Here is a 58643-nt window from a genome sequence, read left to right as displayed (position 1 = left end):
TATCAGTGTTAATGCCTAGAGTTTTTGTTGGCATGTTTTTTGAAGTATCTGATAGAACTTTTCTCAATCTTAGGGGCCCATGGTCTTCTTATAGTGATGTCTCTCATGGATCCCACTGCTTTCCAAAGCTGTGAAAGAAAGGAGGAAAAACAGGTTTGAGGGAAATTCTCACTATCAAAACTTACATTAGCCAATGGCCCACTTGCTCTAATTTATTTTAGTTTTTTTTTTTATATGTATATATACAAGTAGTTCCCAGGGGAAATTCCCTTTTGATGGAAATACTGTAAAATATGAAAGTATGTGCCCTTGGAATCCTTCATTTTTCTTCTTCCATAGCTCATTCTACCTTTTGGGTCCTTTGAAGCTTTTCTCCTTTACCTGTAATGAATGAAGCCCACCACCTGTATTTCTTAATCCCAGTTACTCATGAATTCCAAATATAAATATCATTTTATGAGCTCTCTCCCTTTCCAACTTTGATAGCATTCAATACGCAGTTCTTACTTGCTACCTCGTATTAAAGTTATTGATATACATTACACCAGTTGGGCTACACCCTGACTAAAAATTACATTTTCAGGGCGGGCCACGGTGGCTCAGCAGGCAAGAATGCTTGCCTGCTATGGCAGAGGACCCGGGTTTGATTCCCGGTGCCTGCCCATGTAAAAAAGAAAGAAAAAAAGATTACATTTTCAAGTGGCCTTCTTTATAATGGGTTCATGCCCACGGGAATAAGATTAGGATTAAGAACATGTGCTTTAGGGGGTACATAATTCCGCACATCGTATATGCACACATACCTGCATGAACATGCAACAAAAAGACTTTAAAAGCCAGAATGAGCTCACGTGCCCCTGAGACTACTGAGAAGGAGGATGAGAGGGACAAAGACTTAGGTCGATTCTGTATAGTTTTTCTTTGGGTCACAGACTCCTTTGGAGAATATAATAGCTATTATTGCCCTTACTCTAAACAATGAGCATAAACTCAAATTTTTGCATATAATTTGATGAATTCATGAAGTTTCTGAAGCCAGGTTAATAATTCCTGATATCCTCTATTTTTAGAATCATAGAGAGAAAGTTTATATACCTTATAATTTCAGTGGGGCTTTTGCATGTGTTATTTTTTTTTTTAAGTAAGAACCCAAGTTCTCGTAACACTGAGAAAATTTGCAGCAGAATTTTAGGCCTTTGAGACACTTGTATGGATTTTGGACAGCAGGAGTAGCATATGAGAAAAGATGGTGACTTAAAATTAGTGAAAATGTTGCTGTATAGATTTAAGGCTCCAACTCAAGTTTGAAATAACATTTATAATATAGGCTTTGAACACAAGAACTTAACTTTCTCTAACATTTTTCAGAAGCCTGGGTGTAGAAGCAGTGAAAACAATTGAGTTGATCTAGGATTTAAGAATGGTGCAATACTAAGCGTTCAAAAAGTCTGGGAAAGAGAAACTTGAAGAAACCGTAGGCTATATTAGTGAAATGATTGTGAAATCAAGAATGGATAGGGAAGGAAATAAAGAAGATGGAGGTTTCAATAATACATATATAATTTGTAAATAAATACACATATATTAGAAGTGTGTGCTGAAATTTTCTTACTAGTAGGAAGTTATAAAAAGATAGAGGGCATATTTGCAGTGCTTTACAGCATGAGTGATTAGGTGGTCTTCATTACATAACCTAATTTCTCTAAGCCAAAATTTAAGCATTTGTTAATTGGGAAAATTAAAGAAACTACCTGTGAGCTGGACTACTGTATCAAAATTCTCAGTAAAAGTTCATCATCGCCATCAAATCAACTGCAGACTGTGGCAGGACTGAAGAACAATTTTATCTGAAAGAAGATATTGGAGGAATGGATTGGAGGAAAAGTTGAATCATAAGGTTGATTTCAGAAGAGAGACTGTATCAAATAAATTATTTCAGAATATGGTTTAAGAGTAAAATCATAAGCTAGAAAGAAAAGATATTGGAGTCATGCAGTCAAATATGAACAGTTAAGCAGTGAGTGGGAGGTATATCAACTATTTGAGAATTCTTGGCCTCTTTTAGACTATATAAATAAATTTCCTCCTAAATTTTTTGTAATGGATTTAAGTTCCTAACCTTTTTTATCTTATTGTTTTTATTCATATTCATCAATCCTATTGTTATATCAATTAATCACTTTGCAGACATTAAGCTTGAGGAAATGACGGAGGTCAAAAGGCAAGAAGCATGAAACACCACATTGCATTATGCTAGCCTGACACATGCCTGGTTAATATAGAATGATGACAATGAATTATTTCTGATAGTCATTATAATTAAAAACAGCACACTTTTCAAGGTTCCAAGCAGAAGTGCACTGAATTCTTATGAACCCCAACTGTTCAGTTCAGGAAAAGGTTAAGCTTGACATTGTTCTCTGAGTTAGCTCACTAGGCCCTAATTACAGTAATAGATATTATTTTGCAAACTTGGAGAAAGTTCATTTATACGACAGATCCAAGAATCAAATGCTTTTATTATCTCTTTTCATTTTGTCTTTCAAACACTGACTTCAAACAACAGAAATAAGAAACAATTATGGAAAATAGTTTAAGGAGAGGAAATACTGCATTCTTTTTCCAATTTATATTATTAATTGCATGAGCCTATATTGATTCAGGCAAAGCTAATTTCTTTTTAAAATTTAACTCTTGACAAAGTAGAGTATGTGAACAGTCTAAGGTAATAATTTATTTTACCAAAAAATGTTTCCAGTGCTATGTTGATGCAAAGCTCTTAAATTTAATAAATGGATGGACTTGTTTCTAGAAAGATACATTTTACATTATAAATTGAAGACTTTTTTGCATTTGTTCATACAATCTGAGAATTGTCGTTGTTCTTTTTAACACATAACTATAGAAATAGTGTTGAACTTTAGGTATAGCATCCAAAGATTTGTCTAAACCCAAAGAGGCAGATATAGGTTCATATTCATAAAGGTGTATTTTATGCTTGGGGATTCAAATACATGATTCCCCCCAGCAGGGAGAACATCACAGTGAGTCCTTCCCACAGGGAGGCTGAAGACGCACAGGACTGCTTGGACAAAACTCTTTCCCACCTGTTTTTGCAACTTCCGTCCACAAACTGTCCCAGACAGGAAATAAATACATTTTGCAACTTCTCTTCTCCTTCTCCTTCTTTCTCCCTTTGTTCGGAGCTTGATATAAAGCAAAAGGATTTCCCGTAAATTATTTATGAAATCACAGAACCTGTCATGTTTACTTGAATAATTTTATTCACCATAAATAGAGACTAGCTAAGAAAGAGGAAGGGGTAGGTAATGTGTGCAAACATCTTGGTTTTAATATGTGGTTATGCTCTGACAGCTTCCATTAATCTTTGTAAGGCCCATGTAATAGGTCATCTGGTGTCACCCTGATGTTATTTTAAAACCAATGTGAAGATTCACATTTATCCCAAACCAGATCAAATCAAAACAAAACCCCAAATCTGATGCTAAACCCTTAAAAAGTAATATTGATATTTACAATAGATTTCTTGGAGGGGATGGGGAGACTAATAAGGGATCTACTTGACGAATCCTAGAGAATGATTTCAACATTTCTTTTTACACACCTGTCTCTTTCTTCCAGGGTTCCATTTTTTTAGCATCCCTCATATCTCTGTGTCTCTTACTCCTTTAGGTTGAAATCCACTATCAAAATCCTGTATTAGATGTCTGACCTTGGACAATTTCCTTAACCTTGTTGGTTTCAGTATCTGTAAAACAGAGACTTAATAATAAGTACTTCATGGTGTTGTGTTGGGCATTAGGTGTGTTAATAAATAACTTAGAATAATGCCTGACACATTACAAAAGCTTATTATATTAGTTTCTATTATTATTAATATTATTGGTATATTAGTTATTCTGGTGGTGGTATATAAGCGCTTTACAAATATACAAGATTAAGTCAATGTTAATACCTTAAAGGGGAGTTTAGGCTTTGGGTGACATCTCAGCTCAGAGAACTTGAATGGTAATTTTGTTTATTTCAATCTGCTTTAAGCTTATTGCAGTTTTACTCTTAAATTTTTGCACTTAAAAGAGTTCATTATTCTAGCTCAATTTGAATATTTTGTTTCTGGGTTTTAGTTCTCTTTAGCTTCTTCCATTTTTTTTTTTTGTTTCATCTTAGTACTTATTTTTTCTAGTTTTTTTTAAATTCTCTTCTTTCTCTGCCTTTTATTTCATCTCAATATTTATTTTTTCTATTTTTTAGCAATTCTTTTCTTTCTCTGCTTTTTATAACTTATCTTTTAACTATCTCTTATCTGTCTACCTATTGATCTATCTCTGATATTTCAATTGTTCTTCACATGCTTTATGGTATTATAAAAATATTTTAAAACTGTAATAATGGTTGTGCGTTTTAGTTTGTCCTCCAGAACAACTAGTGAATAACCAGAAACAGTACAGAACAGCTCCTGGGGCCACGTTAGTGACCAGACACACAGCATACCCCAGTTTGGACCAGATGGACTGGCTGCAAGCACCCAGAACCGTGAGTTCCCAAAGCTGTGGCAGCTGGCGCCCCTCCCCAACGGTGGCTTCCCAGAAGGGAAAGGAAAGGAAATTTACCAGCATCAGGGACTGAGCCCAACCAAACGCCAATCGTGGAATTAATTAACATGACTACTAAAAGTAGGCCCATAGCTCAGGTGAACCTGGTCAAAGCAGAGGTCACTCATTTTTGCCCCAGTGTGAAGAAGGCAGGGCTGATGGAAAAGGGGGAAAAAAAAAAAGAAACAGAAGTTTTTGTGGCTGTGTTTCTACAAAGACTTGACTGCCTTTGGATACAGTGGCAGGGTTCCTCAGGCTGCAACTGCCCCAGGCATAGGCAGAAACAAGCTCGTTTGAGGGCTTGTCTAGAGCCTGTGCCTTCCCCAGGGGAGGGGTGAAGCCCAACTCAGGTAGAATCCCTCCCTCAAGGAATTCAGACACCAGGGCTTGGTAATTTGAAGCCATTAAAACCAGCCTACAATCTCTCCTCCATCTCCACCACACCCCCAGCAGGGACAGTCTGCCAAAGTTAAAGGTACCACATCATCTTATGCTGGTGGGACCTGCAGGCAGACAAGCACCACATACTGGGCAGTATAAGAAAAACAGAGCCCAGAGACTTCATAGGAAAGTCTTTCAACCTGCTGGGTCTCACCCTCAGGGAAAATTGACACAGGTGACTCTTTCCTCCTGATAGGAGGCCAGTTTGGTCTGGGAAAATCCAGCTGGGGTCTATAATACCTAAGTAGACCTTCCTCAGGTTGGGCGAGGGTGGGTGGGGGGGTGGGGTGGGGGTGAGGGGTGGGGTGGGTGGGGTGGGGGATGGGGGGCGGGGAGGCACCATACAAGCAGGGTAAGAAACAAGAAAACAAGAACTGAAAAATTCTCCTCTGTTAAACAAAACCTAAGCTAGAGGTCCAGAAAGAGCTGAACTGAATGTCAAAGAGCAAACAGACAGCAAATTCATCCAGCAAGAAAACCCTAGGTAAAAGAAGTGAAACAATCTCCAGAATAAACTAATTAAGGTAATTAAATGCCTAGATGCCAGCAAAAAATAACAAATCACACTAGGAAAATTGAAGATATGGCCCAGTCAAAGGAACAAACCAACAATTCAAATGAGATACAGGAGCTGAAACAATTAATTCAGAATTTATGAACAGACATGGAAAACCTCATCAAAAACCAAATCAATGAATTGAGGGAGCATATAAAGAAGGCAAGGAATGAACAAAAAGAAGAAATCGAAAGTTTGAAAAAACAAATCACAGAACTTATGGGAATGAAAGGCACAGTAGAAGAAATGAAAGAAAAAACAATGGAAACCTACAATGGTAGATTTCGAGAGGCAGAACATAGGATTAGTGAACCGGAGGATGGAACATCTGAAATCCAACAAGAAAAAGAAAATATAGGGAAAATAATGGAAAAATATGAGCAGGGAGTCAAGGAATTGAATGACAATATGAAGTGCATGAATATACGTGTTGTGGGTATCCAAGAAGGAGAAGGGAAGGGAAAAGGAGGAGAAAAACTAATGGAGGAAATTATCACTGAAAATTTTCCAACTCTTATGAAAGACTTAAAATTATAGATCCAAGAAGTTCAGGGTACCCCAAAGAGAATAGATCCAAATAGACATACTCCAAGACATTTACTAATCAGAATGTCAGAGGTCAAAGAGAAAGAGAGAATCTTGAAAGCAGCAAGAGAAAAGCAATCAATCACATACAAGGGAAACCCAATAAGACTATGCATAGATTTCTCAGCAGAAACCATGGAGGCGAGAAGACAGTGGGATGATATATTTAAATCATTAAAAGAGAAAAACTGCCAACCAAGAATTCTATAACCAGCAAAATTGTCTTTCAAAAATGAAGGAGAAATTAAAACATTTTCAGACAAAAAAATCACTGAGAGAATTTGTGACCAAGAGACCAGCTCTGCAAGAAATATTAAAGGGAGCACTAGAGACAGATACGAAAAGATGGAAGAGAGAGGTGTGGAAAAGAGTGTAGAAAGGAAGACTAAAAGTAAAGGTAAAAACAAGGAAAATTAGATATGACATATAAAATCCAGAAGGCAAAATGGTAGAAGAAAGTACTACCCATGCAGTAATAACACTAAATGTTAATGGATTGAACTCCCCAATCAAAAGACGTAGACTGGCAGAATGGAATAAAAAGCAAGACCCATCTATATGCTGTCTCTACTCAAAGGACATGAGGGCAAGGACACAAATGGACATTCACACATCAGTGTTTGTAGCAGCATTGTTTACAATTGCCAAGAGATGGAAATAGCCAAAATGTCATCAACAGATGAGTGGCTGGACAAACTGTGGCATGTACATATGATGGAATGTTGTGCAGCTGTAAGACAAAATAAGGTTATGAAGTATGTAACAACATGGATGGAACTTAAGGACATTACGATGAGTGAGATTAGCCAAAAACAGAGGGACAGATACTGTATGGTCTCACTGATATGAACTGACATTGGTGAATAAACTTGGAATATTTCATTGGTAACAGAGACCATCAGGAGATAGAAATAGGGTAAGACATTGGGTAACTGGAGCTGAAGGGATACAGATTGTACAACAGGATTGAATGTAAAAACTCAGAAATGGGCAGCACAATACTACCTAATTGTAATACAATTATGTTAAAACACTGAAAAAAAACCTATAAATAATGGTAATGCTTGCTCACATGCACTGATTACTTTCTATTTGTAAGACCCTGGTTAGGCACCACACATGAATTATCTCATTAATCTTCACTACAGTCCTTCAAAGTAAGTATTATTCTTACTTCCATTACACAAATAAAGAAATTAAGACCCAGACCATTTGTAAGTGCTCAAGGTACACAGCTAGTAAATGAAGGAAATGGGATTTTTAGTACTCTTGCCTCTGTTTTATTGTATTAATTATACTTGTTTAAAGATCTAATTTATCCTCTTATTTTAGAGTGTTATTTTTTTATTACCTTAGCTATTTTCTAGCTAACAATGTCAAGCAAGTTAGTCATTGGGGTAGTATTGTGGAATTGCTTACATGCTAATATGATCTATTAGAAGTATATATTTTTCTAGTTGGTGCTGCAGTGACCATTCTCAGATCTTTCACTGTGATAGAGTGGAAAAAAGCATGGAATTTGGGGTCAGATATGGCCTGATAGCATGCTACAGGAGAATCTTTATTATTTGAAAATTGCTCCAAATCTTTGTAGGGCAGTCCAAATCATCTTCAGGCTTTTTCTTGCTACATTTAATTCCTCTCCCTGATTCTACAAATAGTTTCCTCCTCCATTGGTGCTTTAGTTTAAAAAGCCTGAAGATGACATTTCTACCATCAATCAGGTTGGAACCATTCTGTCCTTGCCCATGAGAACTAGAGTTTTGCTACTTTGGTGTAAAGTGAATTAGTTGGCATTTACAATCCAATGTAATTCTAAACTCTGTAAGGCTGACTGTTTCATTTTTAAAAATCCAGTGTATTTTCTAGAGTGAGCTGCTGCTCCTGGAATGCAGCTGTGTAGGATCCCAAATGTAACATGCCTTCTATGCTGATTTGAATCTGTTATGTACCTCCAGAAAAGCCATGCCTTTTAATCCTCATTTAATATTGCTGGGTAGGATCATTTTATTGTTTTCATGGAGATGTGACCCACCAACTGTGGGCGGTAACTTTTTATTAGATAATTTCCATGGAGATGTGTCTTCACCTGCTCATGGTGGGGTTGCTTACTGGAACCCTTTAAGAGGGAACCTTTCTGAAAAAAGCTTTAGAGCCAACAGAGCACACACAGCCAGAGACCTTTGGAGATGCAGAAGGAAAACGTTCCCTGGGAAGATATTTAAAACAAGGAGCCAGAGACCCCAGCAGATACCATCCATGTGTCTTCCCAGATGACAGAGATCTTTCTTGAACCAGGAAAGGTATCTTTCTCTGGATGCCTTAGTTTGGAATTTTTTTTTTTTTTTTTTTGCTGGGACTTTGCAAATTTTTAATTAGAGAAGTTTTAGGTTTACACAAAAATCATGCAGAAAATGCAGTTCCATACTCCACACCCAACCCCTACCTCACATATACAGGTTTTCCCTTTTATTATAACAGTTTACATTAGTGAGGTAACTTTGGTACAATTGATGAAACATTATTGTAATTATACTACTAATTATAGTCCATAGTTTATATCAGGGTTCACTGTGTTTCTTGCACAATCCTATGGTTGTTTCTTTAAAAACTTTTTTCCATTAATATATAAACAACCTTACATTTCCTCTTTTAATCACATTCAAATATATAGTTAAGTGCTGTTAATTACTTTCACAGTGTTGTGTTACCAACACTGCCATTCATTACCAAAATTTTGCCATCATCCCAAATAGAAATTCTGGAACTGTTAAGCATTCATTTCCCATTATTCCCTACCCCCACCTCAGCCTCTGGTACCATATATGCTAGTTTCTGAGTCTCTGAATTTGTTCCTTCTAATTATTTCATATCAGTGAGATCATACAATATTTGTCCTTTGTCTCTGAATTATTTCACTCAGTATGATGTCTTCCAGGTTCATCCATATTGTCCCATAATTCAGAACTTCCTTCCTTTTCATAGCTGAATAATATTTCACTGTATATTTATCCACTCATCTGTTGGTGGATACCTGAATTGTTTGTAGCTTTTGGCTTTTATGAATAATGCCACTATGAGCATCAGTGTGCAAATATTTGCCCAAGCCCTGCTTTCAATTATTTTGGGTAAATACCCAGAAGTGTGATTGCCTGGCCATATAATATTTTTATACCTAGCTTTCTGAGGAACTGCCAAACTGTCTTCAATAGCAGCTGCACCATTTTACATTCCCATCAGCTATGAATAAGTGTTCTTATTTCTCCATATTCTCTCCAACACTTGTTTCATTTTTCCTGTTTTTTTAATAGTAGCCATTACTAGTAGAAATTTCTAGTAGATGTAAAGTGGTCTCTTGTTGTGGTTTTGAGCTGCATTTCCCTAGTGGATAAGTATGTTAAGCATCTTTTCATGTGCTTATTGGTTATTTGTGTATTTTCTTTGTAGAAATATCTATTCAAATATTTTGCCCATTTTCAAAATGGGTTGTTTGCTCTTATCAGATATGTGTCTTGCAAATATTTTCTCCCATTCTGTGGGTTATCGTTTCACTTTCTTGATAGTGTCCTTTGAAGCATTAAAGTTTTAAATTTTGATGAAGTCCAATTTATCTATTTTTTTCTGTTGCTTGTGCTTTTGATGTAAAGCCTAAAGAAGCCATTGCCCAGCACATGCTCCTGAAAGCACTTCCCTATCTTTTCTTCCAAGAATTTTATAGTTTTGGTTGTTATATTTAGGTTCTTGATCCATTTCAAGTTAATTTTTAAAATATATTGTGAAATAGGGGACACCTTCATTATTTTGCATAAATATATGCCATTTTTCCTATCACCATTTGTTGCAGAGATTGTTCTTTCCCCAATGAGTGGACTTGACATCTGTTTTAGTTTCCTAGGCTGCTCAAGCAATACCATGAAAATGGATAGGTTAAATAATGGGAATTTATTCATTCACAGTGTGAGCCTAGGAAAAAATCCAATTTGTCTTCCCAGCTGACAGAGGTGTTCCTGATCCATCAGCCTACTTGAACCAAGGTATCTTTCTCTGGATGCCTTAGTTTGGAAATTATAGGCTTAGAATTATAAACTTGTAACTTATTAAATTCCCTTTTCAAAAAGACATTCCTGTTCTCATATATTACATTACAGCACCTTACAAACTAATACACCTTCTTTATCATGTTCCTGTAAATGACATCCTCCAGTTTGTGTGTCTTTTAAAACATGATTTCAAAAAAATCAAGTCAAATCCGATATTACTGGCTATCATCTTTATCAATGATGCATAAACAATTGATCTTTTCTTTTTGGAAGTCATATCCCAGGTTCAACAAAACTCACAGAATTTCTAAGTATTTTCCAAATATGTCACTATTAAATATGTCTCCTATATTTAAGTAGTTATGAGCTCTCTTACATTAGCCAATGACTCTGTTTATTCATTCTAAGTTTTAAGTCAAATATAGTTCTTAATTCAAAGGCTGAGGTACTTTATATCCTAAACTTTATCAAACCGTATACGAGCAATTCTCTTATTTTAATGTTAGTTGCATGTATAGCTAACAAACCATTAGCTTTTACATTCAAATTCTCAAGCCCACCTTCAAAATTGCCTTGACACACATAGATCTTTTCCTCATCACTTTCTGATCTTCACTCAAGTGTATCTTTTCAGCAAGGTCTGCCTTGAACAACCTTTTAAAATGACAACCTATGACCCCCTGACCATTGGAGCTCCTTGGCTTCTTAAATTCCTTCCATAACACTGACCACCATAACCTGTAGTTTACATACTACCTTTTGTATTAACTGTGTCCCTCCTCTAGACATCTTCATGAGAGTAGAGATATTTTCTCCTCTTTTGTTACCTGCTGTATTCCCAGTTATTGCAAGAGTATCTGGCATATGGTAGGTGCTCAATAAATATTTACTGAGTGGTTGAATTAGTTCTCTTTGGTTATAATTGTTTGGTAAATTCTGATTCTCTTTACTTGTGCTATTGACTCCAAGGAATTTATAAAGTTTTCATAAAACATCACATCAGATACCTCAAAAGAACAAAATGTGTATATTTAATTGATCTGATTGATTACCATTATGTATTATGACACTTTAAAGTAAGACTGACTAATTTCATCCTGATTCTATATCTTATGAGACACATGGCTTGGGATGCTCTTCTAACTTGTTTTTGAGGATCAGTTTCCTCATCTGTAATGTAGGAAAAGCCATTATCCAACATCATAGGGTAATGAAGTTAAATCAAGGGTCTGACATGCAATATGAAGGTGAATTCCCTGGGAAATAATAAAATAATAAAAATAATAAATAAAAATAATAAAAATTCAGTAAATGGTGACAGGCATTGAAAGAAATCAGATGAGTATATGTGTGGTTGAATGTGTGTGTACACTAAAATAAATATCTTTAAATATCTATACATGCATAGTCTTTCTTTTTTTTTTTATGTAGATGGGCACCAGGAATCAAACCTGGGTCTCTGGCATGGCAGGCAAGAACTCAGCCACTGAGCCACCGTGGCCCACCCTGTACATGGTCATTCTTGTGTCATTAGTGTACAATATTCCAGACAACAAGCTTTAATACCTGATTATGATTTTGATGCCTAAGGAAATAATGGAAGTGTTAGATTTTAAAGTTATTGTTATTCCATGTACAGTATAATGAGAAATAGTTTTACTCTGCCTAGTCAGCAAGAACAGTTAGAAGTGTGACCATGAATCAGGAGCAACTTCATTTCACTCACTCTTAAATAATAGTTTACATAATTCTTAAAATTTACCTTAAAGAGAATACTATTATGAAGTCATGTGATCTGATCCTGTGAGTTAAAGTTTTTCAAATGAAAAATATGAAATATAAATGTTGGCAGATTCTGAGGAGTCCTTTTGTTGTGAAAAATAACATACATACAAAAAAGCAATAACTTTCAAAGCATACTGCAATGATTAGTTATAGAACAGGTTTCAGAGTTTAGTATGGGTTAAGTTCCACAATTTTAGGAACTTCCAAAGTTGTTCTAAGACACTGGAGACTAAAAGAAATATCAATATAATGAATCAGAAGTCATACTCATTTATTAAATCCTATCTTCTTTGTTAATATTCCAACTTCTTCTTTGATCTTTCTCTCAATCTTTAGGGGTATTTGGGTCATGCCCATTCTAACTTTTTCATATTGGAAAGGGCTGTTGATAAATATGGAATAGGGGGATAGAGCTAGTTGATGTTCTGGAGAGGCTGGCCCCTCTGGATTTCAGGACTTACATGGTCTAGGAACCCATCTGGAAGTTGTAGGTTTCTGGAAAGTAATCAGTACATGGAACCTTTGTAGAATCTCAGATAGGGTCCTAGGTGTTCTTTAGGGTTGGCAGGAATGGTTTTGGTTGGGGTTTGGCAATATCTAAATGAAGCTTGCATGAGAACAACCTCTAAAATAGCCTTTCAACTCTATTTGCACTCTCTCAGCCACTGATATCTTATTTTGTTACAATTTTTTTGGTTAGGAAGGCATTGTGGACCCCACGATGCCAGGGCCAGGCTTAGGAAGTCATATCCCATTTCCAGGGAGACTTTCACCCCTGGATGTCATGTTCCATGTAGGGAGAAGAGTAATGATTTTACTTGCAGAGCCGGGCTTAGAGAGAGAGGCCACATCTAAGCAACAAATGAGGCCCTCTGAAAGTCATTCCTGAGCATAGCTATAAGCAGGCTTCGCCTCACCACTACATAAATAAGGTTCACAAGAGCAAACCTCAAGATCAAGGGCTTGACTTATTGACTTGGGAATACCCAATATTTGAGACAGTATCAGGAACTTCCCATGGTGAAGTTTAATAGTTCCATATTTTTTCTCCCATCCCTCAAAGGACATTGCAAATATATATATTTTTTATTTTCTTCTCAACCTTCTGTGGGATGAATCTGGGAATTATATTAAGCTATACAAAATTACAAGCCCTCATTCCCATTCTGGACTCCATGCATTTAGGTTGTTTAAATGATTATCCGGATAGGTTGACTTAGATTATGCGCTACATAAAATTTAAGTTTTGGACAAAATAAACCTCTCTTCATTTTTCTCATGGAATAGGTAGTTCTAAAATACAGATAATGTTCTTCTTACCCTTGTACTCCGATTTACCTTAGTCCCAATTAGACCCAATTGGCTTCCTTCTTTCTAAATGAAACCTGATCTCTTTTTCAATGTATGTGGCAATGCTGCCTTTAAGAACTGCAGAACTCCTACTCTGAATCTTAGGTATCACATAGGTACCCAAAGTTCCAAGGAAATACCAGGTTGTATATATATAGCACAGCCTCCCAAAATCTTGATATAACGGTTACAGCTCTGAACTAAATGTGACTGTTATAAGAGCTTACAATCTAGGCCCCAATTTTCCTCATAACTATTTTCTAAATGCAACCACACAATATTTGTTCTCTTGTTTCTGACTTATTTTGCATCTCATAATGTGCCCCAGGTTCATTCACATCGTTGTATGCCTTATATTTCATTCCTTTCTGTAGCAGGACAATATTTGGTCATATGTATACACCACAGTTCACCATTTTACTCTATCAGTATATCCTTCAGCCACCTCTGTCCACTGGGCATAATGTATAGTGCCCAAAGTGAATAGTCCATGTCACACATTATCCTCACTTAGTTGTATAGTCATCAATACATTCAATTTTAAACAATTTTCATCACTCTCAAAAGAAAAATAACTAATAAACACACTCTTACTAAATAGAAGACCCAAACTTCCCCTCAACTTTTGTCCTCCCCCTATCATTTATTTACCCCTAGTATTGCTGTGGTACTGTTGTTGTTTTCCTGTTAAGCATAGACCATAGCATGCAATCATAGTTTCCCCTCATACTCTAATATTATTTATTCTTATTACAAGATTCATATCTTTGAAGTAGTTCATGCAGGACATTATTTATATTTGTAGCATTCATTGGTGGGATGCATGGCTCTATACAACCCCTTTCATTCATGTTCACCCTCAACTTGGCAATATTACTTATAGACCCATTAATGGACTGGCTTCACTTATATCCATTCCCTTATATTTAAGTTCTACCTCATTAGCTAACCATTCATTCATCTCTAGCTTTCATGTATGCCTAGGTCTCCTACATTCTGTATTAGAAGCCTCTGTGTCTACCTTTACCAAGGTCATAAAAGCAAAATCATACAATATCTATCCTTTTGTGTTTGGCTTATTTCACTCAGCATTAGGTCCTCAAGGTCCATCCAGGTTGTCATATGCTTCAGGACTTCATTTTATCTTATTTTTGCATAATATTCCATCATATGTATAAACCACATTTTGTTTATCCACTCATCTGTTGATGAGCACTTGGATTGTTTCCATCTTTTGGCAATTGTGAATAATGCTGGTATGAACATTGGTGTGTAAAAGTCTGTTTGTGTAAAGGTATCAAACATTTATCTGATACGATGATTTCCAAATATTTTCTCCCATTGAGTTGGCTGCCTCTTCGTCTTTTTGACAAAGTCTTTTGAGGCTCAAAAGCATTTGATTTGAGGATTTTCCATTTATCTATTTTTTCTTTCATTGTTCATGCTTTGGGTATAAAGTTTAGGAAGATATTTCTCCTTACTAGGTCTGAAGATGTTTCACTATATTTTCTTCTAGGAATTTTATGATACTGACTCTTATATTTAGGTCTTTGGCCACTTTGAGTTAACTTTTGTATAGTGTGTAAGGTAAGGATATTTTTTCATTCTTTTGATTATTGATACCCAGTTTTCCCATGCCGTTTTGTCGAAAAGACTATTTTATCCCAGTTCAGTGGATTTGGGGGCTTTTTATATCAGTTGACCACAGATTGGGTGGTCTATTTCTGAACTCTTGATTAAATTCCATTGGTCAATACTTCTAGCTTTGTGACAGTACCAGGCTGCTTTGACCACTGTGACTTTATAATAAGCTTTACAACCAGGAAATGTTAATCCTCCCACTTTGTTCTTCTTTTTTAGGATATTTTTAGCTATTAGAGGTCTCTATCCCTTCGAAATGAGTTTGATAACTAACTCTTCCAAGTCTTTGAAGTAGGTTGTAGGAGTTTTGATTGGGGTTGCATTCAATCTGTAGATCAATTTGGGTAGACATTTTAATTACTTTTAACTTTCCTGTCCATGAGCAGGGAATGGCTTTCCACCTGTTTAGACCTTCTTTGATTTCTTTTAGCAATGTTGTGTAGCTTTCTATGTACAGGTACTTTACATACCAAGTTAAATTTTTTCCTAGATGCTTGATTCTTCTAGTTGCCATTTTGAATGTAATTTTTTCCCTAATTGTTTTCTCAGTTAGGTCATTGCTTGTGTATAGAAACATTTCGATTTTCTTATATCCCACCACTTTGCTGAATTTGTTTATTAGCCTAAAAAGCTTTGTTGTAGATTTTCCAAGTATAGTATTATTTCCTCTGCAAATAATGAAAATTTTACTTTTTTCTTCCCAACTTGGATGCTTTTTATTTCTTTTTCCTACCTGATTGCTCTAGCTAGTACAATGTTGAATAACAGTGGTGACTGAGGGCATCATTTGTGGGAAGGCTTCAGTTCTTCACCATTGAGTATGATGCTGGCTATAGTTTTTCATATATGCCCTTTATCGTAGTGAGGAAGTTTCCTTTGATTCCTACCTTTTCAAGTGTTTTTTTATCAGAAAAATATATTTAATTTTGTTGAATGCTTTTTCAACATCATTTGAGATGTCATGTGATTTTTCCTTTTTGATTTATTAATGTGCTACATTACACTGATTTTCTTATGTTGAACCACACTTGCATTCCTGGCATAAATCCAATTTGGTCATGGTATATAATTCTTTTTATGTGTTGTTGGATATGATTTTCTAGTATTTTATTGAGAAATTTTGCATGTATGTTCATTAGGGAGATTGCCCTAGAGTTTTCCTTTGTTATAGAATCTTTACCTGGTTTTGTTTTAGATTGATGTTAGTTTCATAAAATGTGTTAGGTAGTGTTCCTTTTTTCCTCAGTTTCTTTCAGGGAAGTCTTTGGGAGGTATTTGTGATAGTCCATTTTGGAATGTTTAATAAAATTCCCCTCTGAAACCATCTGCCCCTGGGCTTTTCTTAACAGGAAGATTTTTGATGACTGATTAAATCTCTTTACTTGTGATAGCTTTGTTGAGATCTTCTATCTCTTCTCGAGTCAGTGTAGTTTGTGTGTTTCTAGGAATTTGTCCATTTTTATCTAAGTTGTCTAGTTTGTTAGCATATAGCTGTTCATAATATCCTCTTATGAGGTTTTTTTGTTTCTTCAGAATCTGTGGTGATGACCCCCTCTCATTTCTGATTTTGTTTATTTTGCATCCTCTCTCTTTTCTTCTTTGTCTGCCTGGTCAGTGGTCCATCAATTTTATTGATTTTCTCAAAAAAAGAAAAACTGTTGGTTTTATTGAATATTTCTTTTGTTCTTTTGCTCTCCAATTCGTTTATCTCTGCTTTGGTCTTTGTTATTTCTCTTCTTTTGTTTGTTTGCTTTTGGGTTAGTTTGCTGTTCTTTCTGTAATTCCTTCAGGTGAGCAGTTAAGTCCTTGATTTTTGCTCTTTCTTCTTTTTTATTATTGGCATTCAGGGCAATAAATTTCCCTCTTAGCACTGCCTTTGCTGCATCCAATAAGTTCTGATATGTTGTATTCTCATTTTTCCTTCATCTCCAGATGGTTACTGGTTTATCTAGCAATTTCTTTTTTGACCCATGGGTTGTTTATGAGTGCATTATTTAATCTCCATATATTTGTGAAAGTTTCAGTTTTTGGGTGGTTATTCATTTCCAGTTTCATTCCATTGTGATCAGAGAAAGTGCTTTGTATCATTCCATGCTTTTAAAATTTATGAAGACTTGTTTTGTGCCCCAGCATATGATCTATCCTGGAGAACATTCCATGAGCACTAGAGCAAAATGTATATCCTGGTGTTCTAGGGTGTAACAATCTGTATGTGTCTGTTAGGTCTAATTCATTTATCAAATTGTTTAAATTCTTTATTTCTTTTTTGATCCCCTGTCTGGTTGTTCTATCTATAGAGGAGAGTGGTTATTGAAGTTCCCACTATTATTGTTGAAACATGTATCACTCCCTTCAATTTTCCAATGCTTGCCTCAAGTACTTTGGAGTTCTTGATTGGGAACATAAACATTTATGATTGTTATTTCTTCTTGGTGATTTGTCCCTTTTATTAATATTTAACGTCCTTCTTTGTCTCTTATGACTTCTTTACATTTAAAGTCTATCTTGCTGTCTTTTGGTTATAGCTAGCATTGAATATCTTCTTCCATCCTTTCACTTTCAATCTATTTGTACACTTAGGGTCTAAGGTGAGTCTCTGGTTAGCAGCATATAAATGGTTCATATGTCTTAATCCATTCTGCCAATCTGTATCTTTTAATTTAGTCCATTAAAATTCAAAATTATTACTGTAAAGGCATTTATTGAATTTACTATCTTATCCTTTGATTTTATTTGTCAGATCTGTATATTATTTTCCTTCTTTCTCTTTTTGTCCTTTCAGTTACCCTTACTGATACTCGTCAATTCTGTATCATCCTCTAGAACTCCCTATCCTTTCTTTTTTTCTCAGCCAACAGAAGTCCCTTTAGTATTTCTTTTAGGGCCAGGATTTTATTGACAAATTCTCTCAGTCTTCTTCTGTGAAAATGTTAATCTCTTCCTCACTTTTGAAGGACATGTTGGCTGTTACAGAATTCTTGGCTGGCAGTATTTCTCTTTTATGATTTTAAATATGTCATTTGACTGCCTTCTCACCTGCAAGGTACCTGTTGAGTAGTAGTCTGAACTTAGTCTTATGTGGTTTCCTTGTATGTAGTAGACCGCTTTTCTCTTGCTGCTTTCAGGATTTTCTGCTTCTTTTCAATATTTTACAGACTGCTTAGTATGTGTCTTGGAGTAGACCTATTTGGATTTATTCTATTTGGGGTTCATTGGGGTTCTTTTATTTTCACATTTATGTCTTTTATAAAGGTTGGGAAATTTTTCCCCATTATCTCCTCAACTAATCTTTCTAGCCCTTTGCTCTTCTCTTCTCCTTCTGGGACCCTGATGATTCTTATATTTGCATGCTTTGTGTTGTCCATCATTTCCCTGATTTTTTCAAATTTTTCCATGTTTTTTTTGCCATTTTTTTTTGTGTATTCAAAATCAATCGTCCTGTCTTCTAGTTTGTTATTCTTTATTTTGCTTCTTCAAGTCTGCTGTTGTATGTCTTTAGCACATTTTTTATTTGGTCTACAGTACCTTTCATGTCTGTGATAGCTGCTATTTTTCTACTTATTCTTTCAAATTCTTCTTTGTTCTCTTCTAGTGTCTTCTTGATCACCTCTATGTCTTTAGCCAACCCATTGAATTCACTTAGTAGAGTAGTATGAACGCTTTCGATTAGTTGTTCCAAAATCTGCATCCCCTCCAGTGTTTTAATTTGGTCATTTGCGTGAACTAAATCTATCTGCATCTTCATATGTTTTGTGATCTTCTGCTGTTTGGAGGCATTTAATTATCTTGGTAGGGTTACTTTGGAAGTTGATTTTCCTCTCTAAGGTTTTGTATTTATGAGATGGGTGTGGGGTGGGGCAAAGAGCAGGACTAGACATGGAGTGGAGGTGCTATGCTGGTGCCCTGGAGCACGGGGTGTGGGATGCAGGGTCAAGGGAGGAGGTGCAGGGGGCAGGCCCTCAGAGTGCAAGGGTGGGGCCTTGCAGCTGGAGGTAGATAACAGGAGCTGTGCAGGTGCACAGGGCATGGGTGTGTGAGGGGGCAGGGAGCAGTGAGGGGGAGGATGGGTTGCCAGTGCATGGGGGCGGGTGCGCATGAGCATGTGGCATGGAGGTTGTAGGGAACGGGGTACAGGGTTCAGGGTGTGGGGGACATTGTTCAGGGTGTGGAGTGCAGATGCACACATGCATGGGGGCAGTGATTGAGTGTGCTGGGGGCAGGGGACAGGGCATGGATGCATAGTGCATGACGTAGTAGTGGGCCAAGGGTCTGAGATACATGGTGCATGTATATAGGTAGTGGGGGGGTCATGGCACGAGATAGTGGGGGCGAGGCATGGATGCAGTGGGGCAGGGTGAGATGTGCACATGCATAAGGCATGGGGAAGATTGGGATGCAGGTTGCGTGCACTGGGAAATGGGGTTGGGGCACAGATGAGCACATGAGCATGTGCAGGTGAGGTGGGACATAGGTGCACATGTGTGCAGGCTGTGGTGAGTGGTGGGGTGCAGAGGTCAGGGACTCAGGGCACATGTGACACAGCATGGGTGTGGGTTTGGTGCATTTAAGGGAGATGGCTTGGCTTTCTTCCTAGTCCCCACCTCCCTGTCTGTGCACTCCTAAGGGCTCCAGCCTCCATTTAGAAAGGGATATATTAAGCTCTTTGCACTAGCTAGATGGTCTCCAGTTCTCTGCATCTCAGTTCCTTAGCTTTTTTATCCAGGACTCCCTGTGCAGTGTGGAAAACCCTCTCAGGTCACTTGCAACCTGGAAATTGCTGTCCCAGTTGTTTTTCTGTCACTTCTCAAGTTTTCCTTGGAGGCAGGGTGAACTTGGCCTATCCTATTCTGCCATCTTCCCAGGAATCTAGAATTTATTTAAGTAAATTAAAATTTCCAGATACAGAAGCAGCTTTGGGAAAACTCATGTAAAAGTGAAAAATCATAGATTTTTTTTAACCCTGTCAACTAAATACAACAAACACACAGATACTAAAAAATCAAATAAATATTGAAATAGGCACTAATGGAAGAATTTAATAAAAAAGGAAAAAAAAAGACCATTATATAGGTAGATCTTTTTCTTTTATGACTTTTCTATTTTTGTGCTTTATGTTTCTATTTTCTACTTTATGTTTGACAGCCACATAAATTCCAGAGTTTGATTTACAATTATTTCACAATGGTATTAATACAGAATAAATTATTTCTTATTTAAATCATACTTATTATCTTTGGCTGCCAAAAATCAGTGTAATGAATAAATGAGATTATTAGGTTCAGCAACTAGAAAAATGTTTGGCACATAGTTACCACTGATATGTTAGCTACCTGCATCACATATGCATCATATTTGTATAAGTACATGTATATTATATATAAGCACATACATCCATAGGTATTGAGGCAATATTTTCATCATTAAAACCCAAAGCTGGAGTTCTCATGGAAGCATTTTTTGTCTTATTTGCATGCAGTTTTAGAGTCTATAAAATCCAAATTAAAAAAATAAATAAATACATGTCACTGATAAGATTATATCCACTTTTGTCTTGGCACATTGTAAGACGTATGTTTCAGCCATTATTAATGTAGGGGGAGAAAAGAACTCTATCAAGTATCAGGACTGTGGTATCTAAGTTCTAATTTTGCCACTAATGAACTGTGGACATCATTTGATAGTCTGTGTCTCGGTTTTCACAACTACAGATAGATGTGTGGAGTTTATTTTCAGCACCATGTAAGATAAATTCAATGCATTAAGGAATTCCCTGCCTCTAGAAATGGAAGTATTATAATATGTGTAATATACATTATACACATATACGATCATACTTAATGAAAGAGTGAAAAATTCTCAGTAGAATTCAAAGAAACTCAAAGACATAGTGGTGGTAAACATAAGCTGATATAGAGTTGTCCATGCATGTTTCAGATGGAGATTTAAGATCTCTGGACTGGGAGCTAAACCTTAGATACATGGCTTTGAGGTTAGGCAGGTGGAAATTTGTAAGTGTTTTCCATATACATGTGGAATGAAGTGCTACTCAAGCCACTTTTTATCTTAAAAAGGAAATTTTATCTTCTGTTCACAAATTTTGCTTAGTTCATAGGCAGGAATAAACAAACAACAACAACAGTAGCAACAAAATATAAAATCACTGTAAAATTCAAATTCCTGGAACTGCATGAATATGGATTCTGAAGGTACACTGCTTTTGTGGTACAGGAATTTTTAGTGAAACATTAAAGCAAGAAGAGCAGAAAAATATGCAAAACTTCTGGCACAAGAAACTACAATGGAAAAAGCAAAACAAAATGAAACAATAAACAAACAAACTGAAAACACTGTTGAATATGAGTGCACATGAAAAGTTTTACCAACCTTATATATAAATAAACCAGCTATAATGATTCATTAGGATCCCCCAAATTTGATATGCTGGAACAAATTTAGAGAAAATATAAAATAAGAATTCTTAAAATTTTCTGAGGCCAAACAAGGACCTGAAAGCATAATTTCAAGATTGGACAGTATAAAAATAAGAAAAAAAAGGAGAGCTTATAGAAATGAAAAATATAGTGATGAAAACATAAAACCACTGAGTATTCTTAAGAGCTGATTAAATACAATTTAAGCTATTACTGAATTAAAGAATAAGTCTGAAAACAAATCACCCAGAATTCAGCACAGAGAGATGAAGGTCATAGAAATAGGCATGAAGCATTAATAGAAATGACAAATAGAATGTGAAATCTCCTATCTCTAAAAGGATTATTTCAGAAGGGAATAATGAAAATATGTTAGAGGAAGCAATATTTGAAGAAATAATAGCTAGGAGTTGTTTACACTTGAAGAAAGACTTGAGCCTTTTTGCATTGAAGAAGAACAATTCATTCCAAGCAGGTCAAAACACTCTTTACACTGTATGGTAGTCAGGGTTCTTTAGAGAAACAGATCTTTCCTGAATTAAGGTATCTTTCACTGGATGCCTTAATTTGGACATTTTATAGGCTTAGAACTATAAACTTACCACTAATTTAGATATTTTTAGAGGCTTAGAACTATAAACTTATCACTTACTAAATTCCCTTTCTTAAAAGCTTTTCCAGAGCAGTGCAACGGTGGCTCAGTGGCAGAATTCTTGTCTGCCATGCCAGAGACCTGAGTTCAATTCCCAGAGTCTGCCCATGCCAAAAAAAAAAGCAAAAAGAGAAAAAAAAAGCCCTTCCATTTCTGGTCTATTGTATTCTGGCATCTTACAAACTAAAATACTCAGATATAGACTAGTGAGTCTATGGCATTCAAAGAGATAAAACATACTTTTGAAAGAACAAATATGAGTTTTTAAGAAGACCTAGTATTCAATACATAGTAAATTATTATTCAACAGTAAGACAAAATAATTTTAAAAAATTAAAAGGATTTTCTACTTACAATCCTTACCTGAAAGGGTGAATTTTAGTCAGAAGAAAATTGAATCCAACAGGAAAAACTTGAATACAAGAAGCTGTGGGGCCATAGGTTGGAAACCAGGGGCAAGATTTTGGTAAGCATACATGACATTCTAAATAAATATAATTTAAGAAAAATAAGAAAGTATTCAGTGACAGGACAGAGGGCCAAAATATTAAAAATTAAGTCTTCTCTGAAATAACAGATAATAGTAACTGAAAATAAGAAAGAAGAGAAAACCACAATTAAAATGTTGTAGAGACCACATAATTTTAGGAAGGACAATGAATATAAGTGTGCATAATAGCCATTTAATTTTTCAGTTAAAAGGTTAAGAACAACTTCCATATCTGTAGTGGGAAGTGGCAGGTGTGAAAGGAAACTCAGTTTTCTTTAAAAAAAATTTTTTTAAGTAGTGAAAGAGATTAAATTTTAATATGCCTCTAATAGTCAAAAATCATAAAATATGATGAAAAATTATTGGCAATCATAGTAAATATAAACAGATTAAATTAATATATTATAAGGCAGTGATTCTGAGATAAGATCCGCAAAAGTATGAAAGAGAGGTAAAAGAAAACAAATAGTAAATGATACTAAGCAAAATTATCCAAGAGAAATGTTGCTTAGTAACATCAAATCTGAAAATTGAATTTGAGACAACAATCACATTATCAATAGTCATTACTTAATTAAAATAAATCAACAAGGAAATATCACATTTTTAACATGTATATAACTGTTATCAGTTAAGGTCTAATCAAGAGACGAATCACATAGGAATTTTAATAAGGAGTGTCCCAACCCGCAAGACAGTCAACAGGGTCCGCCACCTGCTGAGGGAAGAATGGCTATGGGACAGAGAGACGCAAGAAGGACAGCAAGACAGGATTCTGATCAAGCTGCAAATTTTATTAAGCAAGCCGGGTGTATATACCGACTTGGGGAGGGAAGTAGGGTATGTGGAGCATTATGATAGGAGGGAGTTCGTGCCGGTGGGAAGGGCTGGTTAGATGATTGGTGGGGAGTTCGCGCCAGCGGGAAGGTCCCGGCGGGAAACTATTTCCGTGAAGAACCTTGTTGTACTATGTAGGTGCCATTGCATCAGCCGGGGTGGCCATGTTGGCTCAATCGCCATCTTAGGTTAGCCTCTGGTCCCCAACAAAGGAGGATTATTGTAAAAACATGAACTATATGCAAGGAGTTAAGTAAGAAGGAATAAGAGATAATTCTCTCCAAATAATGCTTATGACTGAGAGAGAGTACTCAAGGAAAAAATGAATTTCAGAGTATGGGTATACTTCCAAGGATGTGATTCAGACCTCACTGGAGATGGTGTGGCTGCAGCCCATTGGATTGTAGAGAAGTTCACTGGCTACTCCCTAAATGGAACTGATCCAAAGTCAGAGTCATAGCTGGTGGGCAGAGAAGTGTCTACTAGAGTGCCTATGGAATTCACTAGGGATTTGTTGCACTCACCAGGAAGCTGTCACTGGAAAACAACTGAGAACTCACTGGGGCACCCATAGAACTCTCCAGAAACTGCCCACAGGGATGTACTTGTTTCTGGCAATCTACTTTTGTGGTGCCACTGAACTCATGGGGTGGCTGTGGTTTGGTGTGAGTTCAACTGGATGTCCTGCACACCAGCTAGGTGTCACAGGAGCAAAAACAACCAAAATACGTAAGGACCAGGAAAAGAGATTATGCCATCCTCTTTTATTTCTCTAGCACCCTCTGCTGATACAGTTTGACTATAAACAATTGTCAAAGGAGAATGTTCCAGAATCACAAGCAGACTTAGAAGGATGGATGTGGAGTTGAGAGGCAATATCTTGATAACTGGCATAACTCCTAATCAGTAAACTTCAGCAACTTAGAAGATATTTGTAGATCAATAAGTCATGCCAAGAGATTTTTTTACACAGCTGTCTCAAAAATTAATCAAACAAAAATCAATTACAATATAGAATATTTAACAACAAAGTTAACAAGTTTGAAGAAATGGATGTTATTTCCAATCCATATGGAATATTTCCAAAAATTGGTCATAAGCCACAAAAGTAGTCTTAACAATGAAATTAATCAATACAGAAAGACCATTTCATCTAACATAGGAAATAAAATTGGAAATCAATAAGAAAAGTTTTGGCAAAATAATTAATATAAAATAAAAAATGAAAAGCTAAAAATGGAAAAGGTTGATATAAATATTATGAAGACAGTAAAATGGACTAACAGTTAAAGGAAGACATTTTAAAATTTATGGGATGCAGCTAAAGCGATATTTAGAGGGACATTTATAAACTTAAATGCACTTATTAGAAAGAAAAAATGAGTATTTTGGACCAAATTAACCATTGGAAATTTAAAGTGCAATGATTCTCTGGCCATTAGACCTCAAATGTCAAAATTTGTAGTTGTTGATGTTAGTATCATCCTGCTCTTTAAGGGAGTCTCACTGGGGAGAGGAGTGTATCGAGGTGGATGTGTGGTTTGAAAATAAAGCAGTTCCTTATCTTTTTATTTAATTTGTTTGTTTCCTCTCATAATATTAAATTTATATATAACAACCTATATTGGTCAATGAGCGGAGTATGTTAATGAATAATATTTTAATGCTGGAATATAGAAATGCAATGCTCAAGGTCCTAATACCTGCCAGCCAACCTTGAAAAAAATACATTTTTACAGGGAGAGAACAGCAAAATTTCCCACTACTTCATTCATTCATATAACAGATATTTATTACATTCTTCTATGTGCCATATACCTTTCAAGTTTGTGGGAATTCATTAATGACCACAATAGACAAAATCCCTGCTCTTATAGCCCTTAGATTTTAGTAGGGGAGATAGATGAAATAAAAGAAGTAAAATATATGGTATACTAGTTAGTGGAAAGTGTTAAAAAAGCAATAAAGAAGACAGAAAATATTATTCACCCCAATAAAGATAGGTTCTTAATCTTAAACTGTGTTCTTGTGAATGCGAATGCATTTGGAAATAGGACCCTTTGAAATTGGATTATTAGTTCAGGTTGGCCCAACTGAATTAGGTTCACTTTAATCCATATCACTGGAGTTATTTATAAGTAGAAGAAATTCAGAGGAAGTCAGCCTGAGGACCTAGAAGTCAGAATCTGTGGAAACTGGAAAAAGAAACCCAAATAGAGAGATCACTATGTGATGTGAGACAGAGAGGCAAACTAAGGAACCCCAAGGATGGCAACACATCAGCACCAGACTTTGAGGAGAAAGTATGGCCTTGCTGACACCTTGATTTTGGATTTCTAGCTTCTAAACTGCAAGCTGATAAATCCCTGTTGTTAAGTGAGCTGATAAATCCCTGTTGTTAAGTGAGTCTATTTTGAGGTATTTGTCATGGCAGTGTGGCAAACTAAGACTACAATAAATTGACCAGGGAAGATTTCACTGAGGAGACAACTTTGAAAAGAGACTTGCAAAAGGTAGTGGCTCTGTGGAGAAAGAGCCTTCTTCCAAGCAGAGGGCAAATCCAGGAAGCCAGAGTGGCTATTGTTGATCTTCAAGAGACAGAGGGTGGTAGGTAATGTCAGAGAAATGGTGAAGGGCCAGAATACGCAGGGACCTTTCAGTTTGTCTGGAACAACTTAAATTTAATCTCACTGCCCTGGTGTAATTAATAGTAAATAGCACAGGCTTTCACATTCAACAGGATTCTGGTTTGGATAATAAAATGTATAGTATCCTACTTTTTATAAAGACTTGCGCTTTTGCTTGAATAAAATGAGAAGTCACCAAAGGTTTTTCACACTGGAGTGACGTTAGGTTTAAAGTTGATTGGGCTGCTGTGGTGAAAAGAGACAGTAGAGCACAAGCATGAAAGCACAAAGATTCATTAAGAAGCTACTGTTGTAATTTGAGTAAGAAATTGTGGTGGCTTGGACAAAGCTGGTAGCAATAGAGGTGGTGAAAATTAGTCAGATTCTGCAGATATTTTAAAGGTAGAGACAAAATAGTTTCCTGACAGGTTTGTTGAGACACAAGAGAGAAGAGACAAGATGACCCAAAGGTTTTCGACTTGTACAGTTAGAAGAACAGAGTTACTATTTTCTGAGATGGGGAAGAGAATCAAAGGAACAAGTCCAAGTGAGCTCAATTTTAGATATGTTTAAGAATCTCATTAGTCATTCAAATGGATGTTGAAAATGTATTTTGATATACGAATCTGGGTCTCCATGGAGAGATACATTGCAGCTATAAATTTGGAAGTCATCAGCAAAAAAAAAAAAAAAAAAAGAAAAGAAAAGAAAAGAAAAAGAAAAAAGGTAGGGGGGGAGAGGTTTAAAGCCTTGAGATTAGAGAAGATCACCTGGAGAATGAAATAGGAAAAAGAAGCCATAAAAGAACTATGCTCTCTGTGAGAACTGTAAAGGTTGGGGTACAGAGAAAGAACCAGCAAAGCATTGTCAGTGAATTAGGAAGAAATCGAGTGAGTGTGGTGTCTTTCAAGCCAAGTGGCAAAAAATTGCAAATGGGAAAGAATGAATGTTTAGCAGTGGCAGTGATGCTGATGAGCAAAGTAAAGTAAGCACTGGACTCCTTTATGTCCATTGTTGAATATGGTTATGTAGAGAACTTTGATAACATCGACAAGAGCAGTTTCAATAGTGTAGTTTTATACCAAAGTCTTAATGGAATAAGCATATGAAAGAATAACAGGAAATAAATTGTAGACAGTGAGCATGGATAAATCTTTCTTTTGAAGAAAAGAACGAAATTATACCGTGAAGGAAAATATGGGTTAGAGGAATTTGTTTTGTTTTGTGGAATGGGATAATTACAGCCTATTTATATGCTTATGGAATTGATCTGAAAGAGAAGAAAAACTGATGATGCAAAAGAGAGAAAAGGGAGAATTGATGTTTTAATGTCCTTGAGTAGAGGAGAAGGAGTGGGATTTAATTATCAATTGAATGGAATAGTCCACCTACATTGTCAGGAGAGAAAGCAACTATATTGTCACCAGTGAAGGTGGATGTGTGTGTTGCTGCGGTGATGGGACCTTATCAAGTTCTCTGATTGCCTGGTAATTTTTTCTTCACATACACACATCTCATATTTTTATATAAAAATTAAATTCTAAATAAAAATGCACTGTAGAATTAAATAATGCTACATGTAGATACACATACCAGCAAGAGACAAAGAAAAATACCAGGAAAAATCATGTTTTTTTCACTATAATTCAAATATTATTCTTGATTTTTCTCTTTGATGATTCACAGTTGTAAAGAGAAAAATTACTACCACATGCTTGTTTTCCATTGACTTCAGTGCAGTGTCAAAAAATTCAGTTTTATTCAAGACTCATCATTGATTTCATTTTGAACTAAAGCCCCTGTGTGGTTTCCTCAATAGTAATAATATCTTGATTTCCCCTTTCTTAGGTAGAAAGACAAAGATCCAGAATCACAGCTGAGAAACCATATTTCAACTCCACTATATGAGTGACACTCAGCTTTAAATTTTATAGAAGCAACCGTAAGACATTTGGGTCATGTCTCTATCAGCAGTAGTAAACAACTCTAATTTCTTGGTCAGAGCTCTCTCTGACAGTTAACGTATTTGAGATAAAAACTGAACAACCTCTTGTCATTGCCTTTTTTAAAACTTCCTTTGCTGGATCTCATGGGAGCTAGAAGTTTGCAGTCAACAGTTCCCTCAGGTACTAGCAACATCTCTGATAGAAAGCTTGATGTTTTGTGACTCATGATGTTCAGGAATTTGATCTGAAAAGGACTATATATTTTTCTAGTCCAACTTCTTTACAAGGAACATTTAAGCAGAAAACTTAGACATTTAATTAGATATGCAAAATTATTTCATATATCTTTAGGCTACATGTAAAATGTACTGCTCTATGGGGGCAAAAGTAGTGTCTGAGTATTAATGAAACCTAATCTCCGTTTTCATTTGTGGATGCATTCTGTTAGCAGGATTTGCATTAAAAGTTTAACCCATTTCACTGCTTTTTTCTTATTGTTGGTCATGAGAGGGAAAGGACCAAATTCTTATCACTTTAACCTTTCTCATGAAGAGTTCCCTAATTATTCTCCCCAAGTTCTCCTGAATTCACCCTTCACCCATTGTTTATAACACAGTCTTTACCACAAATTTTGTGCTTGAATATATTGTCTTCTAACCTTTTTATAAAATTTACTTTAAGTATTCATCTAAACTATTATGTCATGCCTGATGGAAGGAACTATAGTGAGTTTTTTATGTCACCGTAATATGAGCCATTCAAGGATCCACAAAGCAGCTGCTCAGTGGAAACCTGTGTTGGGAGATTAATTCAACACTGATAAAGTCAGTGTACTTTTCTAAGTGGTCACTAACCAAAGCTGTCACTCTAAGCAGCTGGATACTGTTCTTGTCGCTTGTATTGATCGAGGATCCTCTGGATAGTTTCCTGTATAATAAAAGTATAGGGTTTCTTATATACTAAAGGTAGTTTGCCACTGAAAGTTGATTAGAATCATCATGATGGATTCTAATATCTTTCTCTAGGTTTCATGTTCATAGATTGATTAATTAATTATTTGTATGCAGTTTGGCAGATCACATTTCATTTGTTATTGCAGCACCATTTGTTGAATTTTTGTTTGTTTTGTTTGTTTGGTTGGCTTTTGGGGAAGTGCATGGACCGGGAATTGAATTCTGCACAGCAGGCCAATGAATTACCCTTGCACCGCATATATTTATTAGTCTTAAAGGCAATGTGTCTTACAATTTTGAACCCTTAAAATCTAATTAGTTTGATGTATAATCTTTCTGAGTTTGAAACCTAAAACTTTTTATAAATAACAAATTTTGATTATACTATATAAATCTAATTATAGCTATTTCGGTGAAAGGAATGGGGGAGGGTACTGCCATTTCAAGAGATAAGTATTTAAAGTTTCTATTTATTTTTAATTATCTTACAAAGATTCCAAGTCCTTTACCATGTCTCAAATTAAATTAAACTCTGGAAAGAACAATGATATTTACCTTTTATAATTAAATCTTAAAATGGTGATAATTTTAATTCTTGTATATTTCTGTTTCTTTCAATTTGGATGTTATATAATAAATACTAGGAAGCAGTCATTGGTCAGAACCAATTAGTCTTTGAGTGAGAAAAATTAATACATAACTAAGTGTTAGAAATAGTGTCAGAAGAAGAGCACAGTCATGTCATAAATTTTAGTTCCACCAAACTTTGGATGAGTGTGGGTGATGGCAACCAAGATAGAAAAGATTGTCTGCCTAATCCTAAGAGCCTGAGAAAGCACCTACTGTAGAGTGATCCTATTCTATGGTTTCTGTGGCTCTGATCCCATTTCCCTGAATTACTAAAGCCTGATTTCAAAGGGCTCAAGAATAGTCACTACCTTTTTTCTGGGAAAAGGGAATAAAAGCAGCTGGCTGATCTACTCACTCCTTTTACCAGGGTACACTCCTGAGAAATCAGAGTCAGGTTTCCTTTTCATTTGGACTCTCAGTATATAGAATATTGATATTTGCTAGGAGAAAGAGACCTCACCTTTGAAATGTCCTTCAAATAATGTTCCTAATTTAAGGATTACTGAGAGTAAGTAAAACTTGGGATCTATGAGACCTGGCTCTTAGAGATGTCATAGCCTCTTCAGCTCTCTGGAATATAGTTTCATATGTGAAATGCTCCCTTTTTTTGAGAAGCCTCGTGGATGTCGCTTAAAGACCTGATCTATTCTGGATTAGAGGGGCATGTCCCATGTGGGAAGGAGGGACCTGAGGAGCTGCCCTCTCTGCTCATCTGAGCCTTTTGAAAGTATACATCCCTGTGATTATTTAGTAAAGCTTGTTGCTGGGTAAGATCTCTGCCTTATATAAATCTGATTTGATGATCCAATCCTAAATTTTCACTCAATTATCTGTTGTCACTATTCTAAATCAGTGATTCTCAAGCCCAGGCATGCATAAACATTAATTGGGGGAACTTATGAACTGCGTATTCCTAAATCACTTCCATAGATACTTTGATACCATAGATTTTGAGTAGATCTCAGTACTGAATTCTTGATTTAGTAATATATGGGGACAAAATTTGGAAGTATCTCCAAACCAATTTTTGTGGGTTGAATTGTGTCATCCTAAAAGATATGTGGAAGCTGTACCTCCCTCCAGCACCTGTGGATGTGACCTCATTTAGAAACAGGGTCTTTGCAGATGTAGTTGAGTTAAGGTAAGATCATACCTGATTAGAGTGGACCCTAATCCAGTGACTAGTGTCCTTAAAAGAGGGAAATTTGGACACAGAGACACAGATACACATAGGGAGAAGATCCTGCAATGATGGAGACAGAGATGGGAGTGATGCATCTACAAGCCAAGAATGCTAAGGTTTCAAGCAACCACAGAAGTTAGAAAAGGCAAGGAAGGGTCCTCTCCTAGAACTTTCAGAGAGAGCTTGGCTCTGCTAACACATCAATTTTGGACTTAGACTCCAGAGCTATGAGAAAATACATTTCTCTTGTTTTAAGTCACCCAGTTGGTGGCATTTTGTAATGGCATCCCTAAGAAGCAAATATGCCAATCTTATGTTGACATCAGTCCACCTATTTTTTATTGCATTAAAAATGTCTTCAGTGTATAACATGTATTCTTATGAATTTGCTGTTTTTGTTTATTTTTAATGCTTTCACCACAATGTTAGATTAGTGATGGGAATACTAAAGGGAAAATTATTTCAATGTCTTATAATGTGTAGAAATAATACCTCTCTCTTCATAAAACCTTTATTGGGAATTTGAGAGTTCTGAGAGACTTTCTCTATTTGGTTGTTTTTTATAACATGTCTAAAAGCTTAAAATTCACATTTAGATTCAGAACGCAAAGTAATTTATTCCAACTAATATATAAGGTACTTTTAAAAGAAGTTTAATTTTCATTCTGTTTCTTTTTGTAGTTATATTTAGCCCTTAATGAAATCCACTGTTCACTCTCAGGGAACATAGTTGGACCATGTTCCAAGGGAAAACATAGTGATATAAAGCTAGAAGATTGTTGGAGAGAAGGACAAGAAGCAGAGGAGACTCCTAGCAGGTCTCCTAAATGTACAGCATTATTCCAAATAGAGAAATACTTAGTGATTACAACCACACATACTAAAAGTGACATGCGATTATCATATTACTAAGAGCAACTTATATTGCAGAAGAACCGTATTATGCAAAAATACAATTTTCTGCCCTCCTCCCTATTCTTCTGTGCAATTTTTAAAGCCAATCTCTCAGTGAAGTGCAAATGTGTTTTTCATTCTCTTGCTTCTTCTACTATAAAATATTCAACATCAAAAAGGTAGACTCCACAATTAAAGATCAGTGAAGAAGCAAAATCACATTTAGCCACGTACAGAAAAACTTATAGGGTTTTAAATTCTATTTAGAACAAGCAAAGCCCAATTTCCTGGCTCAAGTTTAAAAAAACAAAAACACTTGCATATGGCTTCTTGGTTTTCAACTGGCTTTTTTTTTTTTTTGCACAGACAGGCACTGGGAATCGAACCTGCGTCTCTGGCATGGCAGGCGAGAACTCTGCCTGCGAGTCACCATGGCCGGCCCTCAATTGGCTTTTACAAAACCCCATCTTGATGAATTAAGAGGAAATGAATGAGAACCATATGGATGAATTTCCTTTGAAATACACCCAGGATTAAAAGTTTAAGAAAAGTTATTCTTGGCAAATATAGTTTTGTGATTTTTGCTTGAACCAAAATGTTTGAAAAGTAGTCTAAAGTGTTTTATTGAACCCAAACCTCTGAGTACCAAGGTTTCCAATCCATAGGGTTTAGGCAGTGGTGCTAGACCTCAGGAAGATGACGGCAATAGTTCCATTCTGGGAGAAATTCAGAAAGAGTATTTCCTTAATCCTATTTTGGAACCGTTAAAATAAGAGCTTATCCCAGATTTCAGACTTGCACATCTAGCCTGTTGATGTGCAGCAAAGCGCAGAAATTAAGGGCACAAATGTCAGCCCCCTTTTTCCCAACCTTTTAAAAAAAATTCCCTCCTGAAGATCCCTTTTAGACAATTTTTCCTTAGTCAGTCCCCTCCCATGGAACTTTAATATTATAAATGGTCAGTATTTCTGCTTATGTGCTATATGTATCTCTGTTCTTTATCAGTCAAGAAGTAAGATTTTATATAAAATGTAGACATTTTTTGCCCTACCTCCAACAACATTTTGCCCTCTTGGGGTGGTACTGCTCCCTTTGACAATGCATGCTGTAGAACACCAGTTCTCAACCAGGGACAGTTACCCCCCCCCCCCCACCCAATCTGGCAAAGTCAGGAGACTTTTTGATTGTTGCAACTGGCTCCTGTTGTGCTAATGGCATCTAGTCTAGAAGCTAGGGATGTTACAAAATATCCTACATTGCACAGGAAGCCCCCACAGTAAAAGGATTATCTGGTCCAAAATGTCAATAGTGCTGAGGGTGAGAAACCTGGAGCAGAGTCGGACTGCCTGCTTTTGAATCTCAGATGTGCCACTCACTGGGTGACCTATAGTTTGTGTCTATAAAACGGTAATAATAATAATATCTACTCTATAGGATTATTGTGAGAATTAAAAGAGTTAATACCTATAAAAACACTTAGGACAGTGCTTGGCACCTGAAGATTGCTCAATTTAGAACTAGCTATTATTATTTTAAATCACATTATGGTAAAAATAATAAGGTCTCATATCAAATTATAAAAAGGGATAAGCATCACAAAATCCTTGTTGAAATTTGCACACATATCTGTTCATTTTTCCTGAAGCATATATAACCAATTTATCCCTATTTCAACTTACATTCAGAATACATTTTTGTAGTGACTAGCAAACTATTAAATTTGGCAGATTAGTGATTATATGAACAAATATAATGGGAAAGAATCAAGGCTGCTACTGCAGACAAATGTATTTTCATTATACCATGAAAAAAAAAGACCGTTACAGTATAATAAATACTTTTCCTGGGCTTCAGTGGACAATCAGCAGTTCCATTTTGACAGTCAATATATCCTGTTGGCACTTCAGGAAATGCCATTTTTAATGAGAATTTTCAGGTTCATAGCATAGTGAAATATGAATTAGTGACTCTGATATACTTGTGCTGCAAATATCTTAACAAAATACTAGCTGATGTCTCAGAGTTTCTTGTTATTTATTTCCTTTTAATACGAACTGGAACTTTTGCATGTACAATGCAGAGCATATGAATTGATTGGCCTTGCTAGATAAAGAGCAAGAGGATGATTTTTCTATAGAAAATTGAAAATCACCATCTTCCCATTTCTTTCATTTTCTAATTTTTTTTTTTAAAGAAAAGTGTGTGTGGGGGGGTAGGGCAGAATCCCATGTGCTTTCATCTCCATGCCTTCAGCAAGTCTAACTTACTTGACATTTCCTAATCTTAAATGGTTTTCCAGGTTATCAGTTTGATTCCTCAATGCTTTTCCGTAGTTTAGTGTGTACAGCTGAAATAGGCTGAAATTATCCAGGGGAGATTGTTATCACTAAGCCTTCAATTTTTACCCCCATTTCCCTTAACCTCCTACAATTTCAGAGAGAGAAGTGGGTGTTTGCTATAAAGGTCTAGCTGATGACTGGAGAGAAATAGAGTTAGAGAGCATGGTCTTTGGAGAAAAATTGCCTGGATTTGAATCCTGGATCTGCTATTTACTAGGTCTATTCTGTTACCTGGTAAGGCTAAACAAATTAGTACCTGAAAGGTGTTTGCAGGACAACTGTAATTGTTTGCCTTCCGTGGCCACAACTAGGTTCATGCTGCAGTGAACACAGTGGCTCAAGGGGTTAGCAAGCTGGAGAAAGAAAGTTCATATCCTTTCTTAATATACTACCATTCCATTGTCATGCTGATTTGTCAAGTTCCATTTTTCTGTTTCAGAGGGATTTCTTAGGAATATCATTTTCATAAAATGATGAGCTTCTAAGTTTCAGCAGTAGTGAAAATCAATTTCATCCAGAAACAAAATCCAGTAACTTAATTCTTAGTGCTACTAAAAAGCATCGACAAAACCTTTCGATGGCTGACTTAGTTTTATAAAGTCCCTGAAGGCTAAGTACTTTTCAAGTGCCCCCCCCCACCCTCCTTATGAATGAACAGTTTTCTTTATTTGGGCACTGATGGTTCCCAGCAACCTTTTGTGTTGCTACTGCTCTGCCAGCATAAGAAAGGAAAATCAAAGGAGGGGGTAGGGACTCTCTTCTCTGTCTGGGGGCTAGAGTAGAAAGATGCTTCTCATTTCCAACATACTAGTTTTGCCCTCATTTAATGCTATGCTTTCTGCTCTAAAATTATGATCTTGTATAAAACTTCTAGAAATTTCTAGGCTTGAACATGACATATTTTCTTGAATTCATATGAAGGTGCTTTTTTTTTTTTCCTCACTTCTGGGAATTTCAGGATGGGAGCACTAGAGAACCACATCTCCCCTTCACATATAAATCAGCTTGTTTTAAACAGTAAACTCTTGGGGGCAGTACAGCAGAACCGAAGGGGACCATATTTGAAGGGTAAAGTTTCAAATTTTTTTCAGGCCATCTGATTTTATAGCATTGTCTTGAAAAGCACTTGACTTATGGAAAGAGTATTGGTCACTGTGCATGAGATAGAGTCCTGCATCAGCTACTTAAGAATACTGTGATTCTGAAAAAAAATCACCAAACCTCTCTGTACTTCAATTTTCCTCAATCGTTTAAAGACAAATGGGAGGAGAAGGATGAGGGTAGAGCAGAGGCTTACCTCACAAGGTTGTTTTGAGGATAAAAATAGAATTACCATGTTCTATAGACTGCAAGTTATCTGCAAACACTGCGTGGAATTGACATTGGGAGAGTTGATTTCTTTTCCCTCTTTAACCCAACATATTATTTAATTTCATTTAACATGTGTCCATTTTAGACTCAGAGCTCTTTGCAGGCCCATATCTTTCTATTGTGTCAGAAGTCACAGAGAACAGTTTAGAACTGAATGTGTTCATTATAAATCTAATGTTCTACAGGGTACAAGAAAGTCTCATAATAATTCCCTCTGGAATTCACCTAGTACAAGGCGGTAAAGCTGAGAAGTGAAATATTATTTAAGATCATGGTTACAACCAATTTATATGTGAAGAAATGGAAAATAATACTGATCAAATAAGACTAACCTTAGGATCTAAGAATTTCTAATTCTGCACTGTTATTGTAAGCCATGTTTTTATAAAAGACCTTACTTTGCTTTTGAGCTCACCAATAAAAATACTCCCTCATTGTCTTCCTTCTAATATGCTGCTATTTTATTCTCAGGTAAAATGTATGGGAAATAACATTTCATTCATGGAAAACTTGAGTTGAAGGGCAAAGAGAGGAGTTTCACAGCTGAGAATTTTAGGTCAACAGAATTGGCCTTGTGCTAGAGAAAGTAAGATATGTACCAACATTTTAGAAATGTCTGACCATTCTCTCATTTAGTTACTCACAAATAAGAGTTGATAGATGAGTCTGAGTGCAAAGTGTTTGTTTTCAGACAGCAATTTAGAATACTTCAGTTAAGTTTAGCGTGGGCAAAGAGAGAATTCTATTTATTTGAAATTGTATTATTGATGGAATGTAAACAATGCAAAGTCCATGTTTTTTAAAGCTTGTGTGTAGCTACAAATACATTTCTAATGTATATTATGTGTCAGAATTTTGCTAGCTGCCAGGATTTCTTTTAAATAAATCGTTCTGGTCTTCAGTTGGAGGGATTAGGAAAAAAACATTAAAAAAGAAAATATGTGATCAAATGCTCAATGAATAGGATACAATAAATGCTGTGGGAAGTTAGAAGATGGAGAGATAATCAGGGGACTGGAATGGTCAAGGTATCATTTAATAAAGGTATTGAATATGAGCAGAGTCTCTAAAGATAGGGTGGCACTAGGATAAATGAAGAAAAAGGAATGAGTGTCAAGGAATGCTAATTGCAGTTTGGGGTAACCTGGATGAAGCAGCAGAAGAAAGCAGGAGACAGGTTACCAAGGCAGGTCTAGCTATGATTGTAGTGCATCTGGACAGTAAAATTACACATGAAAAAACCTCCCCTTACCTACTAATTTCATTTTAGTAAGACTAATATGACCGCGTGAGGAATCAATTGGTAGGGAGAGTACAGAAGGAGATAATGCAATAATCCTGGAATAAAGTGATGAAGACTTAAAATTGTGTGATGATGGCAAGAAAAAGTATACAATATTTTATATTGTAATGTATTATAGAAGTTATTTTTTAAAATTCATATTTAACTATCAGCAGTCCCTTCATGTTGCAGCTATTGTTGAGAAGAGAAAGCAAATAATCTTTTTCACACCACCAAAATTACTGGAAAACCACACTTTCCTTCATGGCTTTAGTGGCTGTTTGAAGAATCCTCTCACCTTTTATGACATCTACTCCTTAGATTAAAACTTTTCCTCAATGAGCACTCTCAGAATTAACCTACTCATTTTCATTGTCACTCACAAACAACATGCATCATTGCTCTTTCCAGATTAGTTAGCACAGAAACTAATTTCACCTGTTTGGACTTAAGAAGTAATGGATTCTTCAGTTTCCTAGTAGTAATGATACCATAGGCATGCAACTGGCTTTGCACATGTTATCTCAGTAAAGCATCACAAGACTCCTATATAAAGTACACGGACAAATGATTATGCTCATTTTACATATGAGATGATTGAGGCATTGAGAAACGTGGCTTAGCTTACATAGTCAAGAAGTGGATGATCTGAGGTTTTATCGCAAATTTATCTGGTTCCTGCAACCACTCTCTTAACCGCTAGACCCAGCTGCTTCCCACCTACCTCCCATCATGATTGTCTTCTGTCTGCTATGATTTTCAAAACACTTTCCTGTTAAACTGTCTTGCTGGAGTCTTACAATTTTTTGGAGGACATGTTCCTTATTTTCCTTTTACAGATGAGAAAAGAGAAGTGTAAGGGATTGCTAATAAATGCTTACTCAGGAGCTTGAATCCAAGTTCACACTAGAGTTGTTCCCCTCCATGTTGCCTCCGTTCCCTTGTCTCTGTACATGTCAGGAATACGTGAGCTAATCAAGAAGAAGGGGAGCAGGGTATTAGCATGAAGCAGCTTTATATTTTGATTGTTAGGAAACCAAATAATCATAATGCTTGCCATGCAGGAGAAAAGATTTAGATCATTTTGTTTATTTCTTTCTGGTGAACTTTTTCTAACATATTCTAAGGCTGTTTTGAGAAAATCCATGAACTACAGTGAGTATTCATGCCTGCAACCATACCACATTTGTCTTGGATGAATAAAAGGGGAAAAACATTTTAAACTACTTTATAAAGTTACATTAATGAAGACACTAATATCACCATCTATAGATTAAAAGGAAATATTTGGGGTGGGACAACCAGTAACGTCTTAAATATTTCCTCCCCAAGATGTTTGTGGAAGATCCCACTGCTTTTTATTGGATAAAGATGCAGTTTCCTTGACGACTGGCTTTCTAAACAGACTGCCTATAACTCGACACTCTACAGTGTGCTATAAAAGTCAAAGTGTGATATTCTTAAAAGATGCACATAAATTTACTCAGGAGCAACTTTACAATTTGTATACGATTTCTACTAGACACTACATGTTGGGTAACTAAGAAAAAAGAGATAATATAAGTACTTAGTATTTAGGACCATAAAAGGCTCTTAAATTTATAGCTGTTATTTCAGTGAAAGATTATTGTTTCCTTGTGATCACCTATTCACACATTATTATCCTTCAGTCCCCAAACAAGCCATTGTTGGTATATATTGACATTTACCTAAAGGTAGAAATATTAGGAAGGTAACAGTTAACAGTGACAATGTTTTAGGCAATCACCAGACTAATTCCAAATTGCTGAAGTTGTCTATGTGAATACATGCGAAATCTTTCTGCTGAGCTTGTGTTTCCAGAGTCTTGTTACCTCAGGGAACTTCTGTGCAGCAGGGGAGAAAGTCTAGAAAATGGGAATGGGTTTGGCAGCCCTTTCAAATAACTTGTTCAATTCCTAGACATAGTGGGAAACCCGTCTAGCCCTGCAGGCACTTGTCCAGAAGCATCATGTTCACGTTCATTTTTTTCTTGAGGGGAGTGAGACTATGTATTTTTTTTACTGCCTTCTACCCTTGGATTTAGAGGAATGTATATCAACAGATTAAAAAAAAAATCACAGCTTAATTTCTGCCTCCTTGACTATGCCTTTTAAAATACTGCTACGTTTCCCACATAAGTTGGCTCATGCTCAGTCTTTAAAATGCAGTGTCCTAGATAAAGCCCTACTAAATGGGAGCTGTGATCTTATGTGCAAAATTTTCAATTATGTTTATCATTCTTAAAGAAACCCCTTAAAAAGGGGTCCACAATTCACACAAATGTTATTAACTGCTATCTTACACAATTTACTGCTAGCTTTCTCAGTCTTCTTTCTCATTGACAATGCAGGTCTACTCTCATTTAGCTTTTCTCAACATTCTCCTTTTCTTTTAAAACTTCCCTACTTCTACACTGTTTCAAATGCTCCTTTACCTTGATCGCTTATTGTGTAAATTCTTGTTGTGCAGATTCATTGACACATTTTCCTTCACCTATTTAATCAATTAACACCATAATTTAGTTAATATACTGGAATAACACATATCAACTCATCATGTAATAAACCAAAGCCAAACATCAAAGATAGTCCATGTATCCTGGATTAAAAAAAATACATTTCAGAGCTTTTTTTTTTTTTGAGGTAAGTTAGAACCTAGAAATGTTTAGTTAAGCAAGCTTTTAGGAGCACTTGAATAATACATGGTTAAATGCAATGATTTTCCTTCTTTTATTTAAAAAGACATGCATGTGACAGTTCATAAAGTAATAAGTGCAAATAGCTCTAGCAGATTGATGGAACTAAGTGCTGACTAAAACAGGGCATCTTCAGGATTCTTAGAGCCCTGAGGCTTGCTAAATGGTGGCAAGATGATTGTTAACTCCTTGAGGAGATGTGTTTCGTGGAACCCATGAGAGCTTCACTAAGCTGGGAAAGGATCATGTGACATATTTTAGAAATGTGTGTTATTCATAACCCTGCAGATATTTGAGGGTTGATTTTCTGTATGGGAGCTGTCTTGCTTGGGATGTGGGGGAATCAGATACAGAATATGTACACACAGGCATACTTTTTACCAAAGGGAAAGTTAAATGGTTTCCTAAATGTGTATTTTATTTTCATTTTGTTCTACAATCCAAATTTTTTTTCTGAAAATGTCACTGTCATTTTTATCCAATGAGAAAATTAGTTGATTTTCATCCTTTACAATCTCTCTCTGAAACCTTTCTCTTTCAGCCCCACTGAACCTACCACACTATCCAACACACAATTACTTTGCCTTTGCTGGAGCTAAATCTGGGAACATCTCAAAGTAAGTTCTAACAAGGCTTCATCACAATGCATTTTTCATGTGTCAATCCTTTTTCCAAACTCAAGGAAGAAAAGCTTCTGTTTGTCTCTCTGAACAACGCTTTTAAGCACATACTGAATCCCATTTCTTTTAAAATCTTTTAGGATCAAATTCTCAGATGTTCTCATGATCTTGACTTCTTTTGGATCTAATTTCCTTGGAATTTCTTTAAGAGAGTATTGCATTTGCTCTTTCCTTTTCTTAGGAGTAAGTCCCAACCTTCCTTTTGATATTTTACTGACACAGTTAAGACAAGGAGAAGGAAATGGTCATGCATGTCTTTCCACATTTTTTCTGATTTTTTTCTGTTTTCTTATCTGCTGCCTGTAGAATAAGTGTGTTTGGTTCTGCTCCAGGATTCAAATGGTAAGCAAGCCAGAGTCAGGACCTAAACTTACCTTCTAAAGGCAGGTCTAACGTCCCATCTCTCTGTTTCCTCCATTGGAACTTGATAGAGATAACAATGGTTGGGTTTACTCAAGGTTTAGCATGAGTGGGGATGTTAAGAGGGACCTAATTATGTCTAATTCACATTTTTCAATCCAGCTTTAACCAATTGTTAAGGTGGAGTGGAGACTTTGAATTCACTTCTCTGATTATTTTTGTGTATTTATTAACTGGTTCTATATTCAGAAGGGGATTAGGGACTGATTATCCCCTCTTAAAAGCTTAATGCTTTGTAGTGAATGCAAATAGACAAGTGTGTGCTGCTCACTTTGGCTTTTTCATATTGTTTGCCATCCAACCTTCCTCTTATCCCTATCAAACTTCTTCAAACGTGTTCTCTGTAACTGATTCCTCCACTGAATATATTCGCTATATATAAATATGACTGTATTACATATTATATTCTTAATATAGAGACACATATGCTAAACACTTATTTCATTAATTGACTACATCTATATGATGTATTTAATTTTAGTGGATATTTTAAAATATATTTTTATTAAACAAGTTTTAGATTTATAGGAAAAGCATGCAGGAAATGCAGAGTTCCCATACACCCCCACTCACACACATAACTGTCCCTATTACTAACACTTTGGACTACTGTGGTACTCTTGCTGCAATTGGTGAAACAATATTATTATAGTTACATTATCAATGTTAATCCATAGATTATAGTAGGTGTTAACTGTTAGTGTTGTACAGTTCTATGTGTTTTAGAATTCTTATTCTGTTAACCTATATAAAACCTAAATTTTCCCATTTTAACCAATTCCAAATACCCAATCCAGTGGTGTTAATAGCATTCACGATTGTGCTACCATCACTACCAAACATTACCAAACAGAAACTCTGTACCAATTAAACATTAACTCCACATTCCCTACACCACCCCCAGGCCCTTGGTAACCTGGATTCTAGCTTCTGACTCCATTAATTTGCATACTCTAATTATTTCATATAAGTAAGAATGTACGATGTTTGTCTTAGTTCATTCAACACGATGTCTTCATACATCATTAAATTGGGTTGTTTGCCTTTTTGTTGTTGAGTTGCAGATGTTCTCTTTATATAACCTGTATACTATACCCTTATCAGGCGTATGGATTCCAAATATTTTCTCCTTTTAAGGTAGGTTGTCTTTTTTTTTTTTTAAGGTAGGTTGTCCTTTTACTTTCATGATGAAATACTTTGATGCATAAAAGTATTTAATTTTGATGTAATTCTATTTACCTATTCTTTCTTTTGTTGCTTGTGCCTTTGGTGTAAAGTCTAAGAAAGCATTGCCTAATACAAGGTCCTGAAGATGCTTCCCAATATTTCCTTTTAGGATTTTTACAATTCTGGTTCTAATATTTAGGTCTTTGATCATTTTGAGCTAAATTTTGTATGTACATTGTATGAGGTATAGGTCCACCTTCATTCTTTTGCATATGAATAACCAAAGCTCTCAGCACCATTTGTTGAAGAGATTATGTTTTCCCCATTGAGTGGACTTGGCACTCTTGTCAAAAACCACATGGCCATAGATTTGAAGGTTTACTTCTGAATTCCTGATTTGAAAACATTGTTCAATAAGTCTGTCATTGTGCCAGTACCATGTTTTTAATTACCGTAGCTTTGTAATAAGTTCTAAAATTGGGAAGGGTAAATCCTGCAACTTTGTTATTTTACTTCAGAATGTTTTTGGGTATTTTGGTCTCCTTACCTTTCCTCATAAATTTGATGATTGGCTCTCAATTTCTGTGAAGAAAGCTGTTGAAGGGATTTTGATAGGGATTGTGCTGACTCTGTAATTCACATTCTGAAGCCATGACATCAATATTTAATTTTCCAATCTATGAACACAGAATGCCCTTCTATTTTTTAATCTTCTTTTATTTCTTTCAGCTATGTTTTGTAGTTTTCAATGTACAAGTCCTCACGTCCTTGATTGAATTTACTTCTAGATATTTGATTCTTTAAGTTGCTATTTAAATTCCATTTACATATTTAATATTCAGATTTTTCATTACTAGGATAAAGAAACACTACTGATTCTTTTCAGGTTGCTCTTGTACCCTACTACTTTGAAGATTTTCTATATAGGATCATATAATTTGCAAATAGGGAAAGCTTCACTTCTTTATTTCCCATTTGGAGGCTGTCAGGGTTAGTCAGGGTCCTCCTGAAAAGCAGAACTACCAGGATATGCGCATATATCGCACGCGAGAGAGGGAGAGAGAGAGAGAGAGAGAGAGAGAGAGAGAGAGAGAGAGAGAGAGAGAGAGAGAGAGAGAGAGAGAGAGAGAGAGAGAGAGAGAGAGAGATTCTAGGAATTAGTCATACAGCAATGGGGATTGGCATCAATTGACCAAATTCTGCAAGACAGATCAAAGTTGTGAATTCCAATGAAGTTTTCAAGAAATTATTTTTAAGACTATTGACATCAATATTTCTTTCTTTAAAACCTTCAACTGATTTTGGGAGACTTCTCTCATTGCTCAAGACAATCTCTTTTGTTGACAGTAGGAATTTATTGGTTCATGGGTTTAGAAGCTAGAAAACTCGCTTCCTCGTAGGTTGGTTTTGACTGGCCAGTGATCCTTGGTCTTTGGCTTTTCTGTCATTAGGCAATATACATTGTAGAATCTTCTCTCTTCTTTTTCCAATTCTGTTGACTTCCAGCTTGTGGTTTTCTTGGCTTCTCTTTCCCTGCTCAATTTCCTTTACCTATAAGGACTTCAGCCATGTTGGATTAAGGCCCACACTGATTATGTTGGGCAGACCTTAACTAATAACACCTTCAAAGGTCCTATTTACAAATGCGTTCACATCCCAGGACCAGAGGATGGGATCTGAACATGTCTTTTTTGAGGGATATGATTCAATATCCAACAACCATGTTGAGGAAACGTCCTTCTACTCTTAGTTCTCTGAATGTTTTTACCATGAGAGGATCTTGTATAATGCCTTTTCTGTGTCAATTGAGATGATCATGTGTTTATTTCCTTTGCTCTATTAATGTGGTGTATTACATCATTTGATTTTCCTAACTACACTTGCATAACTGGGTTAAATCCCATGTGATTATGGCATATAATTATTTCAAAGTGCTATCAGATTTGGTTTGCTAGAAATTGTTGAGGATTTGTTTATGTATATTCATAGGGGTTATTGGTCTGTAATTTTCTTTTCTTGTGGCATCATTATCCAGCTTTGATATTAGGATGATATTAGTCTCATAGAATGAGTTGGAAAGTGCTCTATCATTTTCAATTACTTAGAAGAGTTTGAGCATAATTATTGTTAATTCTTCTTAGAATGTTTGGTAAAATTCACCAGTGAGGCTCCCTGGTCCTGGAATTTTCTCCCTTGAGAGTTTTCTTTCTTTAATTGTTGATTCAATCTTTTTACTTGTTTTTGGTCTGCTGAGATTTTCTGTTTTGTCTTGAGTCAGTGTAGGTAGTTTGTGTATTTCTAACGATTTGTCCGTTTCATCTACGTTATCTAATGTGAGCATGTAATTGTTCACAGTAACCTCTCATAATCTTTTTTTCCCTCTGTTGATTCATTAGTTATTCCCGTTTTCATTTTTTATTTTATTAATTTGTGTACCCTGTCTTTATTTTGTCAGTTTAGCTGAATGTTTTGTTGATTTTATTGATCTTTTCAAAGAAACAACTTTTGGTGTCACTGATAACCTCAATAGTTTTTTTGTTTGTTTCTTTTTGTTTTGTCTGGAGAGACACTGGGAATCGAACCCAAGTCTTTGGCATGGCAGGAGAGAATTCTGCCACCGAGCCACCATCACACTGCCTCTCAATAGTTCTTAAATTTCCTATTTCTTTTATCTCTGCTGGCTTTTGTTTCATTTGCTCTTTATTTTTTAGTCCCTTCAGTTGTACAGTTAGGTCTCTGATTTGAGATCTTCCTTCTTTTTTATTGTAAATAGTTAGAGCCATAAATTTCCTTCCCAGCACTGCCTTTGCTTCATCCCATAAATTTTGGCATGTTGTGCTTCATTTTCCTCAAGATATTTTCTAATTTCTATTCTTTTTCACATTGGATGTTTAAGAGGGTGTTTTCAACTTCCACATATTTGTGAATTTTCCAGTCTCCCTTTGTTATTGATTTCTGTTGGTCAGAGGGAGAGATGCCTAAAGGAATGTCAACCCATTTCAATACGAGTATCGGGGTCACCAGCAAAAGCTTGACTCCCACAGGTTCCAATGGAAAGATGTTTTACTCTCATGAGAATAGACAAAGAAAGGTCACCTTCACTAGTGGGTACCAGTTCCTCATAGCCCATGTATTCCAATTAGTGACTGATGCCGAGGGGTTGTTATATTCACCACACCCCTCTCCTGTGTTTGTGGGTTGCTGTAGTAGAGGAACCCTACTCCCTCCCTGCCAGGGACAAATATACCATTGCACTGTGAGCTGGATGTCATAAAACAAGCCCATCAGGGTCAGATTGTCTCCAATCAATATTTACACATTCTTGGGACAATAGTGGAAGGAATGTACCAGGAGTCCCACTATCTTCTAGGGAACTGTGTTTTATTCTGCCAGGCTGGCACACCTATTTCTGAACACAAGAGGTATTTGTGGGCCCCAGAGACAGGTGGCAGTCTATGCTAGGACTGCCCCCTACACAATTTCTAGCTTTACCCCATTGTGGTCAGAGAAGATACAACATATGATTTCAATATCTTAAAATTTATTGGGACTTGTTTTGTGACATAATATGTGGTTTATCCTGGAGAATGACCCATGCACACTAGATAAGAATGTGTATTCCGCTGCAGTGGAGTGAAGTACTCTGCATTTCTGTTGGTCTTTTGGGGGTAAAGTACCATTCAATTCTTCCACATTTGTATTGATCTTCTGTCTAGATGTTTTATCTATGACTGAAAATAGTGCTTTGAAGGTTCTTACAATTAATGTAGAACTGTCTATTTCTCCCTTCAAATCTGTCAATATCTGCTTCATATATTTTGGGACTCTGCTGTTAGGTGTATATATGTTTATAATTATTACATATTCTTGTGGAATTGACTCCATTATCAGTAAGTAATATCCTTCTTTATCCCTTATGACTGTTTTAACTTTGTCTGTTTTACCTATTAGTATAGATACCCCAGCTCTATTTTGGTTACTATTTGCACGAAATATTTTTTCCATCCTTTTCCATTCAGCTTTCTGTGTTTTTAAATTTAAGATGAATCCTTTGTAAACAGTGCATAGTTGGGTCATGCTTTTTTTATCTACCCTGCCATTTCTGCATTTTGACTGGAGAGTTTAATCCATTTACATTTAAAGTAACTACTGATGGTGCAGCATTCTGTTCTGCCATTTTTTTATTTGACCTTTATAAGTTTCAAATTTCTTGTCTCTCAATTGTTCTGTTAATGCTTACTTTCATATTTATTTTATTTTTTGTAGTGTACCATTTTGAATCCCTTCTGATTTCCTGCAGGATATATTTTTCATTTATTATCTTTGTGGTTACCATAGGGCTTACATTTAACATCTTGAATCTGTAACAATCATGTTTGATAAGATACCAACTTAACTTCAATAGCATGCACAAACCCTGTTCTTATGCACATCCACCCTCCCCACCTTTTTGTTGTACTTGTTATTTATAAATTATATCTTTGTAACTCATGTGTCTAAAACCATGGATTGGTCCTTACTTTTATGCATTTGCATTTTAGAACCTGTAAGAATTAAAAAGTAGCATACCAAAAAATATGACACAATAGTATTGACATTTATAATTGCCCACATGGAAATCTTCACCAGACGTCTTCATTTCTTTATGCTGCTGTCTAGCATCCTTTCCTTTCAGTCTGAAAAATTCCTTCCAGCATTGCTTGTAGGGGAGTCTAGTGGTTATGCACTCTCTTGGCTTTTGTTTATCTGGGAATGACAATCTTTTTGGTTTTAAGAGTTCTTGGCAATTTTTTTTTTTCAGCACTTCAAATATTTTTATCCCAATGCCTTCTCCTCTCCATGCTTTCTGATGAAAAATCGGCACACAATCTTATTAAATCTCCCTTATACATGTCTTATTTTTCTCTTTCAGCTTTCAGAAATCACTCCTTGTCTTTGGCATTCCTCAGTTTGAATAAAATGTGTTTTGAAATGATTCTTTAGAGTTGATCTTATTTGGAATTTGTTGGGATTCTTAAACGTGTATATCCATGTCTTTTGTTAAATTTGGGAATTTTACTGCCATATTTATTTGAATATTCATTCTGCCCCTCTCATTCTGTTTTCTCCTTCTTGGACTTCTATAATGCATATATTTGTATGTTTGATGGTACCCTGCCTGTCTCTTAGGCTCTGTCCACATTTTCTTGTTTTTCTTTCTTTCTATTCCTTAGCCTACTTCAATTGTTTTGTCTTTGAGTTCACTGGTTCTTTCTTCTGCCAGTATAATCTTCCGTTGAAACTCTCCTGGGAATATTTTATTTCATTTATTTTGGTCATTGTTCTAGTTAGTAAGCTGTCAAAATGCACTATACCCGAAATGGAATGGCTTTTAAAAAGGGGAATCATCAAGTTGCAAGTTTACAGTTCTAAGGCCACGAAAATGTCCAAATTATGGTGAAGCTATGAAAATGTCCAATCTAAGGCATCCAGGGAAAGATACCTTGGTTCAAAAAGGCTGTTAACATTCCAGGTTTCTCTCTCAGCAGGAAAGGCACATAGTGAGATCTGCTAGGTTTCTCTTCAACAGCTTTCCTGGGGCTTTGTCCATTCTACTGGCTCTGCTGGTTCTGGTGGGTCTTGAGGCTCTGAAGCTTTTCCCAAAATGGTTCCCTCTTAAAGGGATCCAATAAGCAGCCCTACCTTGAATGGGTAGAGACACATCTCCATGGAAATGATCTAATCAAAAGTTATTGATTGTGACCCAATTGAGTGGGTCACATCTCCACAAAAACAATCAGAAAGTTCCCACCCAGCAGTATTGAATGAAGATTAAACAACCTGGCTTTTCTGCCAAGTAACAGATTCAAACTGGCACTGTTATCAACTCTATTTCTGTTTGATTCCTTTTTTAAAATTTCTATCTTTGTATTGATACTCTCATGCTGTTCACTTATCATTTTCCTAATATCCTCTATTCCTTTTTCCATATTTTCTTTCACCTCTTTGAAGAAAATGAATATCATTTCTTAAAAGTCTTTATCTGGTTTATCCAAAGTCATTGATAATTTCTCAAGCTTTATACTGTTCTTTTGGAAAGTCTGTCATTTCCTATTTCTTTTTTTTTAGCTTGCCTTATAATCTTTTTTTTTAGTACATGCACAACATAATTTTTATTTTTTAATTTTTTATTAATTTTTTAAATTAAAAAAATGCATAGCAACAAACATTCTTAACTTATGATCATTCCATTCTATATATATAATCAGTAATTCACAATATCATCACATAGTTGCAAATTCATCATCATGATCATTTCTTAGAACATTTGCATCGATTCAGAAAAAGAAATAAAAAGACAACAGAAAAAAATTCATACATACTATACCCCTTACCCCTCCCTTTCATTGATCACTAGCATTTTAATCTAAATTTATTTTAACATTTGTTTCCCCTGTTATTTATTTTTATATCATATGTTTTACTCATCTCTTGATAAGGTAGATACAAGGAGCGTCAGACATAAGGTTTTCACAATCACACAGTCACATCGTGAAAGCTGTATCATCATACAATCATCTTCAAGAAACATTTGCCTTGTAATCTTTTGCACATTTAGATATTTTATGTGCTAATTCTCAGATTTAATCCCTGATCTGTATTTTCCATAATTTTGTGTCCAGCAAGGGAGAGGACAGAATTTTCTTTGAGTGCCAGTAGCTAGCACAAACAAACAATCAATGCAAAAGAACACATTTCACAATCTTTGCAAATTGGTTCTATGTTGGCTAGTGCTCTGCTTCAGAATTATGCCCTCCTATCAAAAGATCTGCCTGAAGTGAAAGTGTGGCATCCTCTTTGTCTTTTCTGAGCCTGCATCTTTCCAGGGCTTGCACTTGTGGCCTTAGTAATTCTCCCACTTAAAGCACTCTGAATTCCCTCTCTACTCCCTATAAAATAAACTTTAAACCCCTCTGGGTGTGCTATTACATTTCTTAAAGCTGGTAGCCTTTTGCCCCAGGCTGCTTTGATTCAATTGCTTCTTATACCGTTTTAATTGTGCGCAAGCTGCTTCTGTCTGCAAGCAAATTCTGGCAGAGTAAGACAGAGAGATTCCTGATTCACAGTCCTTTAGGCTGCCACATGATAGATTGGTGTCAATATGCAGGCATTCAAACATGTGCATAAGTGTTACTCTGCTTGTTGTATAGCAGGGCCAGGACTCACAATGGGAGGATAAGGCAGGTTCACACCACATAGGGGGAAGAGTCAGGGTGGGTCAATAAGGCAACTATGTGCTTCTCCTACTGGTTTTAAGCTGAGTTTTCTTGATTCATTGCTTTCCCTGTTACTACAACTCTCTAACTATTTTCCAGAATTTTCAGGAATATAACTCTGCAGATGGCTCTGCTGATTTTTTCCCACCCACTGGTTTTTGCTAGTTGTTCAAAGATTCTTTGGTAGAGCAGAATTTGGAGTATCTTATTCCACCATTTTCATTGACCAGGACTCCATATGATTTATTTTTAAATCTGTTAGTGACTTGTGACAGTTTGAAAGGATTATACACCCTAGAGAAGCCATGCTTTAATCCTGATCCATCTTGTGGGGGGCAGCTGTTTCTTTTCATACCTATTCAGCACTGTAGGTTGGAAACTTGATTAGGTTATCTTCATGGGAATGTGATTCACCTAATTGTGGGTATTAATCTTTGATTAGAGGGAGATGTGACTCGACCCATTCCAGGTGGGTCTTGATTAGTTTACTGGAATCCTTTAAAAGAGGAAACATTTTCAAAAGCTTCAGAGCCACAAGAACTACTGGAGCTCATGCAGCCAGAGACCTTTGGAGATGAAGAAGGAAAACGCCCCTGGGTGGGGCTTCATGAAACAAGAAACCTGGAGAGAAAGCTAGAAGAAATCACCGTGTTCGCCATGTGCCTTTCCAACTGAGAGAAAAGCCCTGGACTTCATGAGTTTTCTTGAACCAAAAACTCTTTCTCTGGATGCCTTAGATTGGACATTTTTATAGGCTTGCTTTAGTGACATTTCCATGACCACAGAACTGTAAACTTGCAACTTAATTCCCCATTTTAAAAACTATTTTGTTTCTGGTATATTGCATTCTAGTAGCTAGAAAACTAGAACATACCTAAAGTTTCATAAGGAAAAATTGCAATGTTTATACTACTCAGTCTCTAAATTATTTACTACAACTTGACAGAAAAAAACTTTCAATTTTTCTACCTGTTTCTTTTAGAAGTGATTTCCATATTATTAATGTATGCTTATACTTTCCTTCCTTGATATATCACTATCATATTTATATGTCTCACAACAGATAATGATTTTTTTATACCATGGCACATCTCCTCTCCCCTAGGTTCCAATATAGTTGCATCATTTTTCAAATTTAAATTAATAAATCATATTTATATCTTTCTTTTGCACTCCATAGCTAACCCATCTGATCCCCAGTCATTTCTACCTTCAAAATACATCATGAATATGTACTGTTAATGTATTTCACTTATTGTACCTTCCACCATCTAAGTCCAGGGTATTTTATCAATTGTATGGGCTGTCATAAGAGATACCTAACTATTTTTCTTGCTTCTCCTCTTGATTTTTTGCCATGTATTCTGAATGCCACGGCCATAATGACCTTTTACAAAAATAAAATCAGGTCACCTCCTTCTCCATGACCTCCAATGACTTCCCATCTGCCTGATAAGTCCAAAGTGTTGCCCCTATTTCCTGTTGACCTACATGATTTAATTTCTGTGCATGCTTTCACACCACCTTCCACATTGATCATGAAATCACTGCCCCATTGTCTTCCTTGATGTTGTTTAAACACATCAAGAATGCTTCACTCAGAGCCATTGCCCTTGCTGTTCCCTCAGCCTGGAAATCTCCTGTTCCAGATGTTCAATTGATTCTCCCTCTCATTTCATTCAAGTCTCTGCTCAAAAGTCACTTCATTAGAGAAAACATCCCTAATTGCCTTCTCCAAAAAGCATGCCCCCCCTCAAAAAAAGCCTACAATAGCTCTTGATACCCTTTTTCTTAGATTGTAAACTACATAAGGTAAAGTGCATTGCTGTTTTTTATCATGGTGTATCTCCAGCACCATCAAAACTGCTTGGCACTAAGCAGTGCTCAATAAGTAATTGTACAATGAATGAATACATAAATAGATCATGACTACAGAGACAGTACAGATGCCCAAGCAATGCTCTTTTAGACAGGGAATACTTGAAACCATGAACTTCACCTGGAGAATCATCATTCCATTGAAATATAAAAAGGAGAAAAGACTTGTGCTTGGTGAATATGTAATAAAAAAAATTAACCCTGCCCAAAGAGGTGTCTGGCTTTTGCCCTTGATTCCTGGGAAATAATGTCTAAGCCCTTACAATGTCCTACCTAATAAAGGGGTCTTTGCTTACCTGCAACCTTTGTGCCATGCCAGATAGTCTAAAAATTTAATTTATGATAAGGGCTTTGTGTCTCATGATATCAACTTGACCTCTGGAAGGGCTGGAGAGGGAGACCAGCCTTGTGGGCAGTCAGCCATGTCTTTGCGGTAGAGCCCCACTAAACACTCCAGCCACAAAGACTCAGGTGATCTTCCCGATGGACAATGCTGCATACAGTTGTCTCACATAATTTTAGAATGTCACACAGAGTAGTTAACACTGCTCATGATTCCACTGAGAGTGGAAATCTTGAAGCTCCGTGTTGGGCCCATATTGGATTCTGTCCCATGGTTCACTTCCCTTGGCTGATTTTAGCTTGTATCTTTTCACTATAGTAAGTTATCCATCAGTAAAACAGCTTTCAGTGATTTCTGTGAGTCATTTTAGTGAGTTACAGAACCTGAAGGTGGTCATGTGGAATCTAGAACCTTCGATTGATGTGAGAAGTGTGGGTGGTCTTTCAGTTATGGTCCCCATAACTCTGCAGTTAGTGTCCGATTGAGAGCACTCTGTGGACCTTTCCTAAGATTGCACTCACGAGTGTCTTTATCTTCAAGTATAAGTTTGCCCCTTCTAAGGGCTTTGTGAGTAGCGTTCATCCAATTAAAAACACAGTTAGGTTCAGTGTGCCATACGTCAATGAGGCAAATCTTTTCTTTTTAAAACATTTTTCATTTTTGACATTTCAGCAACTTGTTTAGTTCATCCATCTGAGAAGTCTAAAGGGAATCTATTTGTAAACTCTGTAACTATAAAATTTATATTAACATGTGCTACCAAGAGAGGCCAAAAACTCACCTACGCATGCAATCTTTTTTTCAAATACTTACGTAGAAGTGTTTCTTTTACTATTGTGAAAATTTCATCGTTTCAATATATATCTATTTATCCACAACTCCTATCCTGGGGTCTCAGTTCATCTCATTTTATACAGTCTCCCATTCAAAGCCATGGTAATATTTGTCACTGTCTTTCCAACCTTCGGCAATGTTCAAATTTATCTCGCTCAATCGTCACCTCCATCTGTATATACCACAGAAATACCCTACGGAAAAGAAAACGTGTGATCCTTTCTCCCAAATCTGTTCTTGTTCCTGTGTTTCTTATCTAAGGAAAGTAGGAATGATTTCAGACCTCTTCCTTTTCATGTAATCTATATAATCAATCAGTCACCAGGTTTTGTAGATTATAGCTTTCTAATAGCTCTCAAATATACCTGCTCCTCTCTGTCCCCATGGAGACCTCTGACCTTCAGAACACCCATTATTTATGGACAGAGCCTCCCCATTCCCTGACTATTTAGGTTAAAACTCCTCTGAGCTATCTTCTATTTTCCAGACAAATTCGCATCTAGGTATGATTCATGTCCTTCAACGATTCCCTCTCTCCAGAATAACAATCTGGCTAAAGAGTACCACGTTCATGTTCCTCATTGTTAGACTCCGCATATCGCTCCAGCTCAGTCTCCTGCTGTGGTCTGATGCAAATTCTTTGAACCTTCTGTTCTAAATGACTAGCAGTTTGCCAAATACACCATGGTGTTTCTTTCACATGTTTTTTTTTCTAGTACAAATGTCCTTGGCTACTGTCTCCACTCAGTTCATTTCTAAATGTTCTCTAAGACTCAGTATAAGCATTTTCTCTGCTAGGAAATGTTTTCAGAATTCCCAATGTAAATTATGCCCCCCCCCACTTGTTACTGCCATAAAAACATGCACAGAACTCTTTTACAGGTTCATCATGCTGTGCTATCTTGCTATTATATCAGTTTATTATTTATCTTTCTATATTGTCTCATTTATTTATCTTGCCAACTATTTTAAATTCTTAAAGGGCAATAGTGATGTCTTGATCATCTTTACATCCCAAATGCATAGCTCAGTTATGTCCATTAAGCATCAGTGGAAAGAAGGAACAATGAATGAATGAATAAATGAATGAATGAACATTTTGCTAATCAAACATGGAAGAAATTTACAGCATCCCATGTACTAAGAGGGGTGAAACAAGGCATTTTGGATAAACATCACACACTATGACATACAGTGAGTACTTGCAATTGCAGATATATGGAGAATGACAACTTGTTATTTTGGTTTTAGGCCAAAAAGAATGTACTACCTAAAGTAGGTCATTCAATTCTGGTGTGTGTGTGTGTGTGTGTGTGTGTGTGGGCAGGAGGAGATTGCATAGCAAATATGACCTCTGGGGATCTTTTCCAACTGTGATGTTTCATTAATCCCTTTGCCAAAGGCACTTAAATTGTTTGTTGATACTGTTGTTCATTTAGATGTTTACACACACATACATGGATGCTCACATATATATGCTTACATATTTGTAATGTTATATATACATAAATGCACACATATCAATGCAATGACCAATTATTAGGATCTAAAAAGTATATTAAATCCATGAATTGAAAGTTTAAATTATGAAAATTTAATACCATCAAAATTCTCTAACAGTACTTAAAATTAATGAATTAGTACATTTTCTTCCTAATAAATGAGATTTGAAGAGCATAGATTTGACTTCAGACACGCATTTAGAGTTCCTTTATTTCCTGCCATCTACCCCATATGCTTTTCAGTGGGAATCATTTCTGCAGGTTTGGTTCTAATTAGGGCCTGAAAATTATTGTTTGACTATCCACTTATTACAACATAAGAAATAAGGGGAAAAAAGCTATTTAGCAGATTAAAATTTACTTCAGCAAGGCATTTAATGGTTGAATCACCCTAGTGTCCTTCACCTCAGAAACCCTGCCTAGAAGACCGTTCCAAACGTTTATTACTTGCAGAGTGAAAAAGTGCTTCCTTATGTCTGTACTGAATTTATTTTCATTTAACTCTCATTGAAGGCTTTTTGTGCAATATGAGCTGAATGAAAAAATGAACTTACATTATCTCCACTTATGATTTTGCTCACTCGAATGAGATCCTAGCCATGTGCATCATTTCCATAGCAGGAAGGATTTGCCCTGCCAATCCTTGTAACACATTCCTTTCCAGCTATTGTTATCAAGCTTTCATCTTCTTTCTATTCTTTAATTTGATTAAAAAAATGACTTTGGGGATGTAAATATGCACCCTCAAAATCATTCACTACAGATTTTGTAGCATTTAACTAGAATTACACTTGTAGGCTGGATACAGCCTGACAAAAGAAAACAAAAGCAGCAGCTCTGACAGGTGATGATAAAAACGTTTCCTCTCTGGCCAGCATGTGATTAGGCACAAAGACATATAATAGCTTTTTAAGATTTTTGACATTAGGGACCACCTCTTTTATCTGCTTTGAATTGTTACTGGCACCCCATAGGTGTTTAATAAATATCAATACTGCTGTTTAATGATATAGGAAAAGGAAAAATTGATCTTGAGAAAATCCAGAGGTGGACACATGTTGGAAGACATGATTCATTGTTTCCAAAGACAATCTTCTTTTATTTCAGACATAATTGTATAGATTTAAAAAGATTTAAAATTTTATGTTTCATTTTAAGATAATATAAAGGCTATTCTGAGCCAACTTATTCATCTAGTGCAGAATAAAATTTCATTTTCAGATCAAACAGAAACGGAGGGACATAAACCAAAGTTGCAGACCAATTCATGATGTATGATGGTACACACAGAATTAAGGCCAGATGGGGCTATAAAAATAGCCCCTAAATCTCAATATATAACTCCATGTGTTTAAGCAGAATAATATAAAGTACCCTTCGGAAATAGGTAGATATTAGCATTGTTCTACTGTAGTTCTAACCACTGTTTCTTTTGTGTCCGCCTGCCAAGCACACATATAAGCTTTGAAACTGACCAACCTACCTGAGAGGAATGTTACGTAAACAAAAATGAATTGAGGTACCAAAGAGAGAGGAGTGGGAGTGGTGGTTGTGAAGGAGCAGCTTTTATTGACTCAAATATTGAATGGTCAAATAGAAATATTTACTTCAAAATAGAACCCAGCCCCATCTTGCTGAATTTAATGAAACTAAGAAATATTAACTATATCATATAAATTACTTATTCATAGAGATGGAAAGGAACTTAGGTCATCAGATTTGTCTTCCTGTATTCAGATGGAATTGGAATGTAGCACAATAAACCATTGGGTTGTTTAGACTGTTGTTAGGTTGCATCTATTCTGGAAGCCAAATGGACATTTTCACAAGAAGAGGGAATAAAAGTTAGTCAAATAAGAGGTCTAATTGCTTTTATCCCATTCCCCCCCCCCACCACATACATACTCCCCAAATTGTCTTAGTAGAAAGAACAACTTTTAGGCAAAATCTGCTTTTCAATGATCTCATCTACTAGTCTCTCGTATAAGAGGTGTAGTTTAGAATCAGAGATTTAGTTCACAGAGACTTTTCACACATAACTTTTGAATAAAATCAGAAAAAGAATTCAGGTAATTACTTCGCCCTTGAATTTGAAGAAAACAAACCTGAGGTGAAAGAATTTAAGGGAAACATATCCAAAAGAAACAAAAAGGAGAGTATGTCCTCATTTATTCATCACCCAACTTCGCTCAAGAAAAAAAAAAAAAAGAGCATGGCATGAGATAAATGCAAAATCTTATAAGGAAATCCAGCAAAAAAAAAAAAATGATAAATTGAAGGTCTGAAAATATTTGAGCCATACATTTTTCGCGATATTGATTGTAACATATCTATAAGGCCAAAGTATGGGTCAGGTAGAACTAAGATTATAATTGAACTTTTCAATTTCTAAGATAACCTTGGACACTTCAATTTTGACTTGCAAAAGTTCAGATAATCTAGTGGAAAATCCTAAATTGTGTCAAGGTGCATTATGGCAAGTGATGTTAACATTAAGCAGCCTTGAAAGTTCTTGCCAGAGATGACAGTACAGCTCAAGACCACACGGACTGGCTAGAACTAGGCACCTCTCTGGAAAGCATTGCTTGTCAAAGATAAAATATTTTGACACGCTTGCATGCCTGAGTTGTAAGTTCCATGTGGATCACAAACTGGGAGGCTAGCCATGGCTACTAGAAATGTTCAGCCTACTCCCTTCTCAAGTGAATTTGAGATTGCAGTGTCAATTTCAGTTATCCCTTCTATGCCAAACACAGCCAATGTGATTGACTATCAGTTAGAGAGAAAACTCTGACCTGAGTGTGGGTACCAGGGCCATTTCCTTGATGTATAACTTGGAGATCAAGCCCTCTCTTCACTTAATAAGCCAAAATTCTCATATTCCAACTTTTTAAAAGTCAGTTCTTTGTTTTATGATTTGGATTTTTCCTTTAAATGGAAATACCAGTAGAAATGCAAAAAGTAAATTTTTTGTGTCTTTGTGTCCATTAGTTCATCAGAATGTGTCCTTAATAACAGAAGGGATGAAAATCTGGGAAGGATCAAGGAAAGGGGCTTAAGAATGGGAAAGAGACAAAAAGAGCATAAAGAAACATAATTCTGATTTACAATTTTGACAGGGGCAGTACTAGTTACTAGGCACAGATGGCCTAAGGCATTTAACACCAAAGAAACAGAAGGACAAAATGGGGTAGAAAAACTTAAGAGCATGATGCCAGATTATAGATATTTTTCTTCTTTTTAATCACTATTCAGTGATTTCCTGGATATATTGAAACAAAAGAAAAACACCTAATAAAAATAGAGGGGGAGAATCACCCATACTTCCGCCATGCTTACAAAGCAATTTTTATTTTTGCATTTTCCTTATATTTATTTTTGCAGACATAGATTATTCAAAGTACTTGCAATAGGATCGTTACCATTTTCACAAGTTTTCACTTAAGATGACATAATAGTATACATATTTGCATTTCACATGTATTTAATGGCTGTAATATAGTCTATCTACTTGAATCAATCATTTACCTATTCGATGAATGTTTATTTAATACTTACCACATTCCAGGCACTGTTCTAAGAACTGCACATACAGCAGTGAACATAAGTTCCAAAATTCTGTTTTCATGGAGTTTACATTCCAATAGGGGAGGCAGACAATAAAAAAATATATAAATAATAAGATGATAGTTAGTAATGCATGTTTTGAAGAAAAAAATAATCAGGAAAAGTGGATGGCAAACCAGGAGGCTGCCTTCAAGAAGACAATCAGGAAGATCTTACTAAGGAGGAGACACTCAAAGAGAGATATGAGATAGTACTGAAATGATTCATGCAAATGAAAAGCATTAGAGAGAGGGTAGAGAAAGTCCAAAAAATGTTGAGATGGAGTCATGCTTAAGGTTTAGAGAAATTCCAAGGAAGAGTCCAGGTGGAGTGTATTGATCAAATGAGATGTCAGATGAAGGCCGAGTCAGTCAGATGCCAAATTGTGTAGAGCTAAGGCTGGAGGACACATAGTAAGGCATTGTATTAGGCAAGTGTGCTGGAGCATTTGGAAGTTTGAGGCAGAGGTTGAACTGTGCTACACTTTGAATGTATTGCAGACGGTTGGCCACAGAGAAGGAGATAGGAGGGTATTGGGAGAGCCATTAAATGGCTATTATAGCATCTCAGCCATATTTTTCAAAAAGCAATGAGGTTTGAAAGTAGAAGCAACAGAATTTACTAATGAGTTAATTATATGATGTAAAAGAAAGAGAGACAATAAAGATGAATGACTCCAAGATTATGGGCCTGAAAAATTGATGCCATTTACTGTGTCAAAGGATATATTTCAAAACGTTAAATACATGACTCTAATACAAACAGTATGACTGAGAAACCCAGAAGTAGGATAAAGCTGGTTCAAAGGAGACTTAGAGGGATAGAAGTTATATAGAATTGGAGAAAGAATGTTGGCATAGGATGGCTATGGTAGACACCAAGCTGGTTAATATCTTATAGGTCAATAAAACCACATAGCTCTATGTATTTGCACCTTGATGAGACAAAATTCTTCAGGTTAATATGTATTTTGACAGAACGCAATCTTTTAATCAATAGTATATGTGAGTCATACAAAAACACTTTCTTGGGTGAGTCTGTTCAACAATACTCCAATATCATTACCTTGAAAAGATAAGGTGCTCATCCTTATTTCCAAATTATGCGTGTACAAGCATATTTGTGCAAGAGATGGTAAACATTAGAAAAAAAGCAAATTGTACGGAAGGGTCAACCATCATTTAATTGTTCACCTTTTGTTGAACATTTGGTTTATGTATGCTATTTTACTATTATAAATGATAAGAGTTTTACTGGCTTTTGTATGTAGAAGGTGTCCTTACATAAATTCCCAGAAGTAGAATTAATTGACCCCTACATAATTTTGACAAGAAATATTTAAAATATCTCTTCTGAGTGATTAACTTATTGAAAGTCCATGGTATGTTTCTTTTAATTTTACAATAATTTTCTTATCTTGTTCTCCTCATTTCACCTGGGTATAAAATCTGTGGACCTTGGTGGTGTGGGGAGAGGATCACTGGGTTTGTAAGTACTTCTAATTGAAAGGTTTACTTAGAGATTTCAAGTCTCTGTATTTAACCCAGAGCAGAAAAGCAGTTTTTAAAAATGTGTTTTAATTATTAAATATACCC

At 36.0% G+C, this 58643-nt stretch overlaps 1 long non-coding RNA gene across 1 annotated transcript; it reads right to left on the bottom strand.

The window, feature by feature from the left end:
- Positions 1-3115: 3115 nt before the first annotated feature.
- On the bottom strand, positions 3116-51459 carry LOC143678973 (uncharacterized). Its single transcript, XR_013173507.1, has 4 exons — positions 51060-51459; positions 37528-37617; positions 3626-3769; positions 3116-3206 (listed from the first exon to the last, which is right to left on the bottom strand). It is a non-coding gene; the product is annotated as an uncharacterized LOC143678973 (long non-coding RNA).
- Between the last annotated feature and the right edge of the window lie 7184 nt (positions 51460-58643).

The sequence above is a fragment of the Tamandua tetradactyla genome, chromosome 4, assembly GCF_023851605.1.
Source record: "Tamandua tetradactyla isolate mTamTet1 chromosome 4, mTamTet1.pri, whole genome shotgun sequence".
In the NCBI taxonomy this organism is placed as follows: Eukaryota; Metazoa; Chordata; class Mammalia; order Pilosa; family Myrmecophagidae; genus Tamandua; species Tamandua tetradactyla.
The sequence above is the reverse complement of the archived record's forward strand: the minus strand, read 5'-3'. Positions and strand labels throughout refer to the sequence as shown.